The sequence below is a fragment of the Mustelus asterias genome, chromosome 5 (genome assembly GCF_964213995.1).
Source record: "Mustelus asterias chromosome 5, sMusAst1.hap1.1, whole genome shotgun sequence".
NCBI classification, from domain to species: Eukaryota; Metazoa; Chordata; class Chondrichthyes; order Carcharhiniformes; family Triakidae; genus Mustelus; species Mustelus asterias.
The window spans coordinates 99416634-99488722 of record NC_135805.1 but is presented as its reverse complement, the minus strand read 5'-3'; positions in this window follow the sequence as shown (position 1 = coordinate 99488722).

Here is a 72089-nt window from a genome sequence, read left to right as displayed (position 1 = left end):
CTGACTCCTACCTGAGCTCCACATGCACACTGGCACCTGGGCCCACGTCTGTGTAGTGGGTAAGGGATCTGAAACCCCCCATACAGGGCCCTGGGCGGGTGGGGTGGGGGACGGGAGGGAATCGCTCGTGGGTTCTGGGGAACCAATAGCTTCCTTTTCTCAGTGACACAGCATTGAGGAGCCTCCCCAACTGACATCAACATGAAACATCCCCCTGACGACCTTCAAGGGAAGAGGATTCCTGTTCGAGGCAAATCTGAGACAAATTAGTCACAGGTGGGTGGTGAAAAACATTTAATTGCAATAAAGGTGATTAAATAAGACATTCTAACATTAAAAAAAATCTAACTAGTGCAGCCCTTCACCCGTGCCATCTCAGTGCAACTACAACTTCCTAACCTTACATGGCCGACCACTACGTCTTGGTGTCTCCCCAGAATGTACACAGGAGGTGGAGGGGACCAGCTGCCGACCTCGCCCCATTGCCTATGATGCGTGTGGCGGGCGTCCTCTGGAAGCCCTGGACCTTGAGGGCCCTTGGCTGCTTCCAGGTGTCTGGGATGTTTCCATGACACCCTCTTCATCCCGTTGCCCCTGTGATGCCCCGGTGTTAGGAAGCGGGGAGTCAGAAGGTGTAGCCACGGCGACAGTCTCCTGGTTGGAAGCCCCACCATGGGCTCGAGCCCTTCCTCCTCCTTTGGGGTCCTGTTGGCCCCGGGTCGCTCCATGGAACGATGGTCCTTCTGCAGTCACGTGGCCCAGTCACAGAGGGCACTTGCTGCGGCGATTGTCAGGTGGCCCCCGACTCAGGTGGCCGTCGCTGTGGGCTCGACCACCATGGGTAGGATGCAGGTAGTCCTCCAGGACTCGCAGAAAATTGCTAGAATTCCCTCTAAATGCTGTTTGCCTATTGTGGGACAATTATTCCAATTGCAGTGAGGAGAAGGAAGGGTCGGGTGGAGGAGGAGGGGTTGGTGGGGGTGGGAATCTATTTTCTTCCTTATCAAATAATAATTGGGCTACCATTATTTTTGATGATTTTTGATTTTCATACACAAAGTTATAAATGCTTAAAAAGCAAGGAATATTTTCTTGTAAGGAAGCTGTGGCAGTACAGAATAGAACATGATAATGAGCAATAACATCTATTGGATAATAAGGAAATAACTGAAGCATGAAGATTGCAGTTTCAGAATGTCTTGAAAGAAGGAAGCAGAGCACCTGAATAGTGTGAGGGCATCCTTACAAGATCATGCCTGATGTTATAACTACAACAAAAGGTGTTGAGAAATTCCTCTGTAACAAGGGTCTATCTCAGGCCTGTGGTCCGAATCACATCCCAAACCAAGGTTACGTACATTCAAAACCCGGAGAGATTCGGAAAGCGTGATTCGCACCGGCGAGTTTTTGAGTTCCAATCTTTCAGCCCCCTCGCCGGTGAGTAGCGTAAAACACGCCACGGGACTCCTGGGAGCTCCTTCACTCTTTTAACTCCTTTAGCATGTCATTAGTGAACACTCTCTCTAGGATTTCCTCCCTCCGCCTCCCCCCCACCCCCCTCACCCCCCCCCCCCCCCCCCCCCCCCCCCACCCCCAGACATTCAGGGAGTGCCGGTGTGACGTCATTCTGGTGCCATTTACAACAGGTTCACCTAGATGTGAACCTGTCGGGGGCGTGGAGTGGGGGGCTCTCCCCAGAAGCATAAAGGTGAATATCGCCCCCGGGGGAGAGGGACATGGCCAGGCAGTGGTCTGGCCATGCCCCTTGGCACTGCCCCTTCCATGGAGCGGGCCCCAATGGAAGCCTCATGGGGGAGGAGCGGGGAATTCAGGTATATAAAGATGGCACCCCGATCTCAGTGCAGCCGGGTATTGCCAGTGTCTTGAGGCCCCACCCCCCTGCATGGATCATATCCGCTCGATTTTTTTTGGCATGCTCTCGCAAGATCTGGAGAGAAAACCAACGTGCTCCTCTGGAGAGAAACACATCAGTTTTCTTGCTGGAAGCAACAACTTGCCATTTTTTGGTAAGATTCCCCCCCAATATATCTTTCAACAATCTATAAATACAGAGAACTACCCATCGGCTGGCTATATGAGCTAACGTCCCTCCAATTTACCAGAAAGGGGCCCCCCTACTGATCCAGCAAACTACCAACCTATTTTATTTACTAGTGTTTGCTGTAATTTACTGGTAAAACACATTGTTAATAGTCAGCTAACAAATAGTCGTTTGGTAGTCCAGAACTTGAGTATTGCTGAGAAAAGAGACATTTAGTACCCATCAGGAAAATTCGCAAGAGTACCAATGTAAGGGAAAACAACAAGTTCATACTGCATGCTGAAATCGGGCTCATCAAAGAGATCTGACCCTGATCAGATTATTTCACACTGTATATTGTGCAAACTCACAAACATGCCAAAGGTCACCACTGTGAGCTCTGAAAAATGCTCAGTCTGTCTCAGATTGCCCTGGAAGGACAAGGCCATCTCAAACGTTTGAGCTGCAAGAGAAGCTAGCTATTTCACTCCGCTAACATGCAGTAGTAAAATGAGTGATATCCGCCACTAACAGGATGCTGCCATCAAGCTGCAAAGACCTTCTGCTTATCTGCTTATGTGGATTTCAGTGTCAGTGTGATACTAGGTGTGGAGACCAAAGACTGGTGGGTCATACCAAACAGCGTATCTTCTGTTGTTCGCAATGGGCAAGGTACAGATAGACTCCTCTCTGTCTGTTGCTGGCACGCTGACTCCCCGGCTCTTGTGTGAATGAGGTTCAGTCCTAAATCCCTTTGTCCTTTAACAATAGAGGGAGATTAGGAGATATGGTCCGGAACTCTACCACCTCACCCGCCATGGAATTGGCCGGGGGGGGGTGGGGTGGTGGGGCGGGGGGGGGGGGGGGGGGGGCGGGGGGAGGTGGTGGGGGGGTCTGACAACGAAAATCTCCATTGACCTCGGGCGAAAATTTCCAGTCTTGCCCGAGCGAGGCCGTAAAATCCCGTCCATGATCTCGGGTTCAGTAATTCACACCCAAGTCGAATCACTGTGAATGAAATATTCACAATGAGTGGGCCAGACCATCTGCCATTTAGGACAGGCGATGGCCAGTGGTATTATCGCTGGCCTATTAATCCAGAAGCTCAGCTAATGTTCTGGGGACCCGGGTTCGAATCTCGGCAGATGGTGGAATTCGAATTCAATAAAAAATATCTGGAATGAAGAATCTAATGATGACCACGGATCAATTGTCAGAAAAAACCATTTGTTCACTACTGTCCTTTGGGGAAGGAAATCTGCCGTCCTTACCTGGTCTGGCCTACATGTGACTCCAGAGCCACAGCAATGTGGTTGACTCTCAGCTGCCCTTAGGTAACGAGGAATCGACAATAAATGCTGGCCAGCCAGCGATGCCCATGTCCCAGGAATAAAAAAATATTGAGGGCCAGTGAGAAGAATTTTGTCCTGATGAGGAGAAGTGTGATGCCACTGGGAGGAAGGTTCAAGAATATGAGGATTATAGGTGGTGAAAAACAATAACATTTAATTAAGTGACAAGTGCAGATGTTACAAATGATAATGACCCCCAACTGCCTGTGCCTAATGTCTCCCATGTCCATAATGTGCCCCTAGGTGTGTACCCAGGATGCACATCAGAGGTGGAGGCGGCCTGCTGCCTACCACGCCCTGTTGCCGGAGATGCCCTTCATGGATATCCTTTGGAGGACCAGGACCTTGAGGGCCCCGGCCTACTTTCAGCTGGCACTAGTGTTGTTGTGTCACCCGTTCTGCCCACGGTGCCTGAGTTGCACTGGTCTCAGAAAGGGGGAATTCCGATTGGTTGGATTCTCCCAGAGTATCCTGTGTGGAAGGTCCTGGGATGCGCTCCAGTGGATTCTCCTCTCTCCGGGTGCTTGTGGGCCCCCTGGGATACACCTTGGGATGGAGTGACAGCGAGAGTGAGCACCAGAAGCCTCAGTGTCATTTGGTACTGTTAGTCCTGGAGACCGACTTTTGTCTGCAGTTGAAGCCTGTAGCCATTGTCCACAGGGGCTGAGCCATGCTTCGGAGTTCTCCTGTCACGGATCTGACCTCTTACCCCAGACTTTCCATTGTGGATGTCACCTTTGCAGTGTTGGCCTGAGTGCCATGCACTGTCGGCACCATCTTTGCAACAGAAGGCTTTAGGAATCCTCCATATGGCCTTGCAGTGACAGGAGTGTCACTGACAATCCTTCCTGGTAATCCCGCCTCTGCCTTAGCATCTCCAGTAGCTGAGGGATGAATGTGTCCAGAGGCTCGGCATCTGGCTGGGGCACAGCTGAGTCCTGGGACCCTGCAAATATCCGATTGTCCAATCCCTGAGACATTCCTGTCTCCACCTGATATGCATCAGAGCCAGTGTGATGCTTATCAAACAGTGACCCAGAAACCTGTCTGCTCATCTACCGAAGTATGTGTCTCTCTGATGGTTGGTGGGACAGGTGAGAGACATGACGCTTCATCCATGTCCTCCTCCGAGATCTCCTCCGAGTGGTGTTGAAGGTGAGAGGTGGGACGCTGTTGTTAGATGGTCCAGGTTTCTCGGTCAATGTTCCTGCAGGGCAAGGGACGTGGTTTTCGTACATGGCCTGGTCAAGGGTTTAGACTACACAGAACTCACTTGAGACTGGTCATCTGGATAAAGGTGCAGTGGCTCCTCACATTCCTTCCGCAGGCCCAACTCTTCCACAGTGCAGGTCCAGTCCTGCTCCTCCGTGTGAGCTCCATGGCGCTGTCGAAGAATTGAGTCAGGATCTTCAACTCGGGCAGCCCACTGCCTGTCTTCTCTTGCCTGCGGCAGCTGTGGGCAAGCTTCCCATGCGGGAAAACAAATGAATGTGATGTGACATGGATGGGTCAGTTTGATGACACGTAGCATGTGTGGGCACTGCGCTTAAGCAGAGAGGGAGTGTGATGAGGAGTGCTGAGGGGATTGAGGATGCAGGTGGGAGGTTGGGTATTGGGGCTCTGCGAGGTGATGGCATTCAGGATCGAGGTGACATTTCGGGGGTGACGAAAGGGTGGAGCGCAGAGAGGAGACAGGAGTACTTACCCTGGAAGAATGGAGTGCGTCATTAATTTTTTTTCTGTATGGCACACCGGTCCTCTTGGTCAGGCTGCTGGCACTGACCAATATTGCCACCATATCCCAGGTGGGAATTGTCACCTTGCTGGAGGGTGTCCTGCCAGACCAAGGGTAAATTATCACCCACCTCTCCTCCACCGCATCCAGCATACAGCTGAGGGCCACCTCTTTAAATCTAGGAGCTGGCTTCCTTATAGTCATCCTCTTGGCTTGAATGAGAGCAAGTGTTGTTCAGTTGTTTAAATGCATTGAATTGCACAGAAGACCTCCCTGGGGTGCGCAAATAAAATACTTCATGCCTCAGGTGTGGAATTTTTCACATGGGTAAAACAGAACGTTCAAAGTGCCTGAACATTGCAATGTGGATCACGCTGCCAGGGCTGGCAGGAATCGCACCAATTTTCTCCGTGAAAATGGCATTGGTGAGACTGCACATAGAGTATGGCTTTTTGGCTTGGGCTCAATAGAATGATAAAAACATTACCCTCCTTGAGAAAGTTCAAAGCCAGGCAGCTCGTTTTGTTATGGGCAATGACTTGAGAAATTCTATTGTCTCTGTTGGTCACTTTGAGAAGTGAAGAAAAGCTCATAGGTGAATATGCCTCTCTAAAGTTTGAAATGAACAATTCAATATTACCAAGCAATACTTTAAGCTCAAAACTGACCAAGCTCGAAGAGTTCACAACCAACAGCTCTAACTGCATTCTTTGTTTATTCTTTCATGGGATGTGGGTGTTGCTGGCTTGACCAGCATTTTTATTGCCTATCCCTAATTGTTCTTGAGATGGTGGAGGTGAGCTTACTTCTTGAACCGCTGCAGTCCATGTGGTGTCGGTACACCCACAGTGCTGTTAGTAAGGAAATTTCAGGAGTTTGAAGGAACTGTGATATATTTCCAAATCAGGAATGAGTGGCTTGGAGAAGTATTTGCAGGTGGTGGTGTTCCCATGTATCTGCTGCCTTTGTCCTTTTATGTGGTAGAGATTGCGAGTTTAGAAGGTGCTGTCTAAGAGCGTTGGTGAATCATTGCACTGCCTCTTGTAGATGGTAAGAAGTCTCACAACACCAGGTTAAAGTCCAACAGGTTTATTTGGTAGCAAAAGCCACCAGCTTTCGGAGCACTGCTCCTTCGTCAGGTAAGTGGGAGTTCTTTATATGCCCTGCTTGTTCACAAGCAGGGCATATAAAGACCCAAACTCAATTTACAAAATAATGGTTGGAATGTGAGTCTTTACAGGTAATCAAGTCTTAAAGATACAGACAATGTGAGTGGAGAGAGCGTTAAGCACAGGTTAAAGAGATGTGTATTGTCTCCAGCCGAGACAGTTCGTGACATTTTGCAAGCCCAGGCAAGTCATGGGGGTTACAGATAGTGTGACATGAACCCAAGATCCCGGTTGAGGCCGTCCTCATGTGTGCAGAACTTGGCTATCAGTTTCTGCTCAGCGATTCTGCGTTGTTGTGTGTCGTGAAGGCTGCCTTGGAGAACGCTTACCTGAAGATCAGAGGCCGAATGCCCGTGACCACTGAAGTGTTCCCCAACAGGAAGAGAACACTCTTGCCTGGTGATTGTCGAGCGGTGTTCATTCATCCGTTGTCATAGCATCTGCATGGTCTCCCCAATGTACCATGCCTCGAGACATCCTTTCCTGCAGCATAGGCAACGTAGACAACGTTGGCCTAGTTGCAAGAGTATGTACTGTGTACCTGGTGGATGATGTTCTCACGTGAGATGATGGCATCCGTGTCGATGATCCGGCACATCTTGCAGAGGTTGCTGTGGCAGGGTTGTGTGGTGTCGTGGTCACTGTTCTGAAGACTGGGTAGTTTGCTGCGGACAATGGTCTGTTTGAGGTTGTCGCTGAGCAGAAACTGATAGCCAAGTTCCGCGCACATGAGGACGGCCTCAACCGGGATCTTGTGTTCATGTCACACTATCTGTGACCCCCATGACTTGCCTGGGCTTGCAAAATCTCACTAACTGTCCCGGCTGGAGACAATACACATCTCTTTAACCTTCTTTCCACTCACATTGTCTGTACCTTTAAGACTTGGTTACCTATAAAGACTCGCATTCCAACCATTATTTTGTAAATTGAGTTGGTGTCTTTATATGCCCTGTTTGTGAACAGAACTCCCACTTACCTAACGAAGGAGCAGCGCTCCGAATGCTAGTGGCTTGAGCTACCAAATAAACCTGTTGGACTTTAACCTGATGTTGTGAGACTTCTTACTGTGCTTACCCCAGTCCAACGCCGGCATCTCCACATCTTGTAGATAGTACACACTGCTGCCACTGTGCATCAGTGAGGGAGAGAGTGAATGTTTGTGGAAGGGCTGCTTTGTCCTGGATTGTGTCAAACTTCTTGAGTGTTATTGGAGCTCCACTCATCCAGGCAAGTGGAGAGTATTCCATCACACTCCTGACTTGTGGTTTTGGGGAATCAAGAGGTGAAATAGTCCTCAACATGCATCCTCTGCAAATTCCTTTTTTTTCCAACAACAATTAAGGACTGCAACAAACATTAATCTCCGTGCCCTCGAATGGTTCATTGAAGAAAAATCTGCTGAATTTTTTAAATTAACGCAACCAATCATTGTGCGCATTGTGAAAGTTCCCTGGTGGAAGATCAAGGAAAGAAATGTTACCAAGTGCGAAGCAGCACAGTTTGTAACCAATGTATTATCCGGCTAAATCGATAATGTTAACAGTGTTACCAATTTGACAGCTCCATTGCTGGCTTGGTGTATTAAATCTGTCCCTGATGTACTCCTGAGCCTTACAGATTCAAAAGATCCCAGTTCTAATCTTTGCTGATGGACTTGGTCGGTTAGTATATAGAGGGTGTAACAACACTTGTTCTCAGCATCCTTAGAGCAAGATAGCCAAAATCCATCTCAGTTCCCTCTTCTGATCATGACCTCTGCTAGAAAATAAGCATGCAGTTATTGGCTAAGGAGAAGATTGTTCCCAAGTGTAACACTTCTCATAGCTGGCTGTGGGCATCACTGGACAGGCCAAATTTGGTGCCCATACCTAATTTCCCTTGCCTCTTCCTGTGATCACATTGCTCTTTGTGGGATCTTGCTGTGCATAATTGGCTGCTGTATTTCTTACATTAATTACCAACTGAATACGCCTCGAAAGCACTTCAGAGGCTGGAAAACATTGGGGACGCCTTCTGATCTGATGCTCCTACCACGGACTCTCATTCAGTGGAAGAACATGTCGAATAATCAAGGGAGGAAGTTCGAACTCTTGATCCACAGCTCTCCCAAGATTCACAAAACTGGCCTGATGATCATCGTGCTTGATTATCCAAACTGAGAACCAACACATCGGGATGCAGTAAATGGACACAAAGGTAAAGCTGAAAAAGACTGGAAAGAAGAATTGTTCACACATACAACTGACAAATGTGATGCAGTTAACATTTTGAGAATAATATAGTTTGCAATAAGCTAGTCTCAAGACCTAATGTGTAAACTGAACAAATAGCACAGGATATTCTGTCAGGACCCATCACATATTTCCGCGTTGAAATTCACCTGCCATGTGTCCACCTATTCCACCAGTCTGTCTACCTCCTCATGAAGGTTATTACAACCTACCTCACTGTTTAAGACACTACTTTGATATGAATTGATGCCTCGGACTCAGGGGTACAAAGCACAATTTTGAAATTTGAAGATAAAATTTGAAAGTGTATGAAATAGTGAGAAAGACAGTAATAGACTACAAAGGGAGATAGACAGATTGATGGAATGGGTGGACACATGACAGATGAAATTGAATGCAGAAAAGTGTGAGGTGATATATTTCAGTGAGGAGGATGAGGAAAGACAATACAAGCTACATGGTGCAATTTTAAAGGGCTGCGGGAAGGAAGAGACCTGGGGATGTTTGTGCACAAATCATTGAAAATGGCAGGACACATTAACGAAACAGTTAATAAAGCACATATGATCCTGGGCTTTATTAATCAAAACACAGTACAACAGCCAGAAAGTTACACTCAGCCTATATAAAGCATTAATTTGGCCCCAGCTGGTGTAATGGGTAGGATTTTACAGCCTTGCTTGTCCCAGAACCGTAAAATCCTGCCCGAGGTCGACGCCCATTGTCCGCCTCTCGCCGGCTTCGATTCCTGTGGCAGTTGGGATGGTAAAATTCCAGCGAATGTGTCCAATTCTGAACCCCACACTTGAGGGGAGTTTATGAAGTCTTTGGCGAGGGTGCAGAAAAGGGTGACTCGAATGATTCCAGGGATGAGGGCTTAAGGTTATGTCATAGAATTATAGAATCCCTACTGTGCAGAAGGAGGCCATTTGGCCCATCGAGCCTGCACTGACAACAATCCCACCCAGGACCTAACCCCTTAATCCCACGTATTTATCCTGGTAATCCCCCTGACACTAAGGGGCAATTTAGCATGGCCAAGCAACCCCAACCTTCACATCTTTGGACGGTGGGGAGAAATCGGAGCACCCGGAGGAAACCCACGCAGTCATGGGGAGAATGTGCAGGCTCCACACAGACAGTGACCCGAGGCTGGAATTGAACCCGGTTCTCTGGCGCTGTGAGGCAGCATTGCAGCCACTGTGCCACCGTACCACCTGTTGTACAGGTGGTTCAAATCATGAAAATGAGTCAATGGAGAGAAACTGTTTTTTGATAACAAGATGGTGCAAGTTTAAAGTGATTGACAAGAGAACCAGAGGCAAGAGGAGGAATACCTTTTTGCACAATGACTGTTCAGGATTTGGGATGCACTGCCTGATAAAATGATAAATGGATTCGCTAGTAGCTTTCAAAAGAGAATTGGATAAATATTTCAGGGAAAATAAATTGTAGAGATATTTTTATTTATTCTTTCTTGGCGTGTGGGAATCAATGGGCAGGCCAACATTTGGTGCCCATCCCTAGTTGCCCTTGACCTTTTCCTGTGATCACATTTGTAGGACCTTGCTGTGCATAATTGGCATAATTTCATAATTGTGTTTCCTATATTACCATAGTGAAAGCGTTTCAAAATCATTTTATGGGCTGGAAAACATTGGGGATGCCCTGAGGTAGTGAAATGCGCTGTGTAAATGTTGCAATCTCTCATTATGCTCATATTTAGGCATCTGTAGAGTCTTGGAAGGAAATGACCTTCAGGCAGGTTTCTTAAAATAGATAAGGTAACTGAATGTTTCTGTTCAGGTTGAATGGCACGCAAACCAAGCACGAGCAAGCTTCTAGCTCAACTATGGTATTTTAGATTAGGAAAGGATTTTACAGCACTAACAAAATCACTCCAAATTATTCCTATTTATTCAATTCTCCAAGGCAAGAATTTCTCTAATGTTTGAATACTAATTGCTTAGCAAGCTGTTCACAGATAAGCTGACTCAGGCAATTTCAGCAGAGACTTCAGTGCTGCAATGTATGCTTATCAGTCAAACACAAGGGATTTCTAAGAGGCAGTTCCATTATTGACTGCTGGAATCCTGCATGACCCTCATAACTCATTGACAAAAGGCTAACAATAGATAAACCAGGCCGTCTTGTGGCAATGGGTCGATCTGCTTTACTCAATATTTTTTTTTACCTTCAGTTATTAAAGGCAGGGAGGTATTTGTATTAACGTGAAGTAACCAGTGCTACTTACCTTCATCTACAAGTGCGGTTTGGCGGGAAACAACTTTTTGAACATTCCTCATGTACATCCATCAACAAGGCTTCCATTTCAATCACTTTAGTATTCCCTACTTCCAAGCTAACCTCAGCCACTCTGCTACTGAAATCCTTACCTAGGCTTTGGTTACCTTCAGCCATCATAAACATCAACTTGTTGAAATCTTTTATACTCAATCTTGTCTTACACTACTCAATTTCTTTGTAAAGATAGCTGCAAAGTACTTGTTTAATACCTCTGCTACTTCTCCTGCCTCTACATGCAAGCCCCCTTTTTTAATCACTAAGCAGCCCTACTCCATCTTTTACCACCCTTTTATTATTTAATTGCTTATAGAAAACCTTGGGATTCCATTTTATGTTATCTGCCAATCTCTTTTCATGCTCCCTCTTGCTTCTCTTATTCGTTTTTTTTTCACTTCCCCTCTGGTCCTTCAATATTCAATCTGATTCTTCAGTGTATTTTCTACCTGGCATCTGCCATATGTGCATTTCTTCCTTTTCATCTTCACTTGTATCTATCTTGTTATCCAGGGCGCTCTGGATTTATTTGTCCTACCTTTCCCCTTCAAGGGAATATACTTTTATATTGCCTTACGCAACACAGCCACACATATTCCACAGGATGTAGAGAAGGAAAGCTGCGGGGAAAGAACACAACTCACAGTATGTGGATGAGGAGTGACAAACATAGATCAGGTCGGGAAATCTATTTGGTAATAATTCAGAATGGTCCATGTCTCTGCTGCAGTGTCTAGAGATTCAGATTGTACAGAGCCTGCTGATAAATCTTACTATATTAGCAGTGCTGCTTATATGAAAGTCACTTGTATCCACATAAAATATACTGTAAGTTATAGGAAGGAATATTGAGCTGTGCAGCCTCTTGTCAGTGCAGCTATGGATAAATGGTGGTCTGCATTGCTGTTTGCTAGCTAGTACGTTACAACTCCTATACCAGCTGCAGTGGAAGTGACAGAGGCACAAGCCAGGATTGCAAGACAGCTTTGTGGGCATCGGTGTTTAGGATGATCGTGGAGGAGGTGTTATTGCCTATCCTTACTAATTGCGGTCTATGGGTCAGGAAGTCTAGGGTCCAGTCACAGCAGGAGGAGCTGAGGCCCAGGCCATGGAGTTTGGATGCCCGTTTTGCACACATCAAGCTCCCACAAACAGCAACGTGTCAATGACTAGATGACCTGCTTTAGTGATGTTGATTGAGGGACAAATATTGGCCAAGACATCAGGAATCGCTCTCCTTTGATATTGTATGCTGGGACCTTTACATCCACCTGAGGGACCAGATGGGGCCTCAGTTGAACACTTCATCCAAAAGGTAGCACCTCTGATAGTGTAGCACTCCTTTAATATTGCACTGGAATATCAGTCCTCGAGTGGGACTTAAACCCACAGTCATCTGACTCAGAGACAAACGTGTTACTAACCAACCGTGGAACAACCTACACTCACATACCAAGACATTGTGAAAAGACAACCAGACAACAGGATTGGATGCATTCAACAGCAGTGATATGTTAATTGATCATTGTGATCAGCATTTATGGACAAATTTTTAACTCCTCTGATACTGAAACAGCCCATGCCTGCAGGCACAAATACCTGGAAACATTCAAGCTTAAGCTGATAAGTGACAAGTAACATTCATGCCATTAAAATGCCAGATATTGATAAACATGAGGGGATCAATACATAAACCCTTGTCATTTAATGATATTACCACTTCTGAATTTCCCACAATCGATGTCCTGACAGTTAGTGTAGATCAGAAACATAACTGGACCAGCCATATAAATATGGTGGATAGAAAAACAGTTCAGAGGCTGGGAATTCTGCAGTAACTCACTTCCTGACTCCCATAAGAACATAAGAACTAGCAGCAGGATTAAGCCATCTGGCCCCTCGAGTCTGATCCGCCATTCAATAAGATCATGGCTGATCTTTTCATGGACTCAGCTCCACTTACCCTGCTCACCATAACCCTTCATTCCTTTACTGTTCAAAAATATATCTATTCTTGCCTTAAAAACATTCAATGAGGTAGCCTCAACTGCTTCACTGGGCAGGGAATTCCACAGATTCACAACCCTTTGTGTGAAGACTTTCCTCCTCAACTCAGTCCTAAATCTGCTTCCCCTTATTTTGAGGCCATGCCCCCTAGTTCTAGTTTCACCCGCCAGTGGAAACAACTTCCCTGCTTCTATCTTATCTATTCCTTTCATAATCTTATATGTTTCTATAAGATCTCCCCTCATTCTTTTGAATTCCAATGAGTTTAGCCCTAGTCTAGTCAGTGTCTCCTCATAAGCCAACCTCGCCCACTCACTTAGACTATCTATATCCCTTTGCAAACTTTCAACGTCCTCTGCACACTTTGCTCTGCCACTCATCTTAGTGTCGTCTGCGAATTGTGACACACTACACTTGGTCCCCAACTCCAAATCATCTATGTAAATCGTAAACAATTGCGGTCCCAACACTGATCCCTGAGGCACACCACTAGTCACTGATCGCCAACCAGAATAACACCCGTTTGCCCCCACTCTTTGCTTTCTGTTAGTTAACCAATCCTCTATCCATGCTAATACATTATCCGTAACACCGTGCACCTTTATCTTATGTAGCAGTCTTTGGTGCGGCACCTTGTCAAATGCCTTCTGGAAAACCAGATACACCACATCCACAGGTTCCCCATTGTCCACTGCACATGCAATGTTCTCAAAGAATTCCACCAAATTAGTCAAACATGACCTTCCCTTTATGAACCCATCCTGCGTCTTACCAATAACCTGACCGCAATCTATTGGGCACAAGCTGAGAGTGTGATGAAATACTCTCCACTTGCCTGGATGAGTGCAGCTCCAATGATGCTCAAGGAGTTTGACATCATCCAGGACAAAAAAGCCCACTTGGCTGCCATCCCATGCACCACCTGAAGCATTTACCCTAGTAGACAGTGGTAACAGTGTATACTCCGTATAACTCTCCTAGGCTTCTTCAACAGTGCCTTCCAAACCTGTAATCTAAACATCTATAAGAACAAAGGTTGCAGGCATGGGAATGCCATTAACTACAAGTTCCCCTCAAAATCACACACCATCAGGATTTGGAAATGTATTGTTGTGTATATGACATAAATATATATATATGTATGTCAGAGCTCTGATGAAGTCACCCAGACTTGAAGCATAGAATCCCTACAGTACAGAAGCAGGCCATTTGGCCCATCAAGTCTGTACTGACCACAATTCCACCCAGGCCCCATTCCCACAACCCCACACATTTACCCTGCTAATCCCTCTGACACTAGGGTCAATTCAGCATGGCCAATCAATCCAACCTGCACATCTTTGGACTGTGGAGGAAACCGGGGCACCCAGAGGAAACCCACGCAGACACGGGGAGATAGTGCAAACTCCACACAGACAATGACCAGCAGGCAGGAATTGAACCCAGGTCCCTGGTACTGTGAGGCAGCAGTGCTAACCACTGTGCCATCGTGCTGCCCTGTTAGCTCTATTCTTTCTCCACGGGTGCTGTCAGACCTGCTGAGATTTTCCAGCATTTTCTGTTTTTGTCTCAGATCCCAGCATCAGCAATATTTTGTTTTTATATTGTTATTCTTTCACTGTTGTCAAGTCGAAATGCCGGAATTCCATCCCTAACAGCGCCATACCACCAGTACTGTAGTTGTTCAAGAAGATGGCTCATGGCCATGTTCGCAAGGATAATTAGGAATGTGGGTGATATATGCCCACATACATTGAACAAATACAAAATTAATTAATTAATTAGAATGAAGCCCAGGAATTAAAATGGCCTGGACCTCACACCTGGACCTTGCATCCAATCAAGCTTCCTGCTCACATTCTTTCTCACCTCATTCCTGCACCCAAGTTCATATTAGTCCTGAAAATATTTTTTTCAAACCAAAAGAGAAAATGCTGGAAAACCTCAGCAGGTCAGGCAACATCTGTAAGGAGAGAAAAGAGCTGACAGTTCGAGTCCAGATGAGGCTTTGAGAAAGGGTCATCTGGACTTGAAACGTCAGCTCTTTTCTCTCCTTACAGATGCTGCCAGACCTGCTGAGATTTTCCAGCATTTTCTCTTTTGGTTTCAGATTCCAGCATCCACAGTAATTTGCTTTAATCCATATTTTTTTTAAACTCCTCTGTTGAAAGACAGAGCGCAACTGGATACTAGGGGTACAAACTATTTCTAAGTTTCAAGTCACAGCTCTGTTGCGGTTGATGTGTTGCTTATTCAGCATAGTTGCGTGTCTGGATTTCGGTTGGTTGAGGGCCTTTGGTTGTTCGGACATTCAAGGGTAAGTCACTGCAGGTATGGTATGTGTTCTTAGATTTCTTTCTATTTTTAAGCGATCCACATTAATACTTTATAAGAACACAAGTACACAGGCAAAGTGAACACAAAATCCGCGCAGTGCTATTGTTGGAAGATTGTGTTTCTGTTTCGCTTTGTATTGTCTTATACATTAATTGAAATTTGAAATTCTAGATGAGAAGAGGGTATTTGAAAAATCTTTTGCAGTTCATTCCCTTTCCCATTGTAGAAGAAACATTAGTTTTTTTTTTCAAAGGCATCAAAAATAGGGGTCACATTTATGTTAGGTGCATTAACTTTTCACGGTTCTTATTGTCAAGGAAATAATTAAGTTTTTCCATTTATACAAAGTGCTATTATGTCAGAGAACAGTAATGTCCGGGGCATTGTGAGAAAAAAAATAGCCTTTGCAGACTGCAATCAATTGGCTGATCAAACCTGCACACAGTTCAATCATTTTTGAAATGATTTTACAAGAGTTTTGTTTATCATTCAAATTTCTTGTTTTCAAATGAATAAAACAGGAGAACAACACTCCAAGATAGTTTATATTCAGAGCGAGACACTGCTGAGAAATTGATTTTATTTTCCTCTTCTTCTGTCTTAAAGTATTATTGAACTTTTGCTGGGTCAAGCTCTCTGGGCATGAGTTGTCCTCCGGCGCTTGCCTGGACGACCGTTTATGTGTGTGCATCTTCACAGTGAGTAACAGCAGGATATTCTCATGGGAGGTGTCAGTGCCAGGCCTGCCTTTGTTGTCACCTGGTGAGCACATACATTTCCAACATTTTCTAGCTAGCAAGTAGGAGAGAGAATCGCGAATGACTTTGCTCATGCTTAACCCTTGAATGCTGAAGCTAATGGTAACATCGACAGCTCTTCTTGCGGAGCTGTATGTATGACTGAGTTACTCCTTGAGAAGCTCACTAAGCTTTTAGGGAAGCTCCAAGACTTTTGAAGCATCAATTCCGGGAGAAAGGAATAAATTAATGGAGAGGGTCCTTGAAGCAATTGTTATCAGTTAGTTCAAGGAGAACCAGTGAAAGTCCTTTTGGGGAAAGGAGGGGTGAGCGAATTTCGGGAAAGGTGTAGTTAAAATCAATCTAAAAAGATTTGGTGGGTCAAATGGCTTTCTATTGTTCCTACAAATGATCTCAATATATACAAGGGAGTGTTATGTCCAAAAGTGAAATATACTTCGATAACACACAAGAACAACATTAACATTGGGAAGGTACAGGACGGCACTGAAGAAGAGTCAAATCAACTCAAACTATTATCTGTTTCTCTCTCCATACCTGCGGAGATTTTCCAGCATTTTCTGTTTTATTTCAGATTTCCAGCATCTGCAGTATTTTGCTTTTATCTTTATGTTTTAATGTTTTGTTAAATTTTATCTGGAATATTCAGGATTATAGATGCACTGTGTTATTTTTATGGCTGTTTATGAAAAGGTTTATATATAAAGGTTGCAAGATCATAGATCCATTCTCTCTCCACAGATGCTGTCAGACCTGTTAAGATTTTCTGTTTTGGTTTCAGATTCCAGCATCCACAGTAATTTGCTTTGATCCAAGTTATTTCCATTTGCCACCACCAGAAATGCCAGTGACCATCTTTTCCACTTTCCCTTCTGCCTCTGCACTCTATGCATATACTGACGGGGAACTGGGCCCAGGGCCTTCAGTCTATTTCTGTATAATGCACCACAGTTACTATCACATCCTGCCTCTTTCGTATGAAAGGTGAAGGTGGGTGAAGGTAGGAGCAGAGTGGTTCCAAGGACAGGGAATAGAGGAGCAAGGCCTTTCCCTCAATATAGGCTTCCTGTAGGTCTTGATCTTTACTGAGAATCAGCCTAAAAGTCTTTAGCTCTCCTGGGATTAAGCTCCCATTTGAATTTTGCTGAATGGGCCGAGATATGTGGCATATGGACTGCTTCCTGCAGGCTTCCCAGAAGGAAAAAAACAGTAAAACAGTGGAGCAAGAATGCTGGTCTGAAATTGCCTCGTATACTTTAAATGGAACACCAGTAAAATGGGGAAATAAGAATATTGAACTGAACAGTTTTTTCCTCTGGGTTGTGTTTCAGTGGATGGAAAAGGAGGGAAACTAACATAATTTTTTCAAGGTTTCTGCTGATCCAAACTGGTTAAAATCGAACACCCAAACCCCACCATTTAGGTAAGGTTGTTAGCCATGGTGAATAGGCATCTCTCACAGTTAGAGAGAGGGAGAGAGAAGTGATTATATTGCTTGAGGGGCACCAAACCAAATGAAACTTGGGCAAAGCAATGAGGCAGGTCTCCATGAATGACCACAGCTGGTATGGGAATCAGACTCACACTGTTGGTACCATTCTGCACCATGCTCTTATCTGCTTACAAACTGAGTTAAACAGCCTGCACCATCTACATATACTCCAATGTGTTATAAGAGGCATTGAAAAAGGGCAAAAGAGTATCACATGAATTTTGTGTGAGCATACTTATGACTGAGTTTGCAAAGAAGAGGTTGCAGCAAAAGTTGGAATTGGGTGTGGCAGTACGACTGTAGCAAGACAGTTAGAAACAAATGGAGAAGGGTTGGAAGAAAAATCTGGGTTGGGTTTTAATAGGTCCAACAAATGGAACTGAGGGAAATAGTTTGTTCCAACATACTGTCAGACATTTTCTGTTTTATTTATTGGGTTAAAATGTAATTAAATGTTTTACTTGATTAGTTATTTCTGTATTTTCTTCCATCATGGATAGAATCCCTATAGTACAGAAGCAGGTCATTCGGCCCATCAAGTCTGTCACAAACATATCCTATCCAGGCCCTATGCCCATTATCCCACAGGTTTACCCTGCTAATCCCCCTGACACTAGGGTCAATTTAGCATGGCCAATCAACCTAACCCGCACATCTTTGGACTGTGGGAGGAAACTGGAGCACCCAGAGGAAACCCACACAGACACGGGGAAAAAGTGCAAATTCCACACAGACAATGACCCAAGGCCGGAATTGAACTGGGGTCCCTGGTGCTGTGAGGCTGCAGTGCCACTGTGCCACCCCTGGATATTGAGGACTTTTACTTTACTTTTGTATTTTACCACACCAAGAAAACAGAAACCCATGTTTTGATTTGATTTGATTGTTATTGTCACATGTATTAGTATACAGTAAAAGGTATTGTTTCTTGCGTGCTATACAGATAAAGCATACCATTCATAGAGAAGGAAAGGAGAGGGTGCAGAATATGGTGTTACAGTTATAACTAGGGTGTGGAGAAAGATCAACTTAATATAAGATAGGTACATTCAAAAGTCTGATGACAGCAGGGAAGAAGCTGTTTTTCAGTGAGTTGGTACATGACCTCAGACTTTTGTATTTTGTTCCTGATGGAAGAAGGTGGAAGAGAGGATGTCCGGGGTGCGTCGGGTCCTTGATTATTCTGGCTGCTTTGCCGAGGCAGCGGGAAGGGAGGCTGGTTTGTGTGACGGACTGGGCTTCGTTCATGACCCTTTCTTGTGGTCCTGGTCAGAGCAGGAGTCACGCCAAGCTCTGATACATCCAGAAAGGATGCTTTCTATGGTGCAGCTGTAAAAGTTGGTGAGAATTGTAGTGGACCTACCAAATTTCCTTAGCCCCCTGAGAAAGTTCACACATACTGAGGAACATGGAGCACAGATCTACTGATAGGTTGCCTTGAAATGCAGTCCCAGCACTGGAAAACCATGTATAACTATTGAAAAGCACAATTATCCCCACCACCATTCTCGCAATAGACTGCAGAGAATCTAAAATCCCCCCACAGCACAAGGAATCTTATTTTAATTGTTAAAAAATGAACATTAAAGTTGCTTCATTAATTTGGTGCAGAACCAGGTATTTGCTAACCCACCCACTGTGAAAAAAAATCACACAACAGAAAATAACAGTGTCAAGCACAAGTTTTAGTGCTGAGCAACAAACAGGTACAAATTGTGCCAAATGTATGTATTGGGTAAATTAAAGCACAAAAACCTATTGCTTCAGGGTAACTGCTTGGTGTTGTGTATATGGTGTCTGTCACTTTAAGGCAGTACAGCAGAAGTGAGTTACCTGACTGGAGGAATCAATGGAAACTGAGAGTGAGTGATCATACCAGAGGGTGGAGTCTTCTCAGGCAGAATAATCTGGAAGCCATGTTGTAAACATGTAAAGAATGGAGTTACTCTCAGGCAGAATAATCTAGAAGCCATGTTGTAAACATGTAAAGAATGGAGTTACTGCTCTGGGGCAACAATTCCTGTTCCAAGTTCTCTTATCAATAAGCACCTTCTGTTCCTAACAAAGCCTGAAATTTCTGGTCAATGTCATAACAGCCATACCATAACTTTTGGCACATCCACTTGATGTCCTTTGGTCTGTTACTTCATCCATTTAAAGTAATGGGCTTATACCCGTGTTAAAATAACAAATCACAATAATGACATACACCAGGAGAAATTTTTAGACCAGGTTACATCTTAACCATCAAAGTTCCCTCCACGTTAGTGAAGAAAAAGATGTTTAGGTTTAATCTTAGAGAAATATTTATTTTTGAAGTTGACCTGTCCACTCTTCAGAGCCAAAGAGGCCAAACCGAGATTCCTACATCTGGTTGAAATCTGGTAACTCATTGCAGATCAGGATTCTGGTCTATTTGATTCAGTGCTACACTATATCAAAGGCATATTGTCATTCATTAGTACAGAACTTGAATATTGCTGAAAAAGAGACATGCTTTCGAGGCTTTTTGTCTTGCATTCATCAGCACAGCTATGCAAGCTAAACCAACAAGAAAGGAAATAACAATTCATACTGCATGAGAAGAGAGTGCTGATCGATTGGCAAGTGGATTCTGATTGTAGGGGTGTTGCCGTGGAGAATGTAACAGAGAACAATTAACTGTTAACTGCCAATTTTTATTTCAAATTCAAATCAAGCAGGCTGATTGTGATTGGTCAGGGGATTTCCATATGAAGTGAGGCTGGGAATGGTGGTCCTCCCCAAGGATTTGTTTAATTGGAGAAGGCATGATTCACCGATACACTCCTTCTGTCTGCAAGCTGTCCACTTGCCAACCAATCAGCACTGATTTTGATATGATTTGATCTATTATTGTCACATGTATTAGTATACAGTGAAAAGTATTGTTTCTTGCACGCTTTACAGATAAAGTGTACCATTCATGGAGAAGGAAACAAGAGAGTGCAGAATGTAGTGTTACAGTCATAGCCAGGGTACAGGGAAACATCAACTTAATGTAAGGTAGGTCCATTCCAAAGTCTGATGGCAGCAGGGAAGAAGCTGTTCTTGTGTTGGATGGTACGTGACTTTTGTATCTTTCTTCCAACGGGAGAAGGTGGAAGAGAACGTCTGGGGTGCATGGGGTCCTTAATTATGCTGACTGCTTTGCCAAGGCAGTGGGAAGTGTAGACAGAGTCAATGGATGGGAGACTGGTTTGTGTGATGGATTGGGCTACATTCACGACCTTTTGTAGTTTCCTGCGGTCTTGGGCAGAGCAGGAGCCCTACCAAGCTGTGATACAACCAGAAAGAATGCTTTCTATGGTGCATCTGTAAATGTTGATTAGCATCGTACCTGACAACATGCCAAATTCCCTTAGCCTTCTGAGAAAGTAGAGGTGTTGGTGGGCTTTCTTAAATATAGTGTCTGCATGGGGGGACCAGGACAGGTTGTTGGTGATCTGGACACCTAAAAATTTGAAGCTCTTGACCATTTCTACTTCGTCCCTGTTGAGGTAGACAGGGGCATGTTCTCCACTACTCTTCCTGAAGTCAATGGCGATCTCCTTTGTTTTGTTGACATTGAGGGAGAAATTATTGTCGCCGATAGATTCTCTACCTCTTACCTGTACTATGTCTCATCATTGTTTGAGATCTGACCCACTACAGTGATGTCGTCAGCAAACTTAAAAATTAAGTTGGAGGGGAATTTGGCCACACAGTGATAGGTGTATAAGGAGTATAGTAGGGGTCTGAGAACACAGCCTTGTGGGCACCGGTGTTGAGGATGATCGTGGAGGAGGTGTTGTTGCCTATCCTTACTGATTGTGGTCTGTGAGTTAGAAAGTTCAGGATCCAGTTGCAGAGGGAGGAGGTGAGCCCCAGGCGACGGAGTTTGGAGATGAGTTTCGTCAGAATAATGGTGTTGAAGGCTGAGCTGTAGTCAATACGTAGGAGTCTGAGGTAGGTGTCTTTGTTGTCTAAGTGTCCCAGGTGCACTCTTTTCTCGTGCAGTATAAATTGTTGTTTTCTTTACTGTTGGTTTATTTTGGAAGATGTCCTGATGAATACAAGACAAAAGGGTGAAGAATAATTAGACCAGGGGGTGGAGTTCTCCAATGCACCTGCTGAAGGGTCAATGGCTGGCAGGGAGGCCCAGGTTAATGCTGACGTGAAATTACTGATGCTGCCCACCATGGTGGATCAGGAGCTCGGGATGGAGACTGCCAGTGACCTTGGACCCTGGAACACCACTGCAGTGGGTGGGAGGGAGCAATATCAGTTGGATCTCCCAACTTCAGCATCTTTGAGGAGGTCCTTCTTCAAATCTCAGAGTATTCCTGGAAATCCATCTTCTTTATTCAACGGTGGGTCAGTGATGTTGGGCGCCTTTTGTACATGGCACCCGAATATGATGTCGGGACGTGCGCCATCAAGCCCACTCCGTGACAGGAGACAGCGCAAGATCCCCAAATACATAATTAATGACACTGGGGATGGAAGGTATAACGTGGTTTCCCATCGGTGGGAAACACTCTCTGTTCCCTCCATGGGACCTTGTCCCAGATGGGAGAATTCCGCCCAGGGTGTGTAGATGTACTTCAGTCCCCATTTCAAAGTCATACTTTCCATTCTTAATTTTTCATTCACATTATAAATCCCTAGGCTCAAATTTATAATGGAAAAAAAATCAATGCAAACATGTCCTGCAGGTATTCAGGCATAATTACTGCATGATAGCTTTATGTGCATTTGCCAATATTAATGTGGATATGGGAATTTAAAATAGAAAAGTTGACAGTAAATGTGAAATCTTTAATATGTTAAACCTAGTGAAAAATTATGACCTAATGAAGACAGTCATTGACGGTTCTATGTGGATAAAGAAAGTGAAAACTGACTGACTCATATATTGTGATATAACCTTAAATATACCATGTGGATTAATAGCTTATTATTGCAAAAATCTTCGGTATCAATAACCACTAAGTGCCCCTTCTCTCTCTTGCTCTGTCCTTTTCCTTGAACCCATTCCTGTTGCCAGGCTGAATGAGCAGAGTGCTGACTGTGATACTGCATTGCAGCAAAACAAATCACCACGATAACAGTAAAGGGATGTTAGTGTAACTGCATAACAGCCCTCTGGAATAGTTCAGCAAGCAGGCAGCAACTAAGGATGGGCATTAAATGCTGATTTCCACCAATGCCCACAACCTGGAATGAATAACGTAAAAATGGTTACCCTGAAGGTCAAGTGGGGTGAGGAGAAACTGGCAGTGTTGTGATCCATTTCTGAGACTGAATAACATAAACTCCTAGATAATTCCCCTGGAAGTTCCCCTCCAAGCCACCTACCAGGCTTGCAAATATATTGCTGTTCCTTCACTGTTGCTGGGTCAAAATCTTGGAACTCACTCCCTCAGAGGACTATAGGTGTATCTACACCTCAGGGACTGCAGTTGTTCAAGAAGGCAGCTCACCACCACCTTCTCAAAGGCAATTAGGGATGGACAATAAATGCTGGCCTGGCCAGTAATGCCCACATCCTGTAGATGAATTAAAAAATAATAAAGAAACAGCAGGGTTATGCAACAATAACAACCATCTGATTAGTGTACTGTGTAACATATAAAAAACATTTCAATTTTGGAAGCTTGTGCTCAGACTGTGGGAGTTATAAGTCGTGACTGAGCTGAGTCAGAGAGGTATGTTTTGGGAAAGCTTTTGAAAGTGAGGAAGGAGATGGGGAGGAGTATGAAGAAGGAGATTCATAAAGGGAGGCTCAGCTGCCTTTCTCCAAAGGCAGTGCAGACAGAGACAGTCTTCCTGTGCATTCTGTGCTTAGTGTCAGTGGATGTGGGAGGATAAATCATGCTGAAGAAGGTGGAGGGTGTTAAGCCAGAGAGGTGTTTCTATAACAGAATCACGGTGCAGAAGGAGGCCACAGCTCTCCAAGTGAACATTGTGACTTAGTGCCATTCCTGAGCCTTTTCCTTGTACCCTTGCACATTGGCCGGAATTCTTTGGCCATTCACAGCGGCAGGATTCTCTGGTCCCGCCAGCAGTGCACCCCCTGCCCACTGTTTTGTGGCGTCAATAGGAAATCCCACTGACAGCGACGGGACCAGAGAATATCACCGCTAGCGAACAGCACATCGCCTTCCACTGTCGGGAGGCCGGAGAATCTCACCCATTGTTTCTATCCAAGTAATCATCTTGTGCCCTCTTGAATGCCTCAATTGAACCTGTCTCCACCATACTTCCAGACAGTACATTCCATACCTGAACCACTCGTTCTTTGAAAAAGTCTTTTGCAAATCATTTTAAATTTGTGCCTTCTCGTTCTTGATCCTTTTACAAGTAGGAACACTTTCTCCCTATCTTCTCTATCCAGCCCCCTCAAGATCTTGAGCATCTATACCAAATCTCCTGTTAGCCTTCTTGTCATCATGGAGAACAGTCCCAAGCCAACCCATCCTCATAACTGAAGTTTTTCATCCCTGGAACCATTCATGTAAACCTCATCTGCACTCTCTCCAATGTGTTCATCTCCTTCCTATAGTGTGGTGGCCAGAACTGTACACAATATTCCAGCTGGGGTCTAACTAGTGTCTTGTATAAGCCTCGCATAACCTCCTTGCTCTTATACTCTAAGTCCCTATTAATAAAGCCTAGACTACCATATGCTTTATTAACTGCTCTCTCCACCTTCAATGTCAGAGTCACAGAAGATGTTATTGGTGAATTTGACTAGGGCAGCCTTGATGTTGCATTCAAATCGTACTGGTGTAAATTAAGATCATTAAACATTACTTCTCACTCATGCTGGCTAGGTAATACATGCATGTTGAATTATACTCAGAATTTTGATGGGATTCAGATTTGAATTCTATACATTCAGATGTATATGTGCAAAGTCATGCAATGGAAATACATACATGGTGCTGTGCTGGGTTTCAGAGAAAATGATAATGTACAATATATTTCCTCCTTGGAATATCCTTAAATATATATATCGATTTATGTCTAATGATCTAAAGAGGCTTGGAATTGTGTTGGACAGAGAGTAGTTTCAATGAACATTGTGATGTTAAGATGTTGGCACTAACTGTTTTCCATACAGTTTATATGGTCCCAGCTACTATACTGTCATTATTGTTACTTTTGGGTCAATCCATTTTGTTGCAAGTTTCTTGCCATGGGTCATGCAACAGTCTAATCCGACCTTTAACTATAGCACTCGTCAGCATTTCAAACAGGAAAGCAATGTTCATTCCAGAAGTACTTTCAAAAACTGAACAGTAAATGTTTGGAATGTGCCAACGCACTATTTAGCTACATATTTCATCTTCCTTATAAGATCTGAAACTGTGAATGTTTAAATTAAAGTACAAATAAATGCCAGAACTAATGGAAAATGAAATTAAATGTAATTTCCTGTACAAATTTTAATGATATAAGTATAATGTCCTTTTTTTTCTGATTTCAAAACTCAGTTTGGTTTAAATATAAAAACAAATCAGTATTTACAGAAATGACCCGACAGCAACCCAGAACACCCGACCCTGCAGACCCATCTGCCGGCGCAGGATCTGCAAACAAGGCAACAAATCCTCCATCCACACACCAACCAGAGAGAAGAACCTCATTGGACGCACCTATATCCTTAACACTGCAAACTACTCTCACCGTCTCTCAGACCCAAAATGGAAGCAGTCACTTCAGGATGCGTGGAAAACGCGCAGGCCTGCAGGTGAGGGTGAAACAACGTGGTCCCAAGGCCCCCTTCCCCAGCTTATTCCTGGCAAATGTCCAATCTCTGGAAAACAAGCTAGACGAACTTAAAGCCAGTCACTTTTCAAAGAGAACTGAAGGACTGCTGTGTACTCTGTTTCACGGAGACATGGCTCACTCCTGCTTCACGGGACTGTAGCCTACAACCAGAGGGTTTCTCAATCCACCAAATGGACCATCCAGTGGCCTCAGGCAAGACCAGGGGACGTGGGGTCTGCCTCCTAATCAACACTCCATGGTGCCAAGATGTAGCAACACTGGTGAGTTTCTGCTGCCTGAACCTAGAATACCTGACGTTAAAATGCCGCCCCTACTAACTTCCACCGGAGTTCACATCTGTTATCCTAATGGCAGTTTACATCCCACCCCATGCAGACATAAAGACCGCACTGGACAAAATATACACCACTACAAATAGCCTTGAGAGGAAACACCCCACTGCCTTGTTCATCATGGCCGGGCACTTCAATCAGGCTAAGTTCGAGTGTACTACCAAGATACCACCAACACGTCTCCTGTTCCACCAGAGGCCCAAACATCCTAGACCACTGCTACACAAATATCAAGCATGCCTACCGCTCTATTGCCTGTCCACACTTCAGCAAATCAGACCACAAGGCTATGCACCTGCTCCCAGCTTACAAGCAAAAACTGAAATAGGAGAATCCGTCAAAAAAAGTCATGCACTGTTGGTCTGAGGAATCGGATAATCTCCTACGGGACTGCTTAGAGTCAGTAGACTGGTCAGTGTTTAAAAACTCTGCGACCAGCCTGAACGAGTACCCACTACAGTAACTGACTTCATTAGTAAGTGTGTAGAAGTGTGCCAAAGAAGCAAATCCGTGTGTTTCCCAACCGGAAAACATGGATGAACAGGGATATCCACTGCTTGTTAAAGTCCAGGTCTGAGACGTTCAAGTCAGGCGGCCCTGACCTATACAAGAAATTATGTGGAGATGCCGTCGTTGGACTGGGGTAAACGCAGTAAGGAGTCTAACAACACCAGGTTAAAGTCCAACAGGTTTATTTGGGAACAAACACCACTAGCTTTCGGAGCGCTGCTCCTTCGTCAGGTGAGTGGGAGATCTGCTCATAAACAGCAAACAGGGCATATAAAGACACAAACTCAACTTACAGAATAATGAATAATGATTGGAATGCGAGTCTTTATAGCTAATCAAGTCTTAAAGGTACAGACAATGAGAGTGGAGAGAGCATTAAGCACAGGTTAAAGAGATGTGTATTGTCTCCAGACAGGACAGCCAGTGAGATTTTGCAAGTCCAGGCAAGTTGTGGGGGTTACAGATAGTGTGACATGAACCCAAGATCCCGGTTGAGGCCGTGTGCGGAACCTGGCTATCAGTCTCTGCTCAGTGACTCTGTGCTGTCGTGTGCTGTCGATCACGGGCATTCGGCCTCTGATATTCGGGTAAGCATTCTACAAGGCGGCCTTCACGACACACGACAGTGCAGAGTCGCTGAGCAGAGACTGATAGCCAGGTTCCGCACACATGAGGACGGCCTCAACCGGGATCTTGGGTTCATGTCACACTATCTGTAACCCCCACAACTTGCCTGGACTTGCAAAATCTCACTGGCTGTCCTGTCTGGAGACAATACACATCTCTTTAACCTGTGCTTAATGCTCTCTCCACTCACATTGTCTGTACCTTTAAGACTTGATTAGCTATAAAGACTCGCATTCCAATCATTATTCATTATTCTGTAAATTGAGTTTGTGTCTTTATATGCCCTGTTTGCTGTTTATGAGCAGATCTCCCACTCACCTGACGAAAGAGCAACGCTCCGAAAGTTAGTGGCGTTTGCTACCAAATAAACCTGTTGGACTTTAACCTGGTGTTGTTAGACTCCTTACTGTCTATACAAGAAAGCCAGATTCAATCTAAGGAGATCCATCAAAGATGCCAAAAGACAGTACAGGACCAAGCTATAGAGTCCCAGGTTAGCCACACAGACCCACCCCCCGGCAACTATGGCAATGGCTGCAAAACATAACAGGCTACAAGATGAAGGCATGTAAAATCGTCGGCTCCAACGTACCCCTCCCTGATGAACTCAATGCATTCGACACCCATTTTGAGCAAGAGGTCAGCAAGAGCACACCCCCCCATGCCTCCCCCCCTCCACCACCACCCCCCCCCTCCCCCCACCCCCATTCCCACCCTGGAAGCCTCGGATGAACCTATATCCGAGTTTACCATTGCAGATGTCAGAGCAGCCTTCTCAAAGATCAATCCACGGAAAACGACTGGCCCAAATGGTGTACCTGGATGAGCACTCAGATCCTGAGTGGATCAGCTGGTGGGGGTATTCACAGACATTTTCAACTTCTCTTTACACCATTCTGAGGTCCCTATTTGCTTCAAGAAGATGACCATCATCCGGTACCAAAGAAAAGCCAAGCAGCATGCTTTAATGACTATCATCCGGTGGTTCTGACATCCATCATTATGAAATGCTTCGAAAGTTTAGTCATGGCACGAATCAATTTTGGCCTCCCAAATTGCCTGGATCCACTACAGTTCGCCTACTGCCACAACAGGTCCACAGCAGATACCTTCTCCCTGGCCCTGCACTCAACCCTGGAACGCCTAGATAACAAAGACACGTATGTCAGATTCCTTTTTATCAACTACAACTCAGCATTCAACACCATTATTCCTACGAAACTCATCTCCAAACTCCATGGCCTGGAGCTCGGCTCCTCCCTCTGTGACTGGATCCTAAACTTCCTAACCCACAGATCACAATCAGTAAGGATAGGCAACAACACCTCCTCCACGATCATCCTCAACACCGGTGCCCCATAAGGCTGTGTCCTCAGCCCCTTACTATTCTGCTTATATACCTATGACTGTGTGGCCAAATTCCCCTTCAACTCGATTTTCATGTTTGCTGATGACACCACCGTAATTGTTCAGATCTCAAACAATTACGAGACGGAGTATAGGAAAGAGACCGAGAATCTGGTGAACTGGTACAATGATAATAATCTCTCCCTCAATGTCAACAAAATGACGGAGACAGTCATCGACTTCACGAAGCATAGTGGAGGACATGCCCTTGTCTACATAGAGTCATAGAGGTTTACAGCATGGAAACAGGCCTTTTGGCCCAACTTGACCATGCCACCCTTTTTTTTAAAACCCCTAAGCTAATCCCAATTGCCTGCATTTGACCCATATCCCTCTATACCCATCTTACCCATGTAACTGTCTAAATGCTTTTTAAAAGACAAAATTGTACCCGCCTCTATTACTACCTCTGGCAGCTTGTTCCAGATACTCACTACCCTCTGTGTGAAAAAATTGCCCCTCTGGACACTTTTGATAGAGGGGATGAAGTAGAAATGGTTGAGAAAATACATCAATGGGGGTGAAATAGAAATGGTCGAGAGCTTCAGGTTTTTAGGTGCCCAGATCATCAACAACCTGTCCTGGTTCCCCCATGCCGACACTATAATTCAGAAAGCCCACCAATGCCTATACTTTCTCAGAAGACTAGGGAAATTTGGCATGTCAACTACGACTCTCACCAACTTTTACAAATGCACTGTAGAAAGCAGCACAGCTTGGTACGGCTCCTGCTCTGCCCAAGACCGCAAGAAACTACAAAGGGTCATGAAAGAAACCCAGTCCATCACTCAAACCAGCGTCCCATCCATTGGCACTGTCTACACTTCCCGCTGCCTCGGCAAAGCACCTCGGACGTTCTTTCTTCCACCTTCTTCCGTCGGGAAAAAGATACAAAAGTCTGAGGTCACATAACAACTGACTCAAGAGCAGCTTCTTCCCTGCTGCCATCAGACTTTTGAATGGACCTACCATGCATTAAGTTGATATTTCTCTACTCCCTAGTTATGACTGTAACACTACATTCTGCACTCTCTCCTTTCTTTCTCTATGTACAGTATGCGTTATCTGCATAGCGCACAAGAAACAATGCTTTTCACTGTATGTTAACAAATGTGGCAATGATAAATCAAATCAAAATCATATGAAAACCATGAATGTGTGACACACATCATGTTGTTGAGTTATATTTGATTTTGTCAACAGGCAGCTGGAAGTCCTCCACTCTGCCAACCAGGCAAGCCATGGGCCTACAGAGCCCCCCTGCCTCATTCTCTGCTCTTAACTGAGAAATCAGTGGAAGTCCAGCTTTAGTACTCTCCTTCTCCCTGGTGTTCTTTGTTCTCTTGCAAGGAGGTTAAACAGGTCACCAATGACTGAGAGTATCGGTATGTGTTGAATGGGGGGAGAGGTTTCACTGAGCGTGAGCATGATCTTGCATAAAGGTGAAACCGGGTATCAGTGGTAGATGGACAGAAGGGGATGTGAGGGCATGCCTCGATATGGAGGGGTGGGTGCACCTGTAAGGTAAGTTGATGTGAGGAGCGATGTAAGTTGGAGAAGGTAGAGTGAGGGGGTTAGGGTAATGCTCACATTGGAATGTAGGAGAATGTATCATTGTTCTCACTTTTCCAGCCCTGCTTGGGCCATTTCTCCACTGGATTCAGAAGGATGGTACCATGCTCAAGCTGTGAACTTCATGGGCAATCACACTTTTTTTATATCAACAACAAGCTTCTTCCTGCTATTGCGAGGGAACATTTTTTTCCTTCCAGGTCCTCACAAGTCCCAACAGCACAACCAGGAAGTGTCTGCAAAATCTTTGTCCACCTCAACTCGACTTCCTCTCCCTTCCAACTCCAGCTGTGTCAACTTGCATTATTTGGAGGTTGAGATTATATTATGCAGGTCGTTGTCATTTCTTCTGATGCTAATTGATGGGAAACTCTGAGTTGGGACTGTATGCATTGGAGAAGAGAAGACTAAGCAGAAATTTGATGGAGGTATTCAAAACCATGAAGAGTCTGGACAGAGTAGGTAGGGAGAGACTATTCCCACTTGTGAAAGGATAGGGAATGAGAGAGCACAGATTTAAAGTAATCGGCTAAAGAAGCAAAAAGCAAAATGAGAAAATACTTCCTCACACAGCAAGTGGTTAAAGTCTAGAATGCACGGCCTGAGGGTGTGGTGGTGGTAGGTTCAATTGAAGCATTCAAAAGGGAATTGGACTTTTATCTGCAAAGGCAGAACACGCAGGGTTTCAGGGAGAAGGTGGAAGAATGACAATGGGTGAATTGCTCATATGGAGAGTTAGTGCAGACAGAATGGCGGGGTTTTACAGCCCTGTTGCAGTGGGAACAGGATCGTAAAATCCCACAAGGAGGAGGGGCTGTAAAACACTGCCATGTGATTGTGAAGTAAGATGATAGTGAGCTGGCTGATTTAAAATTCTATGCTTACTTCCAGGTTTGCCCACATTATAAGGTCCCCAATTTGCTCTCAGTGTGAATACATTTTAAATTCCAGCTCCAGGGACTAATCCTCTAACCTCTGTCCAAAACATTAATTCAGATGGATATATTGTAAGTTGTAGCTGATGGTGAATCATGTGAAAAATGAAAAGGATAATATTTAGAGAAATTAATCTCATAATATTTAATATTGAGAAAAGGGTAAGTGTTGGTAGGAAAAATAACAAACATGATTTCAAAACCATCGTAACATTATTGGAAAGCAGAATGAATAAAAATATACATGTGTAATATTTGATCAATTATTTAAGGTGTTGTTCAGTGGGGAGCAACAATTATAAAGTAAAACAGAAGGGAAGAACTTATGTTGGTACAGTGACTTTCACAAGCTCAGGAATGCTGCTTGCTGCTGCTTGTCGTAAAATAAAATCTTATAAACTAACAAAAGAAATTGCTATATTTTCTCTGCATTCAGCCATTCCGCAAAAGGAACAATGCGAGGCTGTTTTAATGCATGTGGTCAAGTAGATTTATTTATTAGTGTCTCAAGTAGGCTTACACTAACACTGCAGTGAAGTTACTGTGACAATGGTGATCAGTGTTTCACTGCCAATAGCTGAATTGTTCACATCCAACATTCAATCAGTGGCTGTCTAATAAAGCTGGCCTATTGTATACCAGAGAATGAAATGTTAGAGTTAAGTCCTTGATCAGCATGTTAATAAAGCCTGTACATCCTTCCAACAAACATGGTAACGTGGAGTGCGAGGGTGCATTTGCATCCCTACCAGCAAATGTGATGACAAATCATTTATTCAGTGCTACAAATATTATAACATTCTACTCGACAATTATGTCAGTGGCTTCAGAAATAAGGCATCCTATTAAATAATTACAAATGGGGAGAAAATTGTGCATTACAATTGTAGACTTTTTCCTTTTTTAAAATTTAGAAATTAAATCTATTGATTTTTCATTTGAGCATTTTCAAAATAAATATGCCCTGCAAATCCAGATGAGTTTTTCCATCTACCACAATAATTTAATTGGGAATCCAGAAGAAACTTTGCAGAGTTTCAGTGCCCTGATCTAAACACTTATTTTGACTGTAATAACTTCATTTGTTGTTTAATTACATTTTGTTTGCTGAAGAGATATTATTGTCCCGTAAGTCTTTTATTCATTTTGAGGTAACAAACTTTCTTCAGCGGTCCCAAGAGAAATTATTAAATTGACCTATATCTATTGTGCTTTCATTGCGCCACAGCACTCATTATAAATCAAAATATTTCTCATGGCTTGATGTACCTGATCTGACTATATTGCTTTAACTACATGAAGCAATGCAGAAAAACACCATCACTGTGAAAAAAATGAAAAGATCAATTACGACTTTTCATTCAATACATCCTTTGTCTTCATTGATAAACACGGCAGCTACAAAATTTGGCTCCATGGGGTCCATAGTTTTGGCCCTATGTTTGCTATTCAGGAACTAAAATGGTGTCTTTGTCGCACACAGCCTGATGCACATCAGACGCCATCTTGGTGGGGGCCTTGCACAGACCTTATGAACCTGTACAGATTGTGACATCAGTCAGCATGTAACACTGATCTGAGTGTTTTGAGTCACATTGCTCCACTTTTAAACATTCAATAACAGGAAAGACAACCCCACCAGTGCTGTTTGAAGGAATCATCAAAGGCTTGCAGGTTTGTTACTGATCAATCTCTCCTGGCTCCGTTTGAATTTTTGAAGTGCCGAGTGTTTTGAAGAGTTGCTTACAGTTGGTGAAGTCTGAATGGTTGGTTTTTCAAATGGAGAAAGCCTTGGATGCGAGTGTAAAGGATCTGGGATGACCATTTGTTCCCAGTCACCTGTGCTTTAGTTGCAATCCCCCTTGGTTTGCAGCATTATGGAGATGAAACAGAGGCAACAAGAAGAGGACAAGTTATTAACAGAGGAAGAATTGGGGGAAGAGGGTGAAGACTCTCATCAGGAGACCCTGTCCACCTATGGCCTTCAGGGAGCACATCCCTTATCTTCACCAAAGCCAGTGTACATCATCAGAACTTTATAAAGGAGGTAATCACAGAACCCTGCCACCTCTTGGAACCAACCTCAGACAGAGCAAAGATAGCACAATCAATTGCTGTGATGGTGACCATTACCATGAAGTTTTTGAAAGTTTATTTATTAGTCACATGTAAGGCTTACATTAACATTGCAATGAAGTTACTGTGAAATTCCCCTAGTCACCACACTTTGGCGCCTGTTCGGGTAAATCCACCTAACCAGCACGTCATTCAGACTGTGGGAGGAAACCGGAGCATCCAGAGGAAACCCACACAGACACGGGGAGAACGTGCAAACTCCACACAGACAGTGACCCAAGCCAGGAATCGAACACGGGTCCTTGGCGCTGTGAGGCAGCAGTGCTAACCACTGTGCCACTGTGCCGCCCATGAATTCCTTTGCATGATATGCTTCCAGCCTGGAACAACCAACAGGTCAAAGATCTCCAGCTCTCCATCCCCTACTGGTTCAGAGAGGTGGGTGTTATATACTTTAAAAAACTGCACGTTGCTTTAAGAGCTGATCACATGATTTGATGATGATGTCATTAGGATGTGTGCTTAGGCTGTGTTTTACTTTCAGTTTTGTATTCTGATGTAGTGCAAAGAGTAGCTCTTCAGTAAAACTAGTTGTGTGTTAATTGAATCCATGTGAACAAAGACATTTGTCACAAGTAAATAGAGCAGTCCACATACTCAGCCTGGAGTTAAAACCTTCTATCCTGAAGTTAACAACATTTCCATCAGGCCATAGTAGTGTCCTTTCTTTGTTGGCCATTTTGAATTGGACTATAGCAAGCTGGCTGCAGAGCTCTTCTGCTGCCTGTATATAATCTGCTGCTCATCAATAAAGAACCCACTGTTTGTTACCATTCATCAATGTGTGATTGTAACTTTGTGTTAGAGGCCAATAACACAACTGCCAATTAGTTGCTCCTCTCTATGTTGTGTATCCCCTTGTTCTGCAAGAGAGAAAGGGACAAGTGGGTCAGTGAGTGTGTGATGCGCATCAATTGGACACGAGGCTCAAAGCTTCGGTAAAAGAAGGCTTTTATTAACTAACAATGGAACTATCAGAACTTTAACACACTATCCCAGACTGAAGGGGTCCCGTCCGAGCAGGGGGTCTTATACCTCTCCCAAGAGGCGGAGCCCGACTGGGATGTGCCACAACAGTAGCAACCACAGGTGTATCAATCCCACCCTAGCCCAACAACAACATTAGTACAATCCCACAGTAACCTATATACATTCCTATAGTGCTGGCCAGCCCTGGCCCAGTACCATCCAGTGGGAACCAACGATGGTTCACCACAGTGTGCTTGGGTGATGTGCCTGTCAGAGTTGAAAAGCTAGCAATGTAGAAAAATGTGGGTGTGAAGCTTGCAGGAGCATTGAGTATGTGAAATTGAGGTGTTACTATGAATGTGAAATATGTGATGTGATTGATTGAGAATTGTTGGTAGATATGTGAAGGAAGTGCATTGAATTGTGCAATGTGTGAGGTTAGTAATTCACTTGTAAGGAAATGGCATTTGAAGATAAATTCACTGATTCGTCCACTGCTTTCCACACCCATTCCCTTCTAAGCCTGTTGAGAATACCCCCTAGCTCCTGGTGGATACAGGACATGTCTCTTCCTCTCCACCTCCTGCACCAGGACTTTGAATGCCACATCAAAAAATCTGGGATCACTCTCGCTGCCAAGTTGCACCAATTTTCACTCTTCCTGTAGATCAGACATTCTCCAATGGCAACTTTCAGTACCTATTGCAGCCAGAACACCTCTTTTTAAGAAGTGCTGGCTAGCTCTAAGTGGCGTTGGTCTCACATGTACTTGAAGCATGTGACCCTGCAACAGCGTGCTTCATGCTGAGCTGCAGGCCATTCTCATTTTAATTTGCAGGCAGCATAAAGTTTGCACGCTACCTACATTTCTTTGGTTGCAAGTGAAATGCCCATTTTCAGATGCTATTGAGTTTTTAGCCCTAGATGTTGTCAAACAATCGTGCATGACGTGAACTCCTTAAAAATGGAATCTATCAGTTCAATTTCAGTAACTCACTTTGATTTGATTTATTATTGTCACATGTATTAACATACAGTGAAAAGTGTTGTTTCTTACGCGCTATACAGACAAAACATGACATTCCGAGAGAAGGAAACAAGGGAGTGCAAAATGTAGTGTTACAGTTATAGCTAGGGTGCAGAGAAAGATCAACTTAATGCAAGGTAAGTCCATTCAAAAGTCTGACAGCAGCAGGAAAGAAGCTGTTCTTGAGTCAGTTGGTACATGACCTCAGACTTTTGTATCTTTTTACCGAGGGAAGAAGGTGGAAGAGAGAATGCCTGAGGTGTGTGGGGTCCTTAATTATGCTGGCTGCTTTGCCAAGGCAGCGGGAAGTGTAGACAGAGTCAATGGATGGGAGGCTGGTTTGCGTGATGGATTGGGCTACATTCACGACCTTTTGTAGTTCCTTTGTAAGTTGTTTTGGATTTTCCAAGTCAATTTCATGTCAGTAGATTTTCAAAGGGCTCCTACTAACGATGCAGTTTGCAGTTCACCCACAGGAACAAGTATCATCTCTGAGGTGACAGAAACCTCAAAGCAGTCCAAATACCCATGAAGTTATAATCAAAATAAAGCCATAGTTGAAGTTGGCCAGAAAAGCTAGCACTGTTCTTCAGACATTGTGATCAATTTTCATTCTATATGTTGATTAACTGTACATTGAGAGTTAACATTTGGAGTGTCAGCTGCCAGTTATCAGAAAGTGGAACAAGAAAATCTAGATAGGAAGAGTATATTTCACAGTATTAGTGCAAGTCTATAACTGCTAATGTAAATAAAATACTGCAGTAATTGATTATCAGCTATATAGTGAAAATATCACAGGGACTCGTTATTAGGAACAGATCCAATTAATAGTAACATTGCACACAAGCATCAGTGACTACTTCAACTATTAGGTTTACCGATTGTTAAAATAGCTCCATAAACCTATTTTACGACACTATATAAATACATTCTTCTGAATGAACAATTACATGAGTATTTTCTCAAGCTCCATAGCCAAAACCAAGTCTTTCTAGTGAGGAGCTCAGATCGGAGAACTGGACCAACTGTGTTACTGTCCCATTAAAGTATTAACAGATGCAACAACCTGGAGTTAATGGATATTTGGCTTAGACAGAACTGTAGTGAACCGTGCACAAAATGTTAGGAAGCACTGAAGGAAATGTGGAAAATGTCATCCATAACGATATGGATTATTATTATGGGTTGATGCGAGACTGGATAAAACAATTGTGTTTTGGATAAGTTGCAGTTTATGAAACTTAGATTAATGGCCAGCAAAGAGAACATCAGAATAATCAAGTCTGGACGTAACACAAGCATGGATAAGAATGTCAACAGCAAACCCAATCTCAAGCATCCACATGATCTTCCTGCACTTGAACCAGGGGACAGGGATGGAATCAGTGTCAGAGTTTATTATGGTGAACACTAAAATCAATAGCTTCAATCTTCCTAATATTCAACTTAAGTAACTTGTAATTAATCCAAAAACTTGATAACAAGTCGCCAGCCTCTCAATGCTGATGTGATTTTCAAATTGGCATAGAATTGGGTGTCATCAGTGTACATTATAAAGCAAAATCCCATGCTTGAAGTCACCAGAATGATGAGCAGAATATAAATGGGCAAATGGATGGTGGGGTCTGAGTTTATTCCAATGGGTTCCTGACAGTGACAGTGTGGAGATGGAAAGGAAAGTCATTACTAGAGATTTGCTGACTGTGTTAAAATAGATAGGAGTGCAACCACTCCAGGGAAATCCAGGTAAACTGGATAAATAAGTTTGAAATCCCTCATGGGGTCCTGTTGATTCTGTAACATTCTTTAGTGGTCTTTAGCACAGTGGTTAGCACTGCTGCCTCACAGCGCCAGGGACCCGGGTTCGATTCCTGGCTTGGGTTACTGTCTACACGTTCTCCCCGCGTCTGCATGGGTTTCCTCCGGGTGCTGCGGTTTCCTCCCACAGTCTGAAAGATGTGCTGGTTAGGTGCATTGACCTGAACAGGCACCAGACTGTGGCAACTAGGGGATTTCCACAGTAACTTCATTGCAGTGTTAATGTAAACCTTACTTGTGGCTAATAAATAAATAAACTTTAACTTTAGATTGCACTCACTCCAGAGAAAGGTACAACCCTTTCCTCCAGTTGGTGGATTTCCAAGAAATGCCAGGAGAAAGTAAAGTTTGGGGGTTGGGAGCAGAGACATAGCTACACAGACCTCTTCCTCTTTTACCTTCTTTTGCACGTGGAAACTGAGCATTGCTCACATGGATATGGTGAAAAAATTTGCTCATTCTATCATTGCCCAGCCTTGCCTTTGCTCCCCAGTCTTAAAGCCATTTACTTTTGGCCCTCTTCACTGTTGCAACAATTTGAGGCCAAGGCCAGAATTTTATTGCCCCACCCGCCACAGGAATTGGAGCGGGCGAGGGGTGGAACATGGAAAGGTCCATTGACCTCGGGCGGGATTTTACAGTTTTAGGCTGAGCGCAGCCGTAAAATCCCATCCCACAAGTCTCGACATCTCTATGACTTTTGGAATATTATGCATTTAGTTGGAAAATCTTCTCAGTTTCAGGATGTCACTACAGGAGTTCCTCAGGGTAATGTCCTAGGCCCTACCATCTTCAACTGCTTCATCAATGACGTTCCCTCCATCATAAGGTCGGAAGTGGGGATGTTCGCTGATGATTGCACAATGTTCAGCACAATTCATAACTCCTCAGACATTGAAGCAGTTCATGTTCAAATGCAACAAGATCTGGACAATATCCAGGCTTGGGCTGTGAAATGGCAAGTAACATTTGTGCCACACAAGTGCCAGGCAACGGCTATCTCCAACAAGAGAAAATTTAATTTTAGTCCCTTGACATTCAATGGCATTACCATCACTGAATCCCCTATTATCAATATCTTGGGGGAATATCAGTGACCAGAAACTGAACTTGACTAGCCATATAAATACTGTGGCTTCAAGAGCAGGTCAGAGGCTAGGAGTCCTGCGGTGAATACCTCACCTCATTATTCCCAAAGAACTGTCCACCAGGCACAAGTTAGGAGTGTGATTTCCCCATTTGCCTGGATGGATGCAGCTCCAACAACACTCAAGAAACCTGACATCATTCAGGTCAAAGCAGCTACTTGATTGGCACCTCACCATAAACATTCACTTCCTCCACCACTGACACACAATGGCAGAAGTGTGTACCATATACAAGATACTATAGGAACTGTCCAAGGTTCCTTAGACAGCACCTTCTAAACCCATGAGCACTATCAGCTAGAGGGACAAGGGCGTCAGACATGTGGGAACACCACCACCTGGAAATTCCCCCTTCAAGTCATTCTGCATCCTGATTTGGAAATATATTGCCTCTCCTTCACTGTTGCTGGGGCAAATTCCTGGAATTCCCTCCTTAACAGCACTGGGGGTGCATGTACTCCACATGGACTGTTGCGGTTCACGAAGGCAGCTCTCCACCACCTTCTCAAGGACAATTAGGGATAGGCAATAAATGCTGGCGTCGCCAGCACATGGATGAATAAAAACAATTTAGCCAACTTGTGTTCACTTGCTTTTTGAATGTTATATTCCCTCATTCTTTGATGAATTATTGCACTAAAATATGAAACTCAAATTTTATAAAACATGATTTACTTTTTGGAAATATTTTCTCTTCAGTTATTACCAGCAGAAAACAAATTATTCTCATTAATGAAGGTCAGATGGGTAATTCCCAGCTGTTAGACTGTCTGATTTGCATTCTTGCATTTCAACTTCCATTGTGTGGCTTGATTTATTCTCAAAATCAAATTAACATTTGAATAGTTTAAACTTTGAATTATTTCAGTGAGTGCATAATCTTGAGACCCATTTCCTTTTTGCCTCAGTGGCAGTGGTTGCTCAGCAAAGTGTAAATCGGCCTGTGCCATTTCTCTGTCCCTGAACCCATCCTGTTCCCCAAGTGCAGGGCAATTATCATATTTTTGATTTGATTTGATTTTGATTTGATTTATTATTGTCACATGTATGAGTATATAATGAAAAGTATTGTTTCTTTCACGCTATACAGACAAAGCATATCGTTCATAGAGAAGGTAACAAGAGAATGCAGAATGTAGTATTACAGTCATAGCTAGGGTGTAGAGAAAGATCAACTTAATGCAAGGTAGGTCCATTCAAAAGTCTGATGGCAGCAGGGAAGAAGCTCTTCTTGAGTCAGTTGATACGTGACCTCAGACTTTTGTATCTTTTTCCCAATGGGGTCTGGGTCCATAGGACTCTAAAATCAGCCCCGCAGGTGGAGGAGGTGGTTAAGAAGGCATATGGTGTGCTGGCCTTTATCAATCGAGGGATTGAGTTTAGGAGTCCGGGGATAATGATGCAGCTATATAAGACCCTCGTCAGACCCCACTTGGAGTACTGTGCTCAGTTCTGGTCGCCTTATTACAGGAAGGACGTGGAAAAGATTGAGAGGGTGCAGAGGCGATTTACAAGGATGTTGCCTGGATTGAGTGGCATGCCTTATGAGGATAGGCTGAGGGAGCTCGGTCTTTTCTCCTTGGAGAGACGTAGGATGAGAGGAGACTTAATAGAGGTATATAAGATGTTGAGAGGCATAGATCGGGTGGACTCTCAGAGGCTTTTTCCCAGGGTGGAAATGGCTGCTACGTGAGGACACAGGTTTAAGGTGCTGGGGTGTAGGTACAGGGGAAATGTTAGGGGGAAGTTTTTCACACAGAGGGTGGTGGGCGAGTGGAATCGGCTGCCGTCAGTGGTGGTGGAGGCAAACTCAATAGGGTCTTTTAAGAGACTCCTGGATGAGTACATGGGACTTAATAGGATGGAGGGTTATAGGTAGGCCCAAAAGGTAGGGATATGTTCGGCACGTAACTTAATAGGATGGAGGGTTATAGGTAGGCCTAAAAGGTAGGGATATGTTCGGCACAACTTGTGAGGCCGAAGGGCCTGTTTTGTGCTGTAGTTTTCTATGTTTCTATGTTTTCTATGAAGACGGTGGAAGAAAGAATGTCCGGGGTGAGTGGGATCCTTAATTATGCTGGCTGCTTTGCCGAGGGAGTGGGAAGTGTAGACAGAGTCTACTTCTTTAGCTTGTTTAGCTTCTTTAGACATGCTTTTCATCTCAGGTTGATGGGAAGGAAGTTAAGGCAGTAATTTATCTACAACTAATATGGCTGGTAAGCTGACTGAAAGTTGTAGAAGTATTGGGATCCAATAATTGTATTGACTGGGTCAATACAGATTCTGACCATGCCATCTTTCTTTACTATAGCCATTCTGTGGCCTCATCTATGGGGACACTGACATCCTGTGTTGTCTTTCAGTCCAACTCATTGAATCCTTTCGGCTTCATCATTCGGGGGACCCTACTCAGAGCACAGACCATGGGTGGATTTGAATCAGCTAACCTCATATGATGTATTACAAGTATCTTCCCAATGGTGTCGCAGTTAAATAGGTCTTTATATTCCATCACTTCTGGGGCCTGATGCTGCAAAGTGAGTACACCTGGACCAAGATGGATTCGCCCCAGCATGACGCTGTCCTGAAGACCCAACAGTGGCTTCACATTTTGATCAACGACATAAAACTGAAAACTGCCCTGCATGCCCTGGAGTGTGGTCACATCCTCCATGCAGATAGTTTGTCTGCCATAAGCCATGAGGCCCACTTGAGTGTTAGGATCCTGTGCAGCATATGGGTCGATTTCCTGCAGCAACTGCCTGGGCAGGACATTACATTGCTCCTGTGTTGATCTTTACTTTGAATTTTACTTTGCTGCAGGCACTGTTCAATATCGTGAAAATCTCACCCTTCCCTGCAATTATAGATCACAGATCATAGAATCCCTACAGCACAGAAGAAGGCCATCCAGTCCATCAAGTCTGCACCGATTCTCTCAGAGTACCTGACCCAGTCCCTTCCCCGCCTCCCCCCCCCCCCCCACCCCTTCCCTTAACCCCACACATTAACTATGTATAGGGAGGTGATGGCCTACTGGTATTATTGCTAGACTGTTACTTCAGAAACTCAGCTAATGTTCTGGGGAGCCGGGTTCGAATCCCACCACAGCAGATGGTGGAATTTGAATTCAATAAAAGATATATGGAATTAAGAATCTACTGATGACCATGAAACCATTGTTGATTGTCGGGAAAACCCATCTGGTTCACTAATGTCCTTTAGGGAAGGAAATCTGCCATCCTTATCTGGTCTGGCCTACAGATAATTCCAGAGCCACAGCAATGTAGTTGATTCTCAACTGCCCTCTAGCAACTAGGAATGGGCAATAAATGCTGGCCAGCCAGCGATGTTCATGTCCCCCGAATGAATAAAAAAAATACTATGGCTAATCCATCTAACCAACACATCACTGAATAATAAGGGGCAATTTAGCTTGACCAATCCACCTAACCTGCACTTCTTTGGACTGTGGGAGGAAACCGGAGCTCCCAGAGAAGCCCATGCAGACACGCAGAGAACGTGCAAACTCCACACAGAGAGTGACCCAACGCTAGAATGGATCCCGGGTCCCTGGCACTGTGAGGCAGCAGTGCTAACCACTATGCCACCGTACCATGATGTCGACGCTGCTGATGGCACCTTCCAAGGTTAAACCTTTCTTGTGAAGAAGCTACTTGTGGACAATATCACTATTATACCACACACAATGCGATCTCTCACCAACTCATCGGTGAGTGTGCCAAACTCACATTTCTTTGCTAGAATTTTTAAAGTTGCAGCATATGACTGAATAGATTCGTCAAATGTTTGGTTGGTTGTATTGAATGCATTTCTATCCAGTATGAGGTGCTTTACTGGCATGCATATGTGCTCAAAGCTTTTCAGCAATATTTAAAGATGCTCCTTCTCTTCCTCTGTTTGAAAAGCAAAGGACTTGTATTTCTCAACCACCTTCAGACCCACTAAATTTAGGGGAGTGGACATTTGTGCCTTCTATGATTTGTCTGCCGATCCCTGACACCATGTAGAATTATTCAGTTCCAACAACTGGCAACCAGGGACGAACAACAGTAGATGTTTATTAACAGTAAGCAGGCAACTCTTACATGTGTGTCTCTGCCCCCACTCCAGGAGAACTCTCGAGCTCCCGAACCATGATCCCTTATGGCACTCACATCATCCCAACATCCACATGACCACCTGGTCTACAAAAGGTCTTCAGAGCTTATGTTTCTTGCCTTGTCTAGCACCCTGTAATCAATCATTGCTGTCTCGAATGGTGGACACCAGGAGACCATCATCACATTTTTGCAGCAAACCCATGCTAAGGTTCAAAAGGCAGGAAGTACACGTTATGGCATATAATTGGTACATAATATTATTGGGATGTGGGCATTGTTGGTGAGGCTAGCATTTGTTACCTATAGAACATAGAACAGTACAGCACAGAACAGGCCCTTCGGCCCACGATGTTGTGCCGAGCTTTATCTGAAACCAAGATCAAGTTATCCCACTCCCTATCATCCTGGTGTGCTCCATGTGCCTATCCAATAACCGCTTAAATGTTCCTAAAGTGTCTGACTCCACTATCACTGCAGGCAGTCCATTCCACACCCCAACCACTCTCTGTGTAAAGAACCTACCTCTGATATCCTTCCTATATCTCCCACCATGAACCCTATAGTTATGCCCCCTTGTAATAGCTCCATCCACCCGAGGAAATAGTCTTTGAACGTTCACTTTATCTATCCGCTTCATCATTTTATAAACCTCTATTAAGTCTCCCCTCAGCCTCCTCCGCTCCAGAGAGAACAGCCCTAGCTCCCTCAACCTTTCCTCATAAGACCTACCCTCCAAACCAGGCAGCATCCTGGTAAATCTCCTCTGCACTCTTTCCAGCGCTTCCACATCCTTCTTATAGTGAGGTGACCAGAACTGCACACAATATTCCAAATGTGGTCTCACCAAGGTCCTGTACAGGGTGGGTACCGGTAGACAGGAAGGTGGGTTGAATTGTGTCTACTTCAATGCAAGGAGCATCCGGAACAAGGTAGATGAACTTGGGGCATGAATTGGTACTTGGGACTACGATGTTGTGGCCATTACGGAGACGTGGGTAGAACAAGGACAGGAATGGTTGTTAGACGTTCCGGGGTATAGATGTTTCACTAAGTGTAGGGAAGTTGGTAAAAGAGGTGGAGGAGTGGCATTGTTAATCAAGGATAGTTTAACGGCTGCGGAAAGGTACTTCAAGGGGGATCTGCACACTGAGGTAATATGGGCTGAAGTTAGAAATAGGAAAGGAGCGGTCACGTTGTTAGGAGTTTACTATAGGCCTCCAAATAGTAATAGAGATGTGGAGGAAGAAATTGCTAAGCAGATTATGGATATGTGTAGGGGTCACAGGGTAGTTGTCATGGGGGACTTTAACTTTCCAAATATTGATTGGAACCTTTGTAGGTCAAATCGTTCGGATGGGGCAGTTTTTGTGCAGTGTGTGCAGGAGGGTTTCCTGACACAATATGTGGATAGGCCGACAAGAGGTGAGGCCACATTGGATTTGGTACTGGGAAATGAACCGGGCCAAATGTTAGATTTGGTTGTGGGAGAGCACTTTGGAGATAGTGACCACAATTCGGTGTCCTTTGTTATTGCAATGGAGAGGGATAGGGCTGTACGGCAGGGCAAGGTTTACAATTGGGGGAGAGGTAATTATGATGCGATTAGGCAAGAATTAGGGGGCATAAGTTGGGAACAGAAATTGTCAGGGAAAGGAACTAATGAAAAGTGGAACTTTTTCAAGGAACAAATACTGGATGTCCTTGATAGGTATGTCCCTGTCAGGCAGGGAGGAAATGGCCGAGTGAGGGAACCATGGTTCACGAAAGAGGTGGAATGTCTTGTGAAAAGGAAGAGGGAAGCTTATGTAGGGATGAGGAAACAAGGTTCAGATGGCTCGATTGAGGGTTACAAGTTAGCAGGGAATGAGCTGAAAAAGGGGCTTAGGAGAGCTAGGAGGGGACACGAGAAGTCCTCGGCGGGTCGGATCAAGGAAAACCCCAAGGCTTTTTACTCTTATGTGAGGAATAAAAGAATGACCAGGGTGAGGTTAGGGCCGGTCAAGGACAGTAGTGGGAACTTGTGTATGGAGTCAGTAGAGATAGGCGAGATGATGAATGAATACTTTTCTTCAGTGTTCACCAAGGAGAGGGGCCATGTTTTTGAGGAAGAGAAGGTGTTACAGGCTAATAGGCTGGAGGAAATAGATGTTTGGAGGGAGGAGGTCCTGGCAGTTTTGAATAAACTGAAGGTCGATAAGTCCCCTGGGCCTGATGAAATGTATCCTAGGATTCTTTGGGAGGCAAAGGATGAGATTGCAGAGCCTTTGGCTTTGATCTTTGGGTCCTCACTGTCCACGGGGATGGTGCCAGAGGACTGGAGAATGGCGAATGTTGTTCCTCTGTTTAAGAAAGGGAATAGAAATGACCCTGGTAATTATAGACCGGTTAGTCTTACTTCGGTGGTTGGTAAATTGATGGAAAAGGTCCTTAGAGATGGGATTTACGACCATTTAGAAAGATGCGGATTAATCCGGGATAGTCAGCATGGATTCGTGAAGGGCAAGTCGTGCCTCACAAATTTGATAGAATTTTTTGAGGAGGTAACTAAGTGTGTTGATGAAGGTAGGGCAGTTGATGTCATATACATGGATTTTAGTAAGGCGTTTGATAAGGTCCCCCATGGTCGGCTTATGATGAAAGTGAGGAGGTGTGGGATAGAGGGAAAGTTGGCCGATTGGATAGGTAACTGGCTGTCTGATCGAAGACAGAGGGTGGTGGTGGATGGAAAATTTTCGGACTGGAGGCAGGTTGCTAGCGGAGTGCCACAGGGATCAGTGCTTGGTCCTCTGCTCTTTGTGATTTTTATTAATGACTTAGAGGAGGGGGCTGAAGGGTGGATCAGTAAATTTGCTGATGACACCAAGATTGGTGGAGTAGTGGATGAGGTGGAGGGCTGTTGTAGGCTGCAAAGAGACATAGATAGGATGCAAAGCTGGGCTGAAAAATGGCAAATGGAGTTTAACCCTGATAAATGTGAGGTGATTCATTTTGGTAGGACTAATTTAAATGTGGATTACAGGGTCAAAGGTAGGGTTCTGAAGACTGTGGAGGAACAGAGAGATCTTGGGGTCTATATCCACAGATCTCTAAAAGTTGCCACTCAAGTGGATAGAGCTGTGAAGAAGGCCTATAGTGTGTTAGCTTTTATTAACAGGGGGTTGGAGTTTAAGAGCCGTGGGGTTATGCTGCAACTGTACAGGACCTTGGTGAGACCACATTTGGAGTATTGTGTGCAGTTCTGGTCACCTCACTATAGGAAGGATGTGGAAGCGCTGGAAAGAGTGCAGAGGAGATTTACCAGGATGCTGCCTGGTTTGGAGGGTAGGTCTTATGAGGAAAGGTTGCGGGAGCTAAGGCTGTTCTCTCTGGAGCGGAGGAGGCTGAGGGGAGACTTAATAGAGGTTTATAAAATGATGAAGGGGATAGATAGAGTGAACGTTCAAAGACTATTTCCTCGGGTGGATGGAGCTATTACAAGGGGGCATAACGATAGGGTTCGTGGTGGGATATACAGGAAGGATATCAGAGGTAGGTTCTTTACGCAGAGAGTGGTTGGGGTGTGGAATGGACTGCCTGCAGTGATAGTGGAGTCAGACACTTTCGGAACATTTAAGCGGTTATTGGATAGGCACATGGGGCACACCAGGATGATAGGGAGTGGGATAGCTTGATCTTGGTTTCAGATAAAGCTCGGCACAACATCTTGGGCCGAAGGGCCTGTTCTGTGCTGTACTGTTCTATGTTCTATGTTCTATGTACAGTTGCAGCATAACCCCACGGCTCTTAAACTCCAACCCCCTGTTAATAAAAGCTAACACACTATAGGCCTTCTTCACAGCTCTATCCACTTGAGTGGCAACCTTTAGAGATCTGTGGATATGGACCCCAAGATCTCTCTGTTCCTCCACAGTCTTCAGAATTTACTATTATTTACTATTATTTCTTCCAAAGTGGATAACCTCACATTTGCTAACGTTATATTCCATCTGCCAGATCCTCGCCCACTCGCTCAGCCTATCCAAATCTCTCTGCAGACTTTCCGCGTCCTCCACGCAATTCGCTTTCCCACTCACCTTCGTGTCATCAGCAAACTTGAATACCCTACATTCAGTCCCCTCCTCCAGATCATCTATGTAAATGGTAAACAATTGAGGCCCCACCATCGATCCCTGCGGCACGCCACTGGTCACCAACTGCCAACCAGAAAAGCACCCATTTATCCCAACTCTCTGCTTCCTGTTAGATAGCCAATCCACAATCCACGCTAACACCTTACCCCTAACTCCGTGTACCCCAATCTTCTGCAGCAACCTTTTGTGAGGCACCTTATCGAACGCCTTCTGGAAATCTAAAAACACCACATCCACCGGTTCCCCTCTGTCAACCGCACTAGTGACATCTTCATAAAAGTCCAGTAGATTCGTCAAACACGCCTTTCACAAGACATTCCACCTCTTTCGTGAACCATGGTTCCCTCACTCGGCCATTTCCTCCCTGCCTGACAGGGACATACCTATCAAGGACACCCAGTATTTGTTCCTTGAAAAAGTTCCAGTTTTCATTAGTGCCTTTCCCTGCCTATCCTGAATTGCCCTTGAACTGAAGAGCTTGCTCAGCCATTAAATTTTACAATTATTGATGATGACTGCATAGTCACCATTATTGAAACTAGCTTTCAATTCCAGACTTTTTTTCAGCTGCCTTGGTGGGATTTGAACCCATGACCCCAGAGTGTTAGCCTGGACCTCTGTATTACATCACCACTAGATCACCATCTCCCCCCATAACCCCTATTATCAATATAGATTATAACATCCATATTTTGGTGTACCTACAATGTTATAATGGCAGAAAATCCGAGATGTGGCATCAGGTGGAATGAAGTCGCAGGAATAGCTCACCAGCTTATTTTCCTCTCTACTTTTCTTTTTTGTCCGTTTATGACTTTGTTACTTGTTGAATTGTTGATTTCATCAATATTGGGGCAGATTTTACAAGTTGTGCTTCTGGGAGGAAGCCTTTAGCTGGAAGCACAGAATAGAAAGTCAAGTTACTTCCCTAGGGGCACATTCATAGCTGACTGACTATTACATCATTTTGTTCCCAACCAAATTTTCATATAATCAATCCATATTTAAATCTGTAAGAGCCTTCATTATCTCTGGTCATCCCCACATTCTATATAACACTCCTGTAATGACATTTTTTAATAAAATACAACCCACAGCTGTACAATCTGTAAACAATTGTGTACAAACAGAGAAAGAATGGTAATTATTCAAACCAGCTTATCTGACCATTAGGTTGCCTGGCTTCTTCCCAAGAGCCAAACTGTTGTCGATCCAGAGAAATACCAACAGTAATTCACCTTTAATTGACCTCAAAACTACTTAAGCACTTTCTCACAGGTAGTACATAGAAATTATCGCACAGAAACAGGCCATTCAACTTAACTGGTCGATGTTGGCATTTATGCTCCACACAAGCCTCTTTCTATCCTCATAGAAATCATAGAAACCCTACAGCACAGAAAGAGGCCATTCGGCCCATCGAGTCTGCACCGACCACAATCCCACCCAGGCCCTACCCCCCATATCCCTACATATTTACCCACTAATCCCTCTAACCTACGCATCTCGGGACACTAAGGGCAATTTTAGCATGGCCAATCAACCTAACAAAGAACAAAGAACAGTACAGCACAGGAAACAGGCCCTTCGGCCCTCCAAGCCTGTGCCGCTCCTTGGTCCAACTAGACCAATCGTTTGTATCCCTCCATTCCCAGGCTGCTCATGTGACTATCCAGGTAAGTCTTAAACGATGTCAGCGTGCCTGCCTCCACCACCCTACTTGGCAGCGCATTCCAGGCCCCCACCACCCTCTGTGTAAAAAACATCCCTCTGATATCTGAGTTATACTTCGCCCCTCTCACCTTGAGCCCGTGACCCCTCGTGATCGTCACCTCCAACCTGGGAAAAAGCTTCCCACTGTTCACCCTATCTATCCCCTTCATAATCTTGTACATCTCTATTAGATCTCCCCTCATTCTCCGTCTTTCCAAGGAGAACAACCCCAGTCTACCCAATCTCTCCTCATAGCTAAGACCCTCCATACCAGGCAACATCCTGGTGAACCTTCTCTGCACTCTCTCCAATGCCTCCACGTCCTTCTGGTAGTGCGGCGACCAGAACTGGACGCAGTACTCCAAATGTGGCCTAACCAGCGTTCTATACAGCTGCATCATCAGACTCCAGCTTTTATACTCTATACCCCGTCCTATAAAGGCAAGCATACCATATGCCTTCTTCACCACCTTCTCCACCTGTGTTGCCACCTTCAAGGATTTGTGGACTTGCACACCTAGGTCCCTCTGTGTTTCTATACTCCTGATGACTCTGCCATTTATTGTATAACTCCTCCCTACATTATTTCTTCCAAAATGCATCACTTCGCATTTATCCGGATTAAACTCCATCTGCCACCTCTCTGCCCAATTTTCCAGCCTATCTATATCCTGCTGTATTGCCCGACAATGCTCTTCGCTATCCGCAATTCCAGCCATCTTCGTGTCATCCGCAAACTTGCTGATTACACCAGTTACACCTTCTTCCAAATCATTTATATATATCACAAATAGCAGAGGTCCCAGTACAGAGCCCTGCGGAACACCACTGGTCACAGACCTCCAGCCGGAAAAAGACCCTTCGACCACTACCCTCTGTCTCCTATGGCCAAGCCAGTTCTCCACCCATCTAGCCACTTCTCCTTGTATCCCATGAGCCTTAACCTTCTTAACCAACCTGCCATGTGGGACTTTGTCAAATGCCTTACTGAAATCCATATAGACGACATCCACGGCCCTTCCTTCATCAACCGTTTTTGTCACTTCCTCAAAAAACTCCACCAAATTTGTAAGGCACGACCTCCCTCTTACAAAACCATGCTGTCTGTCACTAATGAGATTGTTTCGTTCTAAATGCACATACATCCTGTCTCTAAGAATCCTCTCCAACAACTTCCCCACCACGGACGTCAAGCTCACCGGCCTATAATTTCCTGGGTTATCCCTGCTACCCTTCTTAAACAACGGGACCACATTCGCTATCCTCCAATCCTCAGGGACCTCACCCATGTCCAAAGAAGCGACAAAGATTTCCGTCAGAGGCCCAGCAATTTCACCTCTCGTCTCCCTGAGCAGTCGAGGATAGATGCCATCAGGCCCTGGGGCTTTGTCAGTTTTAATGTTCCCTAAAAAACCTAACACTTCCTCTCTTGTAATGGAGATTTTCTCTAACGGGTCAACACCTCCCTCCGAGACACTCCCGGTTAACACGCCCCTCTCCTTCGTGAATACCGATGCAAAGTATTCATTTAGGATCTCCCCTATTCCCTTGGGTTCTAAGCATAATTCCCCTCCTTTGTCCCTGAGAGGTCCGATTTTCTCCCTGACAACTCTTTTGTTCCTAACGTATGAATAGAATGCCTTAGGACTCTCCTTAATCCTGCCTGCCAAGAACATCTCGTGACCTCTTTTTGGTCGCACATCTTTGGACTGTGGGAGGAAACCGGAGCACCTGGAGGAAATCCACGCAGACACGAGAAGAACGTGCAAACTCCACACAGACAGTGACCCAAACCAGGAATCGAACCCAGGTCCCTGGAGCTGTGAAGCAGCAGTGCTAACCACTGTGCTACCGTGCCGCCCTATATCCTACTTCATATAAAACTAACAGCATATCCTCCTTTCTCCCTCTTATACTTATTCAGCTTCCCCTTAATTGACATCTGTGTTATATGTCTCGCTTAATCCACATTCCTCATTCGTCAAGTTCCTCATTCTAACTACTCTGGTATTTGGATTTATCAGCATCTTATATTTATGACCTCGTAGTTCTGAATATCCCACAAATGGAAACATCTTTTCTATGTATATCTTACCAGATCCCTTCATAATTTGAAGACTTGTCTTTTCTTACTTGAGAAAAGAGTATGTTGAGACTTCCCAGACTGCTCCCAGTTCTGGTAATATCCTTGTAAATGGTTTTTGCATGTGTTTCAATGCTTCTTTACCTTTTATGTAATGCAGTGGTCTGGACTCTACACAATACTCCAAGTGGTTTGAGACAACTTTAACATATCCTCTCTACTTTTTAAGTCTATTCCTCCAAAAATGAATCCCATGCTCTATTGGCATTTCTTATGCAACCGAAACAGTGGCCTTAAAAAGACAGGCTACATTAGGAGCAAAATAACATCATCAGACCCTCAACCTCAGATTATTCACGAGCAATTACGTTCAGCATCATCACTTAGTATTCATTGACAATGCTGTCATATCATATGATCCTCTTAGTTACATCTTGTGCTTCTTGCTTGTTGAATGGATTTCATTTGGGATAAAAACAAAACACTGCGGTTACTGGAATCTGAAACAAAAACAGAAGATGCTGGAAAATCTTGGCAGGTCTGACAGCATCTGTGGAGAGAGAATAGAGCCAACATTTCAAGCTTGGATGACCCTTTGTTAGCTCTCCACAGATGCTGTCTTTTTTTCTGTTTTTGTTTCCATTTGGAATGTTTAAAAGTTTATTTGTTAGTCACAAGTCGGTTTACATTAACACTGCAATGAAGTTGCTATGAAAATCCCCTAGTTGCCACACTCCGGCGCCTGTTTGGGTACACTGAGGGAGAATTTTGCATGGCCAATGCACCTAACCAGCTCATCTTTCGGACTGTGGGAGGAAACTGGAGCACCCGGAGGAAACTCATGCAAACACAGGAAGAACATGCAGACTCTGCACAAATAGTGACCCAAGCCAGGAATCGATCCCGGGTTCCTGGCACTGCGAGGCAGCAGTGCTAACCATTGTGCCACTGTGCCGCCCTATAAGGTTGCTTGTACAGGTGTGAGCTCTTGATGAACAGCATGTGTGTCCTTAGTGCATATCTACCCTTTCAACTATTAACCTGACTTTGTGGTTGCACACTTCAGATGGTTACGGCTTCAAGCACCACTACAGAGCTTGAACACATGATATAGGATAACACTTCAACACTGGTTGCATTGTCAGAGGTGCCATCTTTTGAAGGAGACATTCAACTGAGACCACATCTGGTCTATTCAACTAAAGTTAAAAGATCTCATTGCACGATCTGAAGAAGAGTGGAGATCTTCACACATTTCAGATGAAGTAATGGGAAAAATTAATGATCAAAATATTGCATTGAAATTGTTGCAATTAAGCTGTGGCCCAGAGCAGAATTTTCTCGTCCCACCCGCCACAGGAATCCTTGTGGGCAGGACAGGACCGTGCAAAGGTCCGTTGACCTTGGGCGGGATTTTCCAGTCTTGGGGGAGCATGGCCGGAAAATCCCACCCCTTGTCTTGGAAGCACTCTTGGCTCTAAATCAGAGAATTGTGGGTTCATGCCCTGCTCCAGAACTTCAGCACTGAAATCAAGAGTGTAGTACTCCTGTACTCCAGTGCAGTATTGAAGGACTACTGCTCTATCAGAGGTGCCATTTTTCAGAGAGGATGTTAAACAAGGCCCCATCTGCTCTCTCAAGAGGATCTAAAATGTTCCATGGTACTTTTCAAAGAGCAGGGTGTCCTGGCCAATATTTATCCTTCAATCAATATCTCAAAACAGATTACCTGGTCATAATCGCATTGCTATTTCCAGAAGCCTGCTGAGTACAAATTAGTTGCATTGTTTCCTGCATTACAACAGTGACTATGCTTTACTGGCAGTAAAGCACTTTGACATATCTTGGGATCATGAAAGGTGCAAAACAAAGTGTTTCTTCTTCATTGCGACAAACTGAAATGGAATGGGATTGAAATAAAATCAGTAAAAATTATAGGAGTGACATTACTGCTAATTCAGGTTTTAAATATTTCCACAGTATTTCCATCTTAATGATTGATGAAGAATGTTCTATACTGCAGTTAGTCACCTGGGCAGAGTTTGTGAGCACAGATTATATGCTATTACAAATCATGAGCTAAATTACCCTCCATAGATCAGCTGAATTTATTCATCTTTTAAAAGTTTCATGAAACTTCTTCACGAAAGAAATGATGAGGTGTGGCGGGATGCCACCCACTCGCAAACCCACTCACTTTGTCAGATTAATATCTCTCTCCCTCCATTACAGTCACCTGTGGATTTCACTAACCTTAGCGGGAAGTTTAGAACTTCGCCATGTAAAACTCCATCCATTCCAACTCATTCTTGAACCTCACCAAGTGTACATGACACAGGAGAAAATCTGGTTCAGAAATCTGACAATGGCAGGTAACGTTTTGGGTGATATGGGCCAGAATTCTTCAGTCTTGTAGAACCATAGAATGCCCCACTATTGCTGCCAAATCTCCATTCACTGCAGCGAGACGGAATAATCCCAGCCGTGGGCGAGGTCAGAGAATTCTGGCCATGACATCCAAAAGAAGCAAGTGCCTCACATTTCAAGTCTTCAGCAATAAGAGGTTTATATTCTACTTGAATCTGACTTTGACTTGAAATAAAGAATGTAATTATTTATCAGTTTGAATTTAGCTTGAGTCTTACTATTTGTATCCCATAGTGATTTTAATGGTTATTTACAGGTTTAACAATTTCACCATCAAAAGAGGCCAAGGATCATGGAGCAAGCAGAAGAAGGAATCAAGGATGAGCAGAGCAAAATGATAATGATGCATTACAGTCCTGCTGAGTTATCTTTCAATATTTTATTCACGGTAGTCATACAGCAGCCCCAACATTTATCCAGGTGTCCTTTTCACTCAAATCTTTAGCAGTCTTCTCCACATTTGCACAACACAAAGGTCAAATGCACCTGTAATTTTGGCCCCCAACTGTAACCAAACTACCCTGGATTCTGTGATACTTTACTATACACTGTGCCAAATAAAATAATATTGACACAGTGCTGCAAGAAGACAGGTAGTTTTGAGGTGCAACCAAACACATAGAAGGACAGTCAAATATTGACATGCATCTCTGTCAGTGTGTGAAAAAACAAACATATATAATCAGGGCTCTTCTTTTCAAATAATCATGTGATAACCATTGCTATTGAAGACAGTATGGGCCTTCCCAAGCAGGGCTTGGGAAGAGCTGTTGTGCGAGAGGTTAGCACCAGTCAAGGTGCAACTGGGTGAGAGGAAACTCATTGCAGCATGCAATAATTTGCCCTTTTGCTTAATAATGCAATATTGGCATGCTTCCTAAAGCTGTTAAACGTTTTGATCATCTGCTTCCATGTCCTCCTCATGTTTGAAACTCATTTACCCTGACAGCTGCAAAGTACTGCGTGGGGTAACGTTTCTGATTTATCATAAAAGGCTGTGCAGCTCACAATGGGGAGCACATATCATGATTCAGGCATGGACACAAGAGTGTTCGATTCATGGACAGCATGATTTAATGGGCAGAAAATTGTGCAGGCCATGAATCAAATGCTCTGACCTTCACATTCACATTCCCGGTACGCAGTCTCACAATGCTCACTTTAATAATGAGAAACTCTTCCGTTCAGATTGCTGTATTATTTTAAGGTGCAAAAGACAATGCATAGCCCTGCTTTGAGGCTGCATTCTTCCATCGGCACTTGCAGAGTTCCATTTGAAAATAAGAATGTTGTCCAATCATGATTCCTTCACTACATCAATAAAGCTGCCCCTTTGAATTACACTAGCAGCCGATAAGCAATTCTGGCACCCGCTGACAGCGCCTTTGTACAGACAAATCTAATTTATCCTGGGAACAAACTAGAAATGGTTAATGACCTCAGAAAATGCTGCACCAGCTCCAGTGACCATGTCAGATTATTCACCCTCTGCAATCCAGCTTCAAAATCCCTCCTGCCCACATGATTTCTCATATTAACATTCATCAGAGGAACAAATTGAAAGGACATTAAAAATGCAACACATAATCAATCTTTAAAAATAATTTCACAAGATTAGAAATGGTTGCAATTGCAATGAAAAATAAGAACAAAGTGTCGGATTTTTGATGCCAATTGAGGACTGATCCCCTAAGCAGCACTCAGGAAAGGTCGATTTCCATTAACAACAGAGTGGGGAGTGAGTCGGGCTTCTGCCAACTGACTGACTTTGATGATTGGATGGTAGTTAAAAAAAACATTTGTCCAGTTGTCAATAGTAAACAAATATTTATAGGCAGATCTCCAGCAGGTGGGTTTTTCTGAAGGGTTGTTCAGTTGTCATTTTGTCATCCTGATTTCAACCTCTCTCCTGACGGTTACCTCCATGGATTTCATTTCAATTTGCATTGTGAACCTAGACATTTGGGTGACAGCAGATTACTTGATTGATGATATTTTTAGCTATCCTCCAATTGTGGGATATTATTAGCCAACCTCCAAACCTACACGCGTGCTCTTTCAAGAAAAGGACTAACCAAGAAGGAGTGGTAACTGATATTTAACAATTGATACTTTAACTCATATTTCAGCACAAACTGGACATCTTAGTTGGCCTTCCTGCTTTATGGCTCAGTCCCAAATTTAGCATTGAATTCATCAAATGATTTGTGGTACAGGCCTTGTGGAATAGGTTTTAAAGTAATTCTTTTTCTTTAGTATTATTTTTATTATTCTTTTGTTGGTTGTGGGATTTTTCACAGTAACTTCATTGGGATGTTAATGTAAGCCTACTTGTGACTAATAAATAAACTTTACCTTGTGTGTCGCTGACAAGGCCAGTATTTGTTGCCCATCCTTAATCACCTTTAAGAGTCAACCACATTGCTGTGGATCTAGAGTCAGATGTAGGCCAGACCAAGTAAGGATGGCAGATTTCCTTCCCTAAAGGACATTAGTCAGATGGGTTTTTACAATGGTAGTTTTTGGTTGCTATTACTGAGACCAGCTTTATATTATAAATTTATTGACCACCTGCCATCATGTTAGAATTTGAACCATTAGCTTGGGCCTCTGGATTGGAAGGGCAGCAACACTACCTCTACACTACCATCCCCCCTTGTTTAAATGCCTCCATTTGTATACATAGTTGAGCAATTCCTCATTAACATTCATGAGTAGAATAAATATTCAAGAAGTGGTTGCTGATTGAAAAATAGAAAATGCTGGAAAATCTCAGTAGGTCTGACAGCCTCAGTGGAGAGAGAATTAAGCCAACGTTTCGAGTCTGGATGACCCTTTGTCAGGTCTGGCGGAGAAACATTGGCTATATTCTCTCTCCACAGATGCTGTCAGGCCTGCTGAGATTTTTCAGCATTTTCTGTTTTTGTTTCAGATTCCAACATCCGCGGTATTTTGCCTTTATCTTAGTGGTTTCTGATATCCCACTGTAACTGCGGTGTGAGAATGGCACAACATGCAAATCAATATCAATTCACTGGGTTTCCAACAAACCTGCCAAAATTACAGCAGCAGGGGAATAGGAGTTCCGTCGTGCAAGTTGCTGCTGTGTGTTTTTAAGCTTTAAAAATAATTACACAAGGCAAATAAAATGCCTTTTGGTAGTGACAATAATAGAACATAGAACATAGAAAAAATACAGCACAAACAGGCCCTTCGGCCCACAAGTTGCACCGGTCATGTCCCTACCTACCTAGGCTTATATATAGGCTTACCTATAACCCTCAATCCTATTAAGTCCCATGTACTCATCCAGAAGTCTCTTAAAAGACCCTATCGAGTTTGCCTCCACCACCACTGACGGCAGCCAATTCCATTCACCCACGACCCTCTGAGTGAAAAACTCTGAGTGAAATAATGAAGGATATATCTGTATTTCAGAGTTTTACCACATCAGTGACTGTTTCAGACTAATTGGACTGAATATTTTGGCCCTCTCGGTGTGTGTGTGTGAATGTGTGGTGGGGGCGGGGGGCGGAGTGGAATGGCAGGTGGGGGCACATTTAAATTGGCAGCGCTACCATGCCTGCTAACTAACTGCCCTCACGTGTTGTGTTTCTTGTCTCCTTGTCCTTAATTAGTAGCTGATCATGGAGGCAATAACCGTGTGTAAAGGATCGATTGAAACCAGAAATATTTAGGTTCATTTGTTAAGAATTTGAGACATTGGCAGCAGTGCCGCACCCAGGTAGAGAACATGTACACATGTCTAAGTTGGTAGCTTCCTCAGAAAAAAACTGAGACTTCAATCAAAACATCCTGGTTCCTCCAGCAGCAGGCATCGTCGCAGCCAGGAAATTTGGAAAGCAGCCAAAAGTCAATTGGTCCACTTTTCATGGGTGGGATTTTTCAGCGGAAGTGTAAGGGGAGCAAGAAGAATGAAACATTGGTGGGAATTTTCTAACCTTGTCCACAGTTGTGATTCTCCTGTCCCACTGCAAGGGATGGAGTCATAGAATCATAGAATCCCTACAGTACAGGAGGCCATTCAGTCCATTGAGTCTGTACTGACCACAACCCCATGCAGGCCCTATTCCCATAACCCTCATTTACCCTGCTAATCCCGCTGACAATAGGGTCAATTTAGAATGGCCAATGAACCCTAACATCTTTGGATTGTGGGAGGAAACCGGAGCACCCAGAGGAAACCCACGCAGACACAGATTTGGCTGAGCACCAAATTCTGCATTCTCGCTGACAGTGGTAGCGGGGCATGCGAGACCAGAGAATTCTGGCCATTTTCTCTGAGAGCTAAGCCCCTTTTAATTGAATGGTAAGCAGGTTAAAGGGGTTGAGAGTCTTATCCCTGTTCCTTTGAGAAGGATTTTTATCGGCATGCATTGATTGGACCAAATGGTTTCTTTCCATTATATAATTTCTAATTAAAATGTTCAATATGTTTGTATCAGGTTCCTCTGTAGTTTTAGTGAGTGAGTTAAGTCATTTTAAAATAACTTTTTAGATAATGGTTAGCACTGCTGCCTCACAGTGCCAGGGACCTCAGTTCGATTCCGTCCTCGAGTGACTGTCTGTGTGGAGTTCGCACATTTTTCCCATATCTGTGTGGAATTTCTCCGGGTGACCCGGTGTGGTGAACCATCGTTGGTTCCCACTGGATAGTACTGAGCCAGGGTCTGGCCAGTACTACAAGGATGTACATATGTTACTGTTGGGTTGTGCTATTGTTGCTGTTGGGGTTAGGGTGGGGTTCTTACACCTTTGTACTGTAGTGTTGTGGTACATCCCAGTCGGGCTCCGCCTCCTGGGAGAGGTATAAGAGTCCCTGCTCTGGCCGGGACCCCTTCAGTCTGGGATCGTGTATATAATTACTGGCTGCTTCATTACAGTAAATAAAAGCCTTTCATTTACCGAGCTTCTGGCCTCGTGTTTGAGAAGCGCATCACCCGGTTTCCTCCCACAGTCGAAAGATGTACAGGTTAGGTTTGACCATGCTAAATTGCCCCTTAGTGTCAGGGGAACCTGCAGGGTAAATACATGGGGTAAGGGGATAGGGCCTGTGTGGGATCATTGTCGGTGCAGACTCGATGGACCGAATGGCCTCCTTCTGCACTGTAGGGATTCTATGGGCGGGAGTTTACGGCCTCGCTCGAGCAAGACTGGAAATTCACGCCCAGGGTCGATGGACATTTCCGTTGTCCGCCCTTTGCCTGCTCCAATTCCGTGGCGGACGGGGTGATAGAATTCCAGCGTATGATTCTATAAATGCTTCTGTTAAAATAGCAGAGAAAGGAATTCTGTACAAAAGCATCTACATTAATTTAGTTGAGATTAATTTCCAGACTTGTACGTCTGAAGTCATAGTGATGATCAGAAAATTGTGACAGCCCCAAATCAGATATGTTAATATCTGCAGCCAGTTCTCCAATCCACACTTTCACTGAGTGAAAATCCAAAAACAGAGTGAAGTTTCTGAAAAGTTACATCACTTGGGGCGGCAAAGTAATACAGTGGTTAGCATTGCTGCTTCACAGCGCCAGAGACCTGGGTTTGATTCCCAGCTTGGGTCACTGTCTGTGTGGAGTCTGCACATTGTCCGCGTGGGTTTCCTCTGGTTTACTCCCACAGTTTGAAAGATGTGCTGATTAGGTGCATTAGCCATATTAAATTCTCCCTCAGTGTACCCGAACAGACACCAGAGTGTGGCAACTAGGGGATTTTCATATAACTTCATTGCAGTGTTAATGTAAGCCTACTTGTGACACTAATAAATAAACTTTAAGTTATCCCTTCCTCCAATTTATACAAACACCATTGGGCCTAAACTTGTCCATTTTAGAAAAGTGGCAAAACAAAAATGTTTGATTCACTGTAAGAAGTAGCACATACATACGTACTTCTTCCAAAGATCACTCTGCTGTGTGTACAGGGTAATTACCTCAGCACAGAAAATAAGTTCTGGTACAATCTATCATTTTCTAATAGTCCTGACCATCTGCTAGAAAACTGACAGAAGCACAATAACTTTTTTTATGAAGTACAGATTCAAGTCATGACCCACAGTACTTTATCTGGGTAAAGCCGTAAAAACTCAATTTGCAGAAGCTGATTTGTGCAATGTAGCATAATAAAAACGTTCTGCATTTAATGTAATCAAAAGAATACATTACTGATTTGATTCCAGTAACACTAAAGTTTTGCCATAAATAATATATGAATGGGGGAATGTTTTTTCCTATCGTAAGGTGTACTATCCAAGTGCTGTATTAAATCCAGATATGGCACTGAGAGTGCACCTGGTGCTGATATAGGATTCCTTTGAATAGCAATGAAACATTTTTTATGCTCTATTTCACAGGTTTAATCTCCATCACTGTTAACTCAGAAAATACACTCGGTTATAGAGGTAGATTTACAGGCACAATTGTTCCAACGCATGCTATAAAAATCCAATTAAACCAAACTGCAAACTGTGATTTGATCAAAAATGGAGTGGTTCATTTTTAAAATGTTTCTTTCTTTAACTTTCCAGCAACAATTGATAGTGGCTACAAGTAAATTGCTAGGACATGTGTAAGAGGAGATCCACTTTTTCTTCCTCTCCCTGAGGCAATGCCTGGTCTTGACTTAACATCCGCCTTAATGGTATTAACTCATTATATACAGAATCTTTAACATGAGCCTTTAGCTTATGGCAGCATGCATTGGGGCTTTGAGAATAATTAAAAGTAAAGAACTCTAGTAATGTAGCTACTTTAATGTCACTTTCAATATCTCAATGATGGAAGCAACTTTAGTGTCCATCTTCAGAAGATTGGTTTCAATAATACTAGAATAGAATTTTATATAAAATTAGATGGTTGGCAAAACAGGCAAGCACTTTAATGTGATTTTAGCCTTATCATACTAATTACATGGGCCCAAGGGAGTCAGATGCACTACACACAGACACAAAAAGTAGCACAGAAAGTTAAGTTGCGATTTGGAGGGGTCAGCTCCCTATATTGGTTGGCTGATGTGCAGGGAGAAGTGTGTGTGTGTGTGTGTGTTGTACGCACGTGTGCTATCTTGAAGGACTGTTATTTACAGTCAAAAGCAAACTGTATGAACAGGAGTAGAACTGCCTTTTGCAAAAGGAAGTGTTTCCTTCTATGCAACTAAGGGTGCCCATTTTATTGACTTGCAGACAGTGAGGAACATAGTCAGAGGCTACAGAAGGATATAGATAGGCTGGAAATTTGGGCAAGGAAATGGCAGATGGAGTTCAATCCTGATAAATGCGAAGTGATGCATTTTGGTGGGAATAATGTAGGGAGGAGCTACACGATAAATGGAAGAACCATAAAGGGTGTAGAGACGCAGAGGGACCTGGGTGTGCAAGTCCACAGATCTTTGAAGGTGACGTCACAGGTGGAGAAGGTGGTGAAGAAGGCATATGGCATGCTTGCCTTTATAGGACGGGGCATAGAGTATAAAAGTTGGGGTCTGATGTTGCAGATGTATAGAACGTTGGTTCGGCCGCATTTGGAATACTGCGTCCAGTTCTGGTCGCCACACTACCAGAAGGACGTGGAGGCTTTGGAGAGAGTACAGAGGAGGTTTACCAGGATGTTGCCTGGTATGGAGGGGCTTGGTTATGAGGAGAGATTGGGGAAACTGGGGTTGTTCTCCTTGGAAAGACGGAGGATGAGGGGAGACTTAATAGAGGTGTATAAAATTATGAAAGGCATGGATAGGGTGAACGGTGGGAAGCTTTTCCCCGGGTCGGTGGTGACGTTCACGAGGGGTCATAGGTTCAAGGTGAAGGGGGGGAGGTTTAACACAGATATCAGAAGGACATATTTCACACAGAGGGTCGTGGGGGCCTGGAATGTGTTGCCGGGCAAGGTGGTGGAGGCGGACACACTGGGAACGTTTAAGACTTATCTAGACAGCTATATGAACGGAGTGGGAATGGAGGGGTACAAAAGAGTGGTCTAGTTTGGACCAGGGAGCGGCGCGGGCTAATTGTTCCTTGTTTCTCGGCTTCATTCTATGATCATCTTGCTGGTGCCAGTACAGAGCGAGACTGCGGATAGTTGGGAACCTGTCTCGGGGGCAGGGAATTCATATGGTGTTCGTGGAAGTGGAAATGACTAGGGTTGGGAAGCATTTTCCGATCAGGGCCAGTGTGATCTCCTGGACTCGTTTCGATCGCCTCAGGGGGTCAGAGAGGAATTTCCCAGATTTTTTTTTCCCCATATTGGCCCTGGGGTTTTTCACTCTGGGTTTTCGCCTCTCCCTGGAGATCACATGGTCTGGAATGGGGGGGTGGGGGTAAGTTAATAGGTTGTAATGAACAAAGCATCGTAGCTGTGAGGGACAGCTCGGTGGATAGGATATTGGTATGTAGATAGGCTGGAAAATTGGGCGGGGATCCTGGATTCAGGATTCAATCCTGGACCGGGGAGTGGCGCGGGCTTGGAGGGCCGAAGGGCCTGTTCCTGTGCTGTATTGTTCTTTGTTCTTTGTTCTTTGTTTATTAGGTCCGACACACACAGGAGGTTATGGAAAGATAAAACACAGTCTCCCAGATCCATCTGTCATGAAAACAGGCAAGAAGAATTGCCTGTATATTATCCACAATTTGTCTGATATTGACCCTAATTTTGTAGTCCAAACAATCTCTGCTCCAAGAACCCTAGCTGCCAGTACAAGATATTCATCAGTGAAGTAAGCTGGTTATGTATTTTTATGAGGAGCCAGTTCATTTAACTAATTAGCAAAAGCTCACAATAGAAATTCTGACTTTACACTGGCAGCTATCCAAACGCTAAAGGGGGAAAACCTAAGTCAAAATGATGTGACTATTTAAATGGGAGCAACTTCATATGGGCTTGAGGGGGAGATGGGAAATGCCTTCTCAGGCAAAATAAATGTTTAAAATGGACTTTGAGTATTTGTCAGTGTTTGTCATGGTTGGTGTAAGGGGAGAAATGGCAGGCAAAATGAATAATAAATATTTGTCTTAGGCACTCATGTGAATCATAGACTGGAAGTATTAAAGTTAAAAATTTAGGGGGTAATTCTCCCAGCCCTCTATGCTGCTTTAGCAGTGCAGCGGGCCAGGAGGCTCAAGCGGAGGTTATTCAGTGAACTCCCCACTGGGCGCCATGGCCTCCATGAGTATCCGGCCGCTAGTTTACCGGCACCGTCAGCTCCACGTCAGAAATCGGTGTGAAGCTGTATAAGTTATTAAAATGAAGATTACCATCTTATTAGTGTTCCCAGGACTGAAGGTCAAGGGTAAGAAGGGTGCCCCCTGGGCATTGCCAGCTTGGCTGTGCCAGCCTGGCCCCCTGGCTCTGCCCAAGGGGCAAAGTGGCAATGCCCAGGGAGTACCTTGGCACTGCCTACCAGGAGCGCCAAGGGTGTGAAGCCAGAGGGGCCGGGGCCTATTGGGGGGGGGCAGGCGGGGCCTCTGGGAGGGTATTCGGTGGAGATGGAGGGCCCCACTGCGCTTGGGCTTGGTGACAGAAGGAGGGAGGTCAGCGATCGGGGCTGGCCATCGGGGTCGGAGGCGACCGGCCTGCCGACGAGATGGGGGTGAGTGGGGTGGAGAAATCGATCTGGGGGGGTGCAGTTGTGGCTGTCGCTGCGGGGGATGGGGGATCGAGACTGCCAAGGTTGGGGGGATCGGGACTGCCGGGGTTGCGGGGGGGTGGGGGGGAGATCGAGGCTGGCCCAGACACATCCAGGAGGTCAGTGATCGGGTCGTGGGGCGGGTCGGAGGGGTCGCGTGGCTGGCCAGTGATCGGGAGGCCAATAGTGCGGGGCTACTGCGCATGTGCCGATCTTGGTGCTGACAGTTCAGCACACACACAGTGGGCCACTCAGCTTTATGCTGCCAGCCTCTCCAGCGGGAATAGGCCCCAGCCCCTGATTTTGTAATGAGATTCACGCTAGTGCACTCTGCTGTGCACAGAGTGTGGGAGATTCATATTGAAAATCTTGCTGAATAAACCAGCGTGATTTACTCCATGACTTATGCGAATTCGACACTTGGGAGAATCCCACCCATAACTTTCCATTGTGGAGACATGAAATAGAATATGTGAGGACTGCTCCACAAATTTGGTCCAAGGAGATTATTCTCTGTTTTACACCACAAGGTACCCTCCCCAGAAGAAAAACATGTGGTTTTGAAGGTGGGAGCATGCTCACTGGACTGAATAGTATAGGGATGCCATGTACACAATTCTGTTATCTTGGGAGTCTGAAGATGTGCAGAAAAGATAATGCCTTCTTCCAAGCAAGAAACTGATGGACATTTTCCCTTTCAAGAATAAGGCCTATTGCTCAATGCAACTGCAGACAGCCGATTGACCCGGCACGTGCTAGCAACAGGGACCTGGACAGACCAGGTAATGTCAAAGTTACATGCAGTAGCGACATTCATGCGCACAGAAAGAGTCACCACGTGGTATAACTTATCTGTAGGTTACCTTCATAGCTAAGTGGCAGCCTCTTGTGAAAAGACATCAAAGACATACCTGGGGTGGGATTTTATGGCTTCGTTCAATCCGAGACCAGAAAATCTCACCCAAGGTCAATGGACCTTCCCATTGTCCGCCCCTCGCCCACTCTGATTCCCATAGTGTGCAGAGTACTCATCTGCATAACCAAGGCGAGTTGTCTGAGGACCAATAAATGTGTGGCCTGAAGTAAGGATAACGTATATATAATACATGAGATGCAGTCACACCTCCCTTTCTTCCCCCCTGAAGGACTACTCCAAATCCAAGAGCAACAGTGAAAACTCTCAAGAAGTTCCCGTGCTGCTGACTTGGGTTTCTGCAAACAAGGAGTTCAGGCCTGATCCACACACTCAGCATGGTCTGATACTCGCAGGAAGTACATAATAAAAAATCACAGGTGAGCAGCCTGTGATTTTCCATCCACTTATTTTAATAAGTAAAAAATTATTGTCTGTGCACCTGTGATTTCCAGTAATGTTCTCAGCGTGATCTCTGCTCAATGCTGCCAGCAGAAGAATGTAGAGGCACACAATTAGCTCGTAAAAAGTTTGCAACCTAAAAGTTAGGCCAAGCAGAAATACCAATGAAAATGTGTTAAAGCTGCTGCGTGGCTGCTGACTTTCAGAGGCAGACAGAATGTGGCCTTACAGGATGCTCTCAACTGGCTTTGGACTTCACCACCTTGGCCTGGTGGCACCAGTCTGGGCAGCAACTGTCTGTTCTGGCTGGCAACTATGGCACTGGTAAAGTTGCAATGATGGGAGTGTCTAATTACATTGGGGAAATGTGGGATTGATTGATTTAAGTCTGCAGCCCCTTAACATTCTTTTGTGCAGCCATGCATGGGGACTTCCAGCTTAGGGGAAACCGCACCTTACAAGGAATACTGATGGGAGCATGAATGATTCACCACATAAAGGTGCCCACTCTATGTTACTCACTAAGGTATGTGCAGCGCCAGTATCTGAGTTGGTGTCAGATCAAGTGATAGGGAATTTTCATCAGTACTGTGATGTTGCTCTGTCTTCTTCAGGCCAGAGCGGCTGTGGCTGGGCAGGCAGGAGTTATTGAATGTATAAAAACAGGTCAGGTTGAGGGAAGTGGGTGGTGTGGAAAGCAGGAGGTCCATGGTGACACCATCTGAAGCTTGTGCATCATGCCAGATAGCAGGGTAAGGGTGAACTGAGAGTTAAAAAGGGGCAGAAAGCAGGAAGATTTTATCATTCTCAATGTTCCCAGTGATGAGAGGTGCTGCAGGTCCTGTTGCAGCCAGCTCCATGAAGTGGAATGTTCCCTTGTCTCATATCAGTTTTGCTCTGCTTCTGGGCAACCTTCATAGAACCATAGAACCCTACAGTGCGGAAGGAGGCCATTTGGCCCATTGAGTCTGCACCGACGACAATCCCACCCAGTCCCTATCCCCATAATCCCACATATTTACCCTGCTAATCCCTCTAATCTAAGCAGCCTGGGACACTAAGGGGCAATTTAGCATGGCCAATGCACCGAACCCACACTTCTTTGGAGTGTGGGAGAAACCAGAGCAACCAGAGGAAACCCACACAGACATGTGGAGAATGTGCAAACTCCATACAGACAGCGACCCAAGGCTAGAATTGAACCCAGGGTTCTGGCGCTGTGAGGCAGCAGTGCTAACCACAGTGCCACTGTGCCACCCCTTGTCCTGTGAGAGAGAGAAAAATATCAATGATTGTGTGACACTGTGTTTGCCTGGTGTTCTGCCATGTCAGAAAAGCAGGAGGTATGTGAAAGCAGATGGAGGTGGGTGTGAGGCTGGCATCATTTGAATGTGTGTGAGGGTGAGGTGGAGTATCTGGATGAATCCCGACTGCCAGGGACTGCTGCTGGGTGAGTGATGGGGTTGTGGTGCACTGAACAATATGAGATGTTCATGGTGCAGTGAGTAGGAGATGCCATATGAGGGTGCATTCATTGACGAACAGCTGCCTGAAGCTGTGGAACTTCTCGTGGGACTGCTGCCAAGTCCTGGCATTGACCTCCCGGGCAACCTGCGCACATTCCCTTCTGAGGGTGCTCCTTGAAGGCTGCCTGGTCCCCACAAAAAGATCCTCTGCCCTCCTGTAAACCTCCACCATGATGGCTTCCAGCGTACTATCTGTGAATTACTTCCCTGGTTTTCCATTTCTGCAGCTCTTACATGTAGCCAATGTCAGTAAAGGCAGTTAGCAGCAACTTCCACTGAATGCAGCTCCCTATTAACAAGGGAAAGCTACTTCTAAAAGAACAAGTTGGCTGCACTTTGTGTTATCAGCACAAGGTTCTGGGCCCTCCACCTGCATGCTCAGGCAGCTAGCAGCATGGGCCCCAGTCAGCCTAAAGCTACAATCATTTATATGAGTGGTAAGGGTGAAATTTGCTGATTGGCTCAATAGTCTGGGCATAGGCTACTTGCTTCCAAAAATGCCATTTATGGCTTTAACCCTTACAGGGTTACTGCTGTAGCTGCTTAAGATGCATGAGGAGCCCTGTGAGTAAGAAACGTTAAAAAGTTACTGAAGCCAGTGTTGTACATGCTGAAATAAAATCTGTATCACAAGGCTGGAGCGGTACGATGGCACAGTGGTTAGCACTGCTGCCTCACAGTGCCAGGGACCTGGGTTTGATTCCCAGCTTGGGTCACTGTCTGTGTGGAGTCTGCACATTCTCCCCGTGTCTGCGTGGGTTTCCTTTGGGTGCTCCGGTTTCCTCTCACAGTCTGAAAGATGTGCTGGTTATGTGTATTGGCCATGCTAAATTCTCCTTCAGTGTACTTGAACAGGTGCTGGAGATGAGGGGATTTCCACGGTAACTTCATTGCAATGTTAATGTAAGCCTACTTGTGACACTAATAAATAAACTTAAACTTTTTAACTAAAAAGTTGATAGCTCTCTTCATTTCTGAAAAATGTGACGGGGCTCTGCTTGTAGTGTTCAATGGTTTAATTGTTGATTATGTTAGTCTGATAACAGATATGCTCACTGTTTTTGATTAGTTCAGCCTGGTTGTAGACTAGAGTAAAGGAAACAGGCATCACAGAGAAGTTGCTAGAAGCTGAGCTGGGATGAGAACGTGTGCAGAAGTTTTCTGATTGTAGAGGATTGTCGAGATATTTAAAAGCACTGTGAATAAAACCTGTGGCACACTTAGAAATGGGTGCTATCTTTACATTGCACTGAGGTAAATCAAACATATAAGATAAACCAGTAGCAACACTGCTAATGTGAAAATCTGATATTGTGAGTTATACTCACCGAAAACTCAAATGTGATGTTAAACTGTTCTTCAGAATAAGCATTTGATTCTGCTAATTATAGAAGCACTGATTAAATAGACTTTATTAAAGAGAAAGTAAAGCACACAATGGTAAAACTAGCAAGCTAAACAACTTTAAAATACAATGTACTGCAGCTGCACCTGTGAATCCGAACCTGCTAGATCATAGGAAAAAGAAATGAGACTAAAATCCTTTTGCACAGCTAAAATTTGAATTTCTGAATACAAAGACCTGGTACTTTTAACATTGATGTTGATAAATTGTTAGCTCAAGTGGGACAATCTCAGAGCACTCCATCTATTACAAGTACAAATTTATAGCTGGAAGGGTCATTTCAAACACTGTGAAAAATCAATAAAGTACTTTGAGACAATTCTAACTCTATAGCTGCAAAGTTCATCACCATGCTCAACAGAGAAGATTTCTTAAACTTACTTCAGCAATATTTATGTTTCCACCCCTTTCAAAGAAGTATTAAACACCCAGATATAACAGTTGGCCTTGCATTTATTGACAATCCGAGTGAAGGGCCAAGGCTCACAGTAAAGGTTCAACTGAGAGATGACAAGCTATGCTAAGAAGTAGCACTTGGATGACGTTAAGCTTGGGTCTTAATCTCAAAGTTGTAAGAGCAAGAGGGAAGACATGGGAAAGCAAAAATAAGGTAGAGTCCAAAATTATGCAAGTTTTGATTTCACTACAGTGACAGTGCAATAGGCAAAAACGATGTAAAATGGCTGTTTGGATCTTAAGAGTAACAAGGCAAAAGAGTTCAGAGGATCATTGTTGTACCGATTTAACCAAAAAGGTAAAACAGTTAAGATGGAGCAAGATAGGTTAACAGGTTAACAGCTGGAGATGGAAGAAGCATCACTCATGAATCCATTGTCGATTCATAGAATCATAAAATCTACAGTACAGGAGGAGGCCATTTGGCCCATCGAGCCTGTACCGACAACAATCCCACCCAGGTCCCATTCCCGCAACACCACAGTTACAGTCCTGATCCCCCTGACACTAAGGGGCAATTTATCATGGTCAATCAACCTAACCCATCAAATAAACAGCCATTTCTAAAAATTCTGTCCTGGAGTATGACAGATATGTCGAAAGAGCTTCACAGCTCTGGGATCTTTAGCCAGACCTGGGATTTCCCAAAGTTGCAAAGAGGAAAAAGGAAGGTTGGCATTAGAGAGGGAATCCAGTTTCTTGAGACAGCTTTGGATAGTTTCTATCCTTGTGTCAAATGATCTGTGGAAAGTTTCTACCTTAAAATCTGTTACATCCCTTTTGATTTAGTGTTACACTTTGATGCATTACACTTGCTCCTGGTTCCTTTTGAATATATAAAAACTATTTTCTTTAATTAAAGTGATAATTTCGTTACTGGTTTTTCTGCATGAACTCATGCACACATGTAGCAAGCTTCTTCAATGCATGATGATAGCTCGCTGTGACAATAGCAAACATTATGTTGGGTCCTTCCAGGCTCGTTCCCACTCAAAATGTTGATAATCCTACTCTCAATCTTTTGAAGCACTGTTGAGTCTGAAATTGTGCACCATTGCAGCACCTGCGTAGGTGCAGAGGGAGCAAAAAAATACAGAACTTTGTCAGTGCCAGTTTTACTGCTGGGTGTATGCCAGAGGTATAAGAGACTTGTGTTGCTTCAGGATTAATACAATGATAATCCCCAGAACAAAAACAACTAAGAACCAGAGACTAGTCTAAACATGTGACGATTCCATGAATAAACAAGTAGATGGACATCTGAGTGACAGAGTGGTTGTGTGGATAAATGAGTGGGTAATAAAGCAGGAGGCTGGGTGGATAAATGAGGAGGTGCGTGAGAGGCAGCAACGTGAATGCTCTGCACAGAGATAAAAAGTTCTCTTTAAATCAGATACTGCATAGTTTACCCTGATATATTTTCATCCCACACAAAAATTCAGCATTTCTAATTTTGATGGGAAAAGGCACACAGCATTCAATGAGGAAGCTTCACCTAAAAAGCTGCCATGGTTCACACAAAAGAACAGAATATTTACATGTTATCACAAAGCCTGCAGTCATGACTCAACAACCTACAAAATAGCAAGGCAGCAATAATCAACTTCAGCTTTTCAAAAGCCTCTATCACCAACTCAGAGATAAAAATATAACTAATTATACATCACAGTCAGTATTTAACTATAGCATTCATTTGAAAACAAAATTGTTCATACAACATAAATTAGAATTTGTAAAGTGCAATTATTAATAAAACACACAATAGTATCATTGCTGGCCATAAATTTATCAATACCCAACAATATCTTTGGCTTAATTTCCTCTTTACACTATTTTAATATGCTGATTAATGCACCTGCATAAATTCTTACCTGTAACCTTGTATCTTGTTCATTAATAGATTTAAATTAAATAAATTAATGACTGCTAAAATAGCACCAATAAAAAGATAAATGAGAACAATAAAATTACATAAGATATATATTTTTTAAATCTTTTGACTGCCATACTGTTTTCTCATTAAGTTAATACTTAATACTTGGCTGAAAATGATAGCTTAATAAAGGCAATAAATAGCAATATGTTTAACCTTATCTATTCAGTCATCTTTTGTGTATTTTAAATGCCTTTGTCCATACTTATCATTAGAGGTCTATTTAAACTAGGTTTAGCTCTTGTTTATAGCATGTGAACAAATACAGGAAGCACAAAGGATAGAAAGCAACCATTCTCAAAATACATCCGTGTGATTGTGTTAGCAGTATAGACACAAGAGCTCCCATAATTCACCGGTATGTCCACGCTTGAAGTATATAGACAAGAGCTCCCAGAATTCACCAGTATCTGGGCAATTTATAAAAACACTATCTGGGCAAGAATGCATCTAATTTGTTAGATAAAGTAGGGAGGGGGAAAGATACTCAACTTTGCCCTCATCCTGATGGCCACCTTTATGTGCAGCTGCCTCAACTGTGTATAAACCCTCAGTACACCAACACCAAATGTGGTCTTGCGTTGAGGTTCTGTCCCCAGATTTGAGAAGGATAGGTCTTCACATGTTGCCAAGGAATGCTCCATTCAGTTGGACTGTGTTATACCACCTAGCCCTTATAGACACGTTTATGCAAAAAAACCACAAGTCCATCAGGCAACGGTCCATATATAATGTCCCTGGGAAAACGAGATGGTGGATGTGGTTGGGTATTTCTTTGAGCAGACTGTTGAAATTTACCAGATCTTTCAGACAAGCACTAAGGTGTAGCTTGGCTGGTGACGAGAAGGGCCATCCCCATCAGATCCTTTTTGCATGTCCAGAGGCTCACCCCCTCTGCATGTTGTCCTCAAAGGGTCTGTGGTGGAGAAGAGACCATGGGAGGGAGTTTTCCCATCCCACCCACCACAGGAATCTTAGCAGGTGGGAGATGGACCATACAAAGCTCTGTTGACCTCAGGCTGGATTTTCCAGTTTTGGGGCGAGCACGGCTAGAAAATCCCATCACATTTTCCAGCTTCTCCTAGAAAGTACCTTTGCAAAGAAGGTCAGGAAAGAGATGCAGTGATTTTTGTCAAGGTTCATCCCAGCAGTTCCATGACACAGGATTCTGTTCTGCTCAGGCTATTCCCAGGGCCATGCACTGAGATAAACATCAACTGAAGCTAGAGGACTATTAATTCACTGAAAAATACTCCTTGGTCTGCTCAAACATTGCTGGCCTTCTAATGCAAAGAGTTGTCCATGTGCAGACTAGCACATTCCGAATCCAGGACTACATGTTGAGGGACACACTGAAGGCTGGGACAGCTGCTGCAGTGGTGCATAAGGAAGGGTTCTGTCAGGCCTTAGTGCATCGAGGGTCTGGATAAAACCCCTCAGGCTGTCTGTTTGATATGTAATGAGCCTTGTAAGTATTAACTGTAATTGTTAATGTAGTGAGTAGTCTGCAACTTTGGAAGAAACTGATTTGGTTTGCATCTTATATAATATCAACTTTGAACGGTCATGTAATGTGTTTTTATAAATTTTATGAATGAAGTATATTATTGGGAAAAATAAACAGTCATCATGTAGTGGTTCACATGTAAAGCCCTTGAAGCCATGAATGAAAAGGAGATGGTGGATCCTGATAGTTTCTGAGCATTTGCAGAATGCCTCATTGCCAGAACTTTGAAACAAGCACCAAGATATAGCTTCGTTGATGGTGGGAAGACATCTTCCCATCGGATTCTTCCTGAATCCTCAGAGTCTCAATCTTCTGCATGTTGCCATCGATGTGGCTGCATTGAGAAAGAGACTGTCATCCACCTCCTCCTGGAACTTGCCTTTGCAAAGCAGGCCTGGAAAAAGATGTCATGGTTTTTGTTGAGATTCATCCCAAGCAGCTACATAACGCAGTATTCTGCGCTCTATCGCCTGTTCCCGGAGCGCGCACACTGAGATAAACATCAACTGCAGTTGGAGGACCACCAGCTCGGTGAAAGACACTCTTTTATCTGTTTGAAACTTCTTGGTCTTCCAGTGCTAAGAAAAATCAATGACTGAAGGTTGCAGACTGGCACATTCCAATGGCACACTAAAGGTTGAGGTTGCTACTGCAATGGTTAAATGGGGAAAGGCAACTGTCATATCCCTGCTTCCCTCATAGTATACAGGCAGTTAGAGACTGTGCAAAACTCTTCAGGTTGTATGCACCAGAGAATATTCGGTATGAAATGTAAATAATAACCTGTGATGGCAAGCAGAGTGAGGCATCCCATGCACAGTAATGAAAGAAAATTATCTGTATTACACTTTACATAATGCCAAAGTTCAACTGTTATATACTTTTGCAAATTTTGGGGAAACAAAAAGTATGATTGTTAGCTGTAAATGGACAAGAGCTCCAAGAATAAATACACTGATGGCATTTAGTGATAGCAATTTGTGTACTACTTTCCTAAATGCATTTGGAGGCCTTTTCCCTTCTCCCTCTAATGAATAAAACTGTTTTGGATATAAGGAGAGGAATACATAATGCAAAATTAACCATTTACATATCGTGTTGGAACTTGCGAAATGTAAGCTTGCAATTTCCCTTCTGCTATCTAGCGAATAAGAATGGAACTGGTGAAAGATAGCACTTTAATCATAGAATCCTACAGTGCAGAAAGAAGCCATTCAGCCCATCAAGTCTGCACCAACCACAATCCCACCCAGGCCCTATCCCCATATCCCTACATATTTACCCAATAATCCCACTAACCTATGCATCCCAGGACACGAAGGGGCAATTTAGAATGGCCAATCAACCTAGCCCGCACATCTTTGGACTGTGGGAGGAAATCAGAGCACCCGGAGGAAACCCACGCAGACACGGGGAGAACGTGCAAACTCCACACAGACAGTGACCCGAGCCGGGATTTGAACCCAGGTCTCTGGAGCTGTGAAGCAGCAGTGCTAACCACTGTGCTACCGTGCCGCCCTAAATCTTTTCTGAGGAGCAAGGAATGCATTGAAGGTAATTCCAAAGTTGTGTTTCTTTATGACAACATAATGACAAAATTAAACATGAGCCTTTGAACCTAATCTTATGTCATTGTTTTAAGAATATTAAAAGCAGGGTGAAAATACGCAGGGCTCCCATGCTTTTCAGCTATAATTTGGTAGAAGATACATGGAAATTCAGGTAAACCAATTCGGTTACAACCTGAAAGAACCCATGATGTCTTTAATAGAGTACTTCAGAAGGCTCTGCGATATAAAGATTGTCCCATTCCTTTACTGCCGCTGACAGTGCTATGCTAACTTCACTTCTTTGACTGCAAGGAGGACCAAAGATGGTATCCCGAGACAGCCTCATCACACAGTGTAGCTTAGTGGGGTGAAGACAATTCTGCTACCTATTGTTAGAACAAAGTCTGTGAGTATTCTTTCTGCTCTCCTCACCCTTCTCATCCAGAATAATCAGCCTTGACATTTCACTCATGCTTCCACACGCACTAAGATGATTAAACTTAGCATGCCGCGCTTTATGCATCAGCCTAGGATTCAGCGACCTGTTTTACAATGATAGGCATCACAAATGAGAGTG